Source organism: Aegilops tauschii, chromosome 1, assembly GCF_002575655.3.
Source record: "Aegilops tauschii subsp. strangulata cultivar AL8/78 chromosome 1, Aet v6.0, whole genome shotgun sequence".
NCBI lineage: Eukaryota > Viridiplantae > Streptophyta > Magnoliopsida > Poales > Poaceae > Aegilops > Aegilops tauschii.
Genome location: NC_053035.3, coordinates 406855299 through 406927387, shown reverse-complemented (window position 1 = coordinate 406927387; position 72089 = coordinate 406855299). Strand labels below are relative to the sequence as shown.

The 72089-nt window shown below is 43.7% G+C and overlaps 1 protein-coding gene and 1 long non-coding RNA gene across 3 annotated transcripts; one reads left to right on the top strand and one right to left on the bottom strand.

Moving 5' to 3' along the window:
* Nucleotides 1-55480: 55480 nt before the first annotated feature.
* Nucleotides 55481-58304, top strand: LOC109752173 (uncharacterized). Of its 2 annotated transcripts, none has more exons than XM_020311058.4 (3): nucleotides 55481-55733; nucleotides 55892-56186; nucleotides 56679-58304. In XM_020311058.4, the coding sequence occupies exons 2-3, from the start codon at nucleotides 56142-56144 to the stop codon at nucleotides 57927-57929; spliced, it is 1296 nt and encodes a 431-aa protein (XP_020166647.1). In that variant the 5' UTR covers nucleotides 55481-55733; nucleotides 55892-56141; the 3' UTR covers nucleotides 57930-58304. The 2 variants fall into 2 exon arrangements, with proteins under 2 accessions (XP_020166647.1, XP_020166648.1); XM_020311059.4 differs by having other exon boundaries at nucleotides 55518-55733; nucleotides 55954-56186.
* A 1997-nt stretch (nucleotides 58305-60301) lies between these two features.
* Nucleotides 60302-65197, bottom strand: LOC120970869 (uncharacterized). Its single transcript, XR_005765414.3, has 2 exons — nucleotides 61026-65197; nucleotides 60302-60577 (listed from the first exon to the last, which is right to left on the bottom strand). It is a non-coding gene; the product is annotated as an uncharacterized lncRNA (long non-coding RNA).
* Between the last annotated feature and the right edge of the window lie 6892 nt (nucleotides 65198-72089).

Here is a 72089-nt window from a genome sequence, read left to right as displayed (position 1 = left end):
ACCAAGGTTGTAAAAGATAACCAAATATGGAAATATATGATACCTGTGACCTTTAGGGATAGTGTTGGCTGACCAACTTTGTAATGAGGGTAATAACCCTAATCCGGAGTAGAAGTAACTCCTGGTATATGATGCCGGTTTATCAGAAAACCGTTTCGGGCTGTGATAAACACCGGTTTATTCCATACTGGTGACTTTGAGTCAAAACCAGACCGGGCTGATAGTCTCCGGATTATAATTTGATCGTGTACTGACAACTTATAGTTGACAGCCTAACCGGTTTGATAAACACCGGTTTAAAAAACATCACAAATCTTAGGAAAACAAAGAAAGCTTAGCAAAAGGCAAATGAAAAACCATTGTAGTTGATGCTTTTTACGGGCTACCAGGACCTAAATTCGACGGCAAAGAATCCCCAAGCAACATTGTTAGTTGTGCTCAGTGGGTGCCTATGTTTGAGCTGTTGTTTTACAACACTCTCTTTGGCCCCGGACTGATGTGGCTTTGAGCCGATTAAGAGGTGTGACTGTGGTTCGGATACGACCAAGCCCCCAAGTGATGATGTGGCATTGCGCCGATCAAGAGGTGTGGCTATGGTTCGGGTTCGACCAAGCCCCCAAGTGATGCTGTGGCATTACGCCGATCAAGAGGTGTAGCTATGGTTCGGATACGACCAAGCCCCCAAGTGATGCTGTGGCATTACGCCGATCAAGAGGTGTAGCTATGGTTCGGATACGACCAAGCCCCCAAGTGATCTAATATGAAGCTTTGAGAAGCTAAATCAAGGGGTAAACCGGACGCCGTTTTGTAAGCTCCATGTAACCACACATGATGTAAGAAAAACAACAGATACCCCGCTTTAGCTGAGGTTCCGATTTATTGTATTGATCATAATATATACATTGTCATAATATGTACATAAGCAGAGCCTATAGCTCAAGTATAGTAAGGCCGAAGATGAGCAATATTCCACGGCCGGTTGGTCTCCTCCGATTTACGTGAGTCTTTGCACTCTCGAACATCGATTAGGTAGTACGACCCGTTGTGTAGATTCTTGCTGACCACAAAGGGTCCTTCCCAAGGGGGGGATAGCTTGTGCATATCCGTCTGATCCTGGATGAGCCGAAGCACCAAATCACCTTCTTGAAAGGTTCTGGTTCTAACCCGGCGGCTATGATAATGACGCGGATCTTGCTGATAAATCGCGAACGGGCTGCCGCCATGTCACGTTCCTCATCTAACAGGTCAAGAGCTTCCTGCCGTGCCTTCTCGTTGTCAGCCTCAACATATGCCGCTACACGAGGTGAGTCATGATGTATGTCACTAGGAAGAACCGCTTCCGCTCCATAAACCATGAAGAATGGTGTGTATCCTGTCGATCTGTTGGGTGTGGTATTGATGCTCCACAACACAGAAGGTAACTCCTCAACCCAACAACCCGACGTCCATTGCAAAGGAACCATAAGCCAGGGTTTGATGCCTCTCAAGATCTCTTGATTGGCCCTCTCCGCTTGACCATTGGACTGGGGGTGAGCCACTGATGACACGTCAAGCCGGATGTGCTCACATTGACATAACTCCTTCATGGCACCCTTTGACAGATTGGTACCATTGTCTGTTATAATGCTGTGTGGAAAGCAAAACCGGAAGATCACCTTTTTGATGAATTGAACCGCCGTGGCTGCGTCACACTTACTAACTGGCTCTGCCTCCACCCATTTTGTGAACTTATCAACCGCCACCAAAAGGTGGGTCTTCTTGTCCTTGGACCTCTTGAAAGGCCCAACCATATCCAGCCCCCAAGTTGCAAACGGCCAGGTGATTGGAATCATCCTCAATTCTTGAGCCGGTACATGAGCGCGCCTTGAGTATTTCTGACAGCCATCACATCTTTTGACCAAGTCCTCGGCATCGGCATGAGCTGTCAACCAATAGAAACCGTGGCGAAACGCCTTGGCCACCAAAGATTTTGAACCGGCGTGGTGACCACAATCTCCTTCGTGGATCTCACGCAAAATTTCACGGCCTTCCTCCGGAGACACACAGCGTTGAAACGCCCCTGTCACACTGCAATGATGTAACTCTCCATTGATAATAGTCATGGACTTGGACCGCCGGGTTATCTGCCTGGCCAAAGTTTCATCCTTTGGTAACTCACCCCGGTTTATATACGCCAGATATGGAACCGTCCAATCCGGGATAACATGAAGAGCCGCCACCAACTGAGCCTCCGGATCAGGAACAGCCAAATCCTCTTCACCAGGAAGCTTGACGGACGGATTATGCAAAACATCCAGGAACACATTAGGTGGAACCAGTTTACGTTGGGAACCCAGGCGGCTTAAAGCGTCCGCCGCTTCATTCTTTCGCCGGTCCACATGGTCCACCTGATAACCTTTAAAGTGACCTGCAACAGTATCCACCTCACGACGATATGCTGCCATTAGTGGGTCCTTGGAATCCCAAGTGCCGGACACTTGTTGAGCCACCAGATCCGAGTCGCCGAAACACTTAACTCGGCTTAGGTTCATCTCCTTAGCCATCCGAAGACCATGGAGTAAAGCCTCATACTCAGCTGCATTGTTAGTGCAAGGGAACATTAAACGGAGAACATAACAAAACTTATCACCTCGTAGGGAAGTTAATACGACTCCAGCCCCCGAGCCCTCCAATTACCTGGACCCATCAAAATGAATAGTCCAATAAGTGTGATCCGGCTTCTCCTCTAGCGCTTGTAATTCTGTCCAATCATTGATGAAATCGACAAGTGCCTGAGATTTGATCGCCGTTCGGGGTATGTATTTCAACCCGTGAGGCCCGAGCTCGATAGCCCACTTAGCAATCTGACCAGTTGCTTCCCTGTTTTGGATTATATCCCCCAAAGGAGCAGAGCTGACCACCGTGATGGGATGACCTTGGAAATACTGCTTAAGCTTCCGGCTTGCCATGAAAACCCCATACACCAATTTTTGCCAATGCGGGTACCTCTGCTTGGACTCAATAAGTACCTCACTGATATAGTAAACCGGCCGCTGAACCGGATATTCCTTTCCTGCCTCCTTGCGCTCCACCACAATAGCCACACTAACAGCCCGAGCATTAGCTGCCACATATAACAACAATGGTTCTTTGTCCACTGGAGCAGCGAGAATCGGCGGATTAGCCAGCTGCCGCTTTAAGTCCTCAAATGCTTCATTAGCTGCTGATTTTCACCACTTCAAAGGTCAAGGGCTCTGATCTTGAGTCATGCTCATCTCCAAAAGCCACCTCCAGAGCTATTTTTCCAACAGGATATGCCGAGTTACCAAGCACCACACCATGGAACACCGTATTGGACGGTTAAAGATTCTTATCTGTTAACCCCATGCGACGGAAAGTTTCATAATAAAGGATATTGATACTACTCCCTCCATCCATGAGTACCTTAGTGAACTTATAACCTCCCACCTGAGGTGCCACCACCAGAGCCAGATGACCCGGATTGTCAACCCGGGGTGGATGATCTTCTCTACTCCACACAATCGGCTGCTCGGACCAGCGCAAATAACGGGGCACCGCCGGTTCAACAGCATTCACCGCCCTTTTATGGAGCTTTTGATCACGCTTGTCCAAGCTAGTGGTGAAGACATGATACTGCCCGCTATTCAACTGCTTCGGGTTGCTCTGGTAACCCAACTGCTGCTGCTGCTGATTGCCCTGATGAATATAGCCACCTTGGTTACCCTGATTACTTTGATTGTTATGTCCACCCTGATTACTGTGGAAGCTTGAACCGGAATTTCCTCCACCATAACCCGGCCCATGAGAGCCGGGGCCCGAACTGCCTCCTGGTCCATGATCATAGCGGAAAGAATCAGAATTTTTGAACTCTTGCATGATGTAACAATCTTTCCAGAGGTGCGTGGATGGGTCCTCCTTCGTCCCATGTTTTGGACAGGGCTGGTTCAACAGATAAGACAAACGGTCCGGATTAGGACTTGGCTTTCCACCGCGCTGGGGCGGTTTACCCTTACGCCGCTGGCCCTTGTCATGTGCACTAGTATTAGCCACAAAGTCTAAACCGTGATCCGCCTTACGCTTGCCGCCGTTTCCATGACCCGCCGGGTTGTGGTGCTGCCCCTTGGCGTTGCCGCTCTTTTTTCCCTTCCCTGTCTTATCATCGTCAGACTCGGGATCCTTGGTACTATCAGAGTCGGCATACTTCACCAGTGCAGCCATAAGGGTTCCCATGTCATTACAATGACGTTTGAGCCGTCCCAACTTCAACTTCAGGGGTTCAAACCGGCAATTGCCTTCCAATGTTAAAATTGCGGTGTCAGCGTTGATGCGGTCCGACGAATGCAAAATCTCCGAAACCCGACGCACCCAATGGGTTGTTGACTCTCCTTCCTCCTGGACACAGGCAGCTAAATCCACAATTGACATGGGTTGCTTGCATGTATCCTTGAAATTCTGAATAAACTGGGCTCTCAACTCGGCCCATGACCTGATAGAATTAGCCGGTAAGCTCTTTAACCAAGTGCGGGCTGTCCCTTCTAGCATCATGGTGAAGTATTTCGCACATGCCGCATCATCCACATCTAGCATCTCCATGGCCATCTCATAACTTTCGACCCATGTTTCAGGGGATAAATCGGCGGTGTAATTCGGCACCTTGCGCGGGCCCTTGAAATCCTTGGGCAGGCGCACATTGCGCAACGCGGGGACGAGACACGGCACTCCCAAAGAACTAGAGGTAACTCCTGGTTCCACCGATGTGGTTGGACGAACCGGAGTAAGATGACGGGCTTCATGTTGCGCCGCTAACTCGGCCTCTCTGCGTGCCCGAGCCCGGTCCACCACTTCCTGAGCATCACCAGCACCACCCGCCGGGTTATTGCCACGGGGCGGATCACGGTTCCGTGCATTGCTTGACACTGTCGGCTCATCCATACGCCTGCTGTAACTCCGGCATGGACGGGGAGTGGAATGAATCCGATCACGACTATATGAATAAGCCTCCTGTTGAACCAAGGCTGTCTGAAGAAGCTCCTTAACCCGACGCATCTCGACCGCCGCCGGAGAATCGCCTTCGATCAGGATGGCCGCCAGCCGTGAAGCGGCAGCGACAATGTTGTCCATCGGGTTAGAATAATGACCCAGTGGCGTGGGGACATGCGGTACTACAATGTTGTTCTGTCGAGGCGGATCCACCAAACGTGGCTGAACCGGCGCTCCTGCTCCAGGTGCCTCCGCCCGGTTTACCACCGGCGGATTACTGGTCCCTGCTCCTGGGGTGTTAAAAAGATTTCTAGCGTCATAAACCGGCGGCAGGCGAGATCGGTGCCTCCTCTTCAGGACTTCGTTCGACGCACTCTGATCCAGCATAATCTGGTAAGCCTGTGCATCCAAAGCAGCCCGCTCCGCGGCTATCCTGGTATCCTCAGCTGCTAAGTCGGCTTTGTCCTGGGTGACCTGATCTTTCACTTTCGCGATTTCCGCATTGTGCGCATCATGATCCGCCGGGTTAACCTCCGCCATCAGCGTTGCCAACGCGTCAAACAAATCAGATAGAACCTGAGCTGGCGGTCGCGCAGGGCCTCCTGCCCCGGCCGCTGCTGCCGCTGCCGATCCGGAAACCATCGCCGCTGCGGTCGAAGAGTGGAGCGCCGGTTGCGTACCGGCCATGAAGATCGCAACCCGGTTTGGCAGATCAAAGGGGTCCGGAATACTGTCGCCATCAGAACAGCCCCCAATTCGGCCATCTTGTAACTGATATAACGACTCGGTCTCTCCAGTCGATGACTCGTCGCCAGAATAAACGATGGTCTCACCACCAGACTCCGATCTATCCTCAGATTCCCCTCCATGGATAACTCCCACGAAGGCACGCTTCATGACAGGCTTGACCCGGGCAGATCTCGCACGCTGAGCCGTTTCGACGAGGTCGGTGCAGATGTCCGGCTCAGGGCCCGGTTCGCTGATCTTGCCAATGAAAACGTGTATGCCACCAAAGGGGACCCGGTACCCGTACTCAATTGAGCCGGCCTCGGGGCCCCAGCCTGCATCGTCGATGTAGAGCTTGCCACGACGACTCTTGGTCATCCGGTCCACAGCGTAACCCTTGAGTCCTTCGAAGTTTCCCTCCAAGAACTTGAAACCATCGTGCGATAGCCCCACGGTGGGCGCCAACTGTCATGGTTTTGTCACGGCAGATGTCCTAGAGAAAGGATTAGTCGTGGAGCCATCGCTATGGGTTAGCTTGAAGGGGTTAAAGCGGACAAGGGACGCAAGAGAGTTTTATACTAGTTCGGCCCCTTACGATGAAGGTAAAAGCCTACGTCTAGTTGTGATGGAATTGATGGGGTTTCGATGACCAGGGAGCGAATACGCTTTGCCTGAGTCTCGAGTTGTTGTCTGTTGTCCTTGAACCGCCGCTGGGTTGTCCCCTTATATACATGGGTTGACGCCCGTCAGTTCACAGAATCCCGAGGCCGGCTCATAATCGTGTCCGGCTCGGTCTCTACTACTTCTATCTTACAACACAAGTTTACATATTACTGCCGGTTTATATCTACAGGCCTTAAACCGGCTTTGGGCCCTGGGCCTTCATAAAGCGTCACCGTCTGTCTTCATGGACTTCAGATACAGATGAACTACTTATGGGGTTAACCCGGCCTCTCCTGGCCGGTTTACGCCCAGTGGTAATATCCCCAACACTAAGTGTTCCTCCAGTATTCGGGAGTTGCATAATCTCATAGTCATAGGAACATGTATAAGTCATGAAGAAATAAATAGCAATAAACTAAACGATCATAGTGCTAAGCTAACGGATGGGTCAAGTCAATCACATCATTCTCTGATGATGTGATCCCGTTCATCAAATGACAACTCATGTCTATGGTTAGGAAACTTAACCATCCTTGATTAACGAGCTAGTGGAGGCATACTAGTGACACTCTGTTTGTCTATGTATTCACACATGTACTAAGTTTCCGTTTAATACAATTCTAGCATGAATAATAAACATTTATCATGATATAAGGAAATATAAATAACAAATTTATTATTGCCTCTAGGGAATATTTCCTTCAATTTGGTGACCGAATGTTGTTCGGAGTGATGACCCACAAGTATAGGGGATCTATCGTAGCCCTTTCGATAAGTAATAGTGTCGAACCCAACGAGGAGCAGAAGGAAATGACAAGCGGTTTTCAGCAAGGTATTCTCTGCAAGCACTGAAATTATCGGTAACAGATTGTTGTGTGATAGGATAATTCGTAACAAGTAACAAAAGTAACTAAGGTGCAGCAAGGTGGCCCAATCCTTTTTGTAGCAAAGAACAAGCCTGGATGAACTCTTATATAAAGCAAAGCGCTCCCGAGGACACATGGGAATTGTTGTCAAGCTAGTTTTCATCATGCTCATATGATTCGCGTTCGTTACTTTGGTAATTTGATATGTGGGTGGACTGGTGCTTGGGTGCTGCCCTTCCTTGGACAAGCCTCCCACTTATGATTAACCCCTCTCACAAGCATCCGCAACTACGAAAGAAGAATTAAGGTAAACCTAACCATAGCATGAAACATAAGGATCCAAATCAGCCCCTTACGAAGCAACGTATAAACTAGAGTTTAAGCTTCTATCACCCTAGCAACCCATCATCTACTTATTACTTCCCAATGCCTTCCACTAGTCCCAAATAATGGTGAAGTGTCATGTAGTCGACATTCACATAACACCACTAGAGGAGAGACAACATACATCTCATCAAAATATCGAACGAATACCAAATTCACATGATTATTTATAACAAGACTTCTCTCATGTCCTCTGGAACAAACATAACTACTCACAAAGCATATTCATAATCATAATCAGAGAAGTATTAATTATCGTTAAGGATCTGAAAATACAATCTTCCACCGGATAAACCAACTAGCATCAACTACAAGGAGTAATCAACACTACTAGCAACCCACAGGTACCAATCTGAGGTTTTGGGACCAAGATCGAATACAAGAGATGAGCTAGGGTTTGAGAGGAGATGGTGCTGGTGAAGACGTTGATGGAGATTGACCCCCTCTCGATGAGAGGATCGATGGTGATGACAATGGCGACAATTTCCCCCTCCCGGAGGGATGTTTCCTCGGCAGAACAGCTCCGTCGGAGCCCTAGATTGGTTCTGCCCAGGTTCCGCCTCGAGACGCCGACGCTTCATCCCTAAAGCTTCCTCTTGATTTTTTTCCAGGGTAAAAGACACCATATAGCCAAACATGAGCACCGGAGGCCTGCCAGGGGGCCCACAAGGTCGGGGCGCGCCTAGGGGGTAGGGCCCGCCCTCCACCCTTATGGCTGGCTGGTGGCCCCCGCTCTGGTACTTTCTTCGCCCAATATTTTTATATATTTCAAAAACATGCTCCGTGAAGTTTCCAGACTTTTGAAGCTGTGCAGAATAGGTCTCTAATATTTGCTCCTTTTCCAGTCCAGAATTCTAGCAGCCGGCATTCTCCTTCTTCATGTAAACCTTATAAAATAAGAGAGAATAGGCATAAGTATTGTGATATGATGTGTAATAACAACCCATAATGCATTAAATATCAATATAAAAGCATGATGCAAAATGGACGTATCAACTCACCCAAGCTTAGACCTCGCTTGTCCTCAAGCGAAAGCCGATATCGAAAAATATGTCCACATGTTTAGAGATAGAGGTGTCGATAAAATAAAATACGGACATGAGGGCATCATGATCATCTTTGGAACAAAAACATATATTGTCATATAATTTCTTATGCTAAAGTAACAATTCGTTCACAAGGTAAATTATGAATCAGAAACTTCATTGAAAACTAACAAACTATGAAATCAGTCATTGAAGCAATTGCAATTTATTATAACATCGGAAAGAGTCAATTTATAAGAGCTTTTCAGCAAGTCCACATACTCAACTGTCATATAATCTTTCACAATTGCTAACACTCAAGCGATACTTATGGGTTCAAAGTTTCAATCGGACATAGAGAAAGATAGGGGCTTATAGTTTCGCCTCCCAACCTCTTGCCTCAAGGTAATGTCAACAATAATACTTTATGATAACCTACATCCGAGTGGATATATATATCCAGATCTCCCCAACATATTGTGCTTGCCAAAGGAAAAAGTATAAAAAGGAAAGGTGATGATCACCATGACTCTTGTATAATGGTAGGAGATAAAAGTAAAAGATAGGCCCTTCACAGAGGGAAGCAGAGGTTGTCATGCGCTTTTATGGTTGGATGCACAAAATCTTAATGCAAAAGAACGTCACTTTATATTGCCGCTTGTGATAAAGACCTTTATTATGCAGTCTGTCGCTTTTATTTCTTCCATATCACAAGTTCGTATAAAGCTTATTTTCTTTACACTAATAGATCATACATATTTAGAGAGAGAAATTTTTATTGCTTGCACTGATGACAACTTACTTGAAGGATCTTACTCAATCCATAGGTAGATATGGTGGACTCTCATGGCAAAACTGGGCCCAGGGATGTTTGAAAGAACAAGTAGTATCTCTACTTGGTGCAAAGAATTTGGCTAGCATGAGAGGGCAAGGCCAGCTCAACATGTTGGATGATCCAGGACAATATAACTTCTATTCGGATATAAGAAAACATAACTCATTATGTTGTCTTCCTTGTCCAACATCATCTTTTTATCATGTCATATTTTAATGAGTGCTCACAATTACAAAAGATGTCCAAACATAGTATATTTATATGTAATACTTCTCTTTCTTTATTACTTCCTATTAATTGCAACAATGACCAAAACTATGTTTGTAAACTCTCAACAACTTTTATTCATCATACTCTTTATATGTGAAGTCATTACTCTCCATAAGATCACTATATGATCTTTTTATTTCTTTTTATTCTTTCTTTTATTTAATTCCCTCAAGATCATAGCAAGATAGCAAAGCCCTCAACTCAAAACTACTCTTTATTATATATCTCACAGACTCGATTACATAGAGGGAACATAAAGCAAAACTCAAAGCTAGATCATGCTAAAAACTTTATTCTACTAGATCAAGATATAACCAAAAGGATCGAACTAAGAAAAGCGATAAAGATAAAGATCTGATGGTGATACGATACCGGGGCACTTCCCCAAGCTTGGCAGTTGCCAAGGAGAGTGCCCATACCCGTGCATTTATGTCTATTTCTTCGGAGGTGGTGATGTAGGAGTTGTTGCATTCTTCTTCTCTAGCTTGCGCCTGGGGCTAAAATTTTCCTCCCTCAAATCCTCATTCTTGAGCTCGAGTTTCATTATCTTTTTGCATAATGTCGCCTTGCTGTCCTGCAAAAAACGTGGTGGGATAGATTGGACCTTAGGGAGGCTTGACTTCTTGAACTCCACATGCATGTCGCCGGCTTGAGGTAGTGGATCGTCCTCTTCATCAGAGCTTGTCTCCTCCTTCCCCTTTGGATCATAGTCTCCTTCTTCCTCCGTGGTCCAACCATAATGTTCCACATGCCCATATGCCTTTGGGTTTGTGACGTAATCATGCAGATAGCTTTCTAATACATCCATTTTGCATCATGCTTTTATATCGATATTTATTGCATTATGGGCTGTCATTACACATTATGTCACAATACTTATGCCTTTTCTCTCTTATTTTACAAGGTTTACATGAAGAGGGAGAATGCCGGCAGCTGGAATTCTGGGCTGGAAAAGGAGCAAATATTAGAGACCTATTCTGCAAAACTCCAAAAGTCTTGAAACTCCACGAAAGGCAGTTTCGGAATATATTAAAAATATTGGGCGAAGAAAGCACCAGAGGGGGCCACCCACTGTCCACGAGGGTGGAGGGCGCGCCCTACCCCCGGGCACGCCCCCTGCCTCGTGGGCCACCTGGAAGCCCCCCGATGCCCATCTTCTGGTAGAAGGTGTATTTTGCCCTGGAAAAAATCACAAGGAAGCTTTCGGGACGAAGCGCCGCCGTCTCGAGGCAGAACCTTGGCGGAACCAATCTAGGGCTCCGGCGGAGCTGTTCTGCCGGGGAAACATCCCTCTGGGAGGGGGAAATCATCACCATCGTCATCACCATCGATCCTCTCATCGGGAGGGGGTCAATTGTAACATCCCAAATTTTCAATTTGGAATGTTATACATTAGATCATCTTGCATAGCATATTTTATTGCATTTTGTTTTGCGATCCTAGAAAATTCTACGCAATTCAAGGACCCATGGAGAGAGTTGGGAATTTCGTTATTTTCATATTTGGGTTTTCTCAAATTTTGAAAATAGGATCATTTGTTTTTATTATTTTTCTCTCCAAAAATATTTCATATCAAAATATATGAGAGGGGATAATATGACTTCTCCACAAATAATGAAATATTGGAGGAAAAATATTATAAACAAATATTTGATTTTATTTGGATTTTATTTGATTTTATTTGTATTAGGAAAATACGCGTTTTTCAAAATTGCATTTAGGCCCGAAATAAATGTTCATCTTGTCCGGCTTGATTTTAGAAGTCGGCGAAAATTTATTTCGGGATTTTTAGAGTCAGTTTAGTATTTATTTTATTTGTTTTTCTGCGTGAAATTATTTATAAAAAAACGCGAACCGACCTTGGGCCGTATTCGGCCAGGACTCCGCCCGGCCAGGCCTTTATAAGACGCGCCCCCGAGGCCCCGTCAGCCCAAGTCGCCCCCGCCGCCGAAAACCCTAACCCTAGCCCCAGCCCCGCCGCCGCCGGACCCCGCCGCCCCCTCGCCGGAGGTAGCCACCGCCCCGCCGCCGGCGGTTTTCCTCAAGAAAACCTTTCGGTTTTCTGTCCGGTTTTTTGTTTGTTTTTTTAACCCTAGATCTGTTTTTTTAGAATAGATCGGTTTTTTCGGTTTAGTTTATTTAGCGGACGTTCGTCCGTACGTTCGTTTTAATGAACGGTTTTTGTTTTTTTTCGCAGACAGCGGACGTTCGTTCGTTAGCCTGTTCGTCCGTTTTTCTTTTTGTCGGATTTTCCGCGATTATTTCTGATCGCGATTTCCGATCTGTTTTCCGTTTTAGTATAACTTTTCGCTCGTTTATCGGAATCAGGCGATTCAAGCGCCTAGAGTTTCGTATCGAAACCCTCTTTCTGTATAACCAACTTAAACAAGTTTTTGCTACTGTAAAATTTGACTTAGGTCCAGATTAGTAAACGAAGCTTGTTTCTTTCGCCGTTTGAGTTTTGTTGCTTCGTTCGATTTGATTCTTTTTGCAAACCGGAGTTCTTAAGTTGAACTTTCTGGTTAGATCTTTTATTTGAGTTTTACCTATGCATTAGATGAGTGCTTATTGTATGCTTGTTTGTTTGCGATAGAGTACCCGGAGTGCGCCGCTTGCTACTTCGAATCTCTAGGTTTCACGGATCATCAGCAAGGCAAGTAACACTTTGATCATATCCCTTTCATACCCAGTTTTTATGCATTAGATTCAACCCTCAAACATTGCATGAGTAGGATTGATAACGTGTGGGTATTGGGAAGTAGTTGATGAGGTAGGAACATATTGCCCTGCATTCAAACCATTGGGAGTTACTTCTACGTTTGCTTATTGCTATGCTATGCTAGTAGACGTGGATTGGGTGAGTGTATCCATGACAGATGTGAGATTGTTAATTAATGGTTTACTTAAGGTGGCAACTTAAACACACATCTGGGTGGATTGAGGCACCTGGGTATTCCAGTGATTGCCTGTTTTTATGGACCGCCACCCAGGCTCAAAGGGATCATGAGATTATTCATACTAGAAACTTCCATGTGCAGCCACATGCTATTATGGGCTCTAGCATAGTTGATTAAGTCGTGTGAACTCTTACAGTGGTAGACTAGCAGATGTAGGGGAAAGTAGGTGTAACTGTCTACCCATCGTAAGGTGCTAACGCTTCTGAAAGACTGTGTCTCGATCATCCGTTTCTCAAACACCATGTAGTGCGAGAAATCCAACGGAGGAGATCGAGTCTTGTGGGGAAAAGTGCACAAACCTCTGCAGAGTGTACAATCTAATCATGGTTAGCCGTGTCCCCGGTTATGGACATCTTGAGTACCTAGTTCTTGGATTATCATGTGAATCTCATCATCATGTACTTAACTAATTTTGTTGGGTTGTTAATTATTACTTTTAATTGGGATTGAGAGGGGGTTTACCTTCTCAATATTTTTTCAACAAACTTTGTAGTTAAAAAATATATATTCCTTTGCAGTAGGGAAAAATTGGCTTTTCGCAAAATTGTAACCATTGAGCTTTCCACCAGCCAAATATGCATGTAGTGATAGCATTATTCTGTTCATTACTCTCTATGTGTTACTTTGCCAACATATTCCATGTGCTGACCCGTTTTCGGGCTGCAACGTATCATGTTGCAGACTTTTCAGACGACGAGTAAGGAGCCTTAGGTCGTGGTCTTATACTCAGTGATGTCGTTGGAGTTTGATGGACTCACTTTATCTTCCAAGCCTTCCGCTGTTATCGTAACTAGATGGCCTTAAGCCATGTTTTTTGTAATAAGTTCTCTTTTGAGACATTCTATGTAATAAGTGTGTGATTGCTACTCTGTTATAAATCCTTTAAGTACTGTGCGTGTCAGCATTACCGATCCAGGGATGACACTGATGCACAGAGACTAGACTGTTTGAGGTCTGGTCGCTACAAAGATGGTATCAGAGCACACGCTGACTGTAGGACACGACCACTAAGCTAAAGCCCTAGACTACTACTCTCTTCTCATTTCTGACTCCTCTCCTTTCTTCCACTCTTTTAGGATGGCGGATGCAAGGAACAAGTTCGCGCAACCGGATGAGGATACACCTTTTGGACAACACTTGAAGGAAGTTACTAGGTACCTGAACATCGGAATACCAAGCTTCACCGGGACCTACAACGCCACACTACCAGAAGAGGAGCGCTGGATGATTCAAGTTCAAGTTCCAGGAAGGACGTTCACGCCAGTCACTGAGCCCATAGAGTTTTCCTTTGATGCACCAACCTGGAGTCTAGGAAAGAGTATGGCAGCTCACATTACCATGGGACGCATTGGAGAAGTGTACCACAATGATCTCAAGGATACTATTTATTAGATTTGTGGGCGCCAAGACGAGCAATGGGAGATGATCAGTACCAGGAAGGATAGATCAATTGCAGCTTTCATTGAGGAGTTAAACCAGCACATTCGTTGCCAGGAAAACCAGATGTGCGCAGACATGATAGATCTGAAGAAGGCAAAGACTAGGATCATGGAACTGGAAGAAGAACTCAAGGCTACACATGAGGATTATATGGAGGAAATCGTCGCACTAGTGAGGAAGAACGGCGACCTGACACAGAAGCTAGGAGTATTCATGGGAGACCCAGCACCAGGAGGAGAAGATGACGATTCTACTTGCCCGTAGAACTACATCATCATCGACGACACCGACTCGGACCCCAGTGATGATGATTGGGAGGATGAAGCCGGAGGAGATATCATGGAGTCTTCGACTGAGCAATTTTTCTCGTAGACCACCAAATTAGTAGTAGTATTCCACCATGTATATAGTATAGTCAAAGCACTTTGTAATGATAGTTAGATCGATTGTATGCCTTGTTTGAATTAATTGGAGTGATATGATTGTGTTTGTCTCATGTGCATATGGGTAGTGTTTTCCCTCTAGATCTCATTCTATCCTATTTTCTCATCTTTTCTAAACCCATCAGATGCCTCCGAGACGCGACATCGGATTTGTTTTCCCACCGGAGATCACTCAGTTGATTCAGCAGCAGAATGCCCTGATGCAAGTGCTAGTTCAGAACCAAGGCAACAACGACAACAACAACAACAACCCACCACCACCACCACCTGTGGACCACTTAGCCCGTTTTCTTAGGCTAAATCCGCCGGTGTTCTCCAACATCACCGAGCTGATTGTGGCAGATGATTGGCTCCGCAAGGTTGGAAGGGAGCTGACCACTGCAGGATGCACAGATGCGGAGAGAGTGCGTGTTGCCGCACATCAGCTTGATGGACCCGCAGCATCATGGTGGGAGAATTACACAGCCACTCACCCCATTGACACTGTCACATGGGACCAGTTTCAGCAAGCTTTCCGTACTGCCCATGTTTCAGCAGGAGCTATGACCATGAATAAGCGTGAGTTTCGCAACTTACTCAAAGGAGGACGTACCGTTGGCCAATACGTGGAGGATTTTAGTAAGTTAGCACGTTATGCCCCAGATGACGTTGCTACGGATGCAGCTAAGCAGGAGAAGTTTCTGGAAGGACTGAATGATGAGCTGAGCATGCAGTTGATGGTGGCAACTTTTAACAACTACCAGGAGTTGGTAGACAGAGCTCTCATGATTGAAGGGAAGCAGCAGCAGATTGAGAGCCGCAAGAGGAAGTATGGACAAGGAAAGTACAGTACATGAGCTCATCAGAAGCCTCGTTTTACCCCGAACTCGGGAGGACACCTTCAGCATAATCATGGAGGTCACAATCACAATGGAGGGAGTTCGCACAATCATAGTGGCCCCAAGAATGGCAATGGGAACGGAGGAAGCAATGGATAGAATCGTACCAACCCATCAACCCCAGCCAAGAAGGATCTGAGCCACGCCACTTGCTACAAATGCCAGAAGACTGGACATTATGCCAATGAATGTCCGGAAGCTAAGAATGGAAATGGCAATGGAAGCTCGGGGAAGAAGCCGAACCCTTTCAACAGAGGACAAGTGAACCACGTTAATGTGGAGGAGGTTGAAGTACAGCCCGATGCAGTAATAGGTAAGTTTTTGGTTAAGTCATTTACCGCAATCGTTCTTTTTGATACTGGTGCATCGCATTCATACATATCAAGGGGATTTGTGGATAAGTTTAAGTTGCCCACCAAAGTTCTTAGAACACCTATGTTAGTAACCTCGCCAGGATCTGAGTATATGGCAAGCCAAGGATGTTTTCAGTTACCATTTGCCATAGGTAGGCATGTTTTCCCCTCAGACCTAATAGTTTTGGAGTCGCAGGGTTTGGATGTGATTTTGGGAATGGATTGGCTATCGATGTACGGAGGAAACATCGATTGCGCTAGTAAGATGATTTTGCTTACTACCCCAGAAGGAGGAAGGATTAAGTATGTATCCCGGCATGTGCCGAAGAGGACTCAAGTGAATTCCTTATCAGGAGTTGTACAGGAGGAAGTACCAGTGGTGAAGGATTTCCCTGACGTATTTCCAGAGGAGTTGCCAGGCATGCCACCGGATAGAGACATTGAGTTTTTGATTGAGCTTTTGCCAGGCACATGACCAATATCTAAGAGACCGTACAGAATGCCCGCAAAGGATTTGGAGGAAATTAAGAAGCAGATTAAGGAGTTACTGTATAAAGGATATATTCGCCCAAGTTTGTCACCTTGGGGATCACCAGTACTTCTAGTGGAGAAGAAAGATGGATCATTGAGGATGGTTGTTGATTATCGTGGTTTGAATGAAGTAACCATCAAGAACAAGTACCCACTACCGATGATCAATGATCTGTTTGACCGACTACAAGGAGCTAAAGTATTTTCCAAGATTGATTTGCGGTTAGGATACCACCAGTTGAAGATTCGAGAGCAGGATATACCCAAGACAGCTTTTACCACAAGGTATGGGCTATATGAGTACACCGTTATGTCATTTGGCCTGACTAATGCACCTGCCTATTTTATGAACATGATGAACAAAGTGTTTATGGAGTTTTTGGATAAGTTCGTCGTAGTGTTCATTGACGATATTCTGGTCTATTCGAAGAATGAAGAAGAGCATAAGGAGCATTTGCGTTTGGTACTTGGAAAGCTTAGAGAACATCAGTTATATGCCGAGTTCAGCAAGTGCGAGTTTTGGTTAAAGGAAGTTAGATTCCTTGGACATGTTATTTCCAGAGAAGGAATAGCAGTAGATCCCACCAAGGTTAACACTATGACAAATTGGGAGTCACCCACGACAGTTGGAGAGATCCGGAGTTTTCTTGGACTCGCAGGTTAGTACCGGAGATTTATTGAGAATTTCGCGAAGATTGCAAAACCTATGACCGAGTTGTTGAAGAAGGACACCAAATTCAATTGGACTGAGGAATGTGAGGCTAGTTTCCAGGAGTTGAAGAAACGCTTAGTTACAGCGCCAGTGTTGATTCTACCAGATCAACGTAAAGATTATGAAGTATATTGCGACGCTTCATGTCGAGGACTTGGATCAGTGCTAATGCAGGAGGGAAGAGTTGTTTCGTATGCCTCACGACAACTTAAACCCCATGAGTTGAATTATGCTACACATGATTTGGAGTTAGCAGCCGTAGTGCATGCATTGAAGACATGGAGACATTTTCTCATCGGAAACCATTGTGAGGTGTACACGGATCACAAGAGTTTGAAGTACATTTTCACGCAGAAGGAATTGAATCTCAGGCAAAGGAGATGGTTGGAACTCATTAAGGATTATGATATGAGATTGCATTATCACCCAGGAAAGGCTAACGTAGTAGCTGATGCGTTGAGCCGCAAGAGCCATGTCAACACACTCATGACCGGAGAGTTACCCAAGGAGTTAGCCGAGAATCTTCATGAACTATGTTTGGAAATAGTTCCAAGAGGCTTTGTAGCAGCATTGGAGATTCGGTCTACTTTGATGGATAAGATCAGAGAAGCTCAGAAGACAGACAAAGAAATTGTTGAGATAAAGGAAAGGATGAGCAAAGGAAAAGCCAAGGGATTTCGTGAGGATGAGAACGATACCTTATGGTTTGAGGACCGCGTTTATGTGCCCAATGATCCGGAGATCAAGAGGTTGATTCTGCAAGAGGCCCATGATTCACCATATTCGATTCACCCAGGAAATACCAAGATGTACCTGGATTTAAAGGACAGTTTCTGATGGACTGGAATGAAGAAGGATATTGCGGAGTATGTAGCAGTTTGTGATGTATGTCAGAGAGTGAAGGCAGAGCATCAGAAGCCAGCAGGATTGCTACAACCATTGCCGATACCCGAATGGAAGTGGGATAAGCTAGGCATGGATTTTATCACGGGATTGCCCGAGACTCGTTCAGGCTATGACTCGATATGGGTTGTAGTCGATCGTTTGACGAAGGTAGCTCATTTCATCCCAGTAAAGACCACTTATACCAGTGCTAAGTTGGCAAAGATATACATGACCAGGATCATATGTCTGCATGGAGTTCCGAGGACCATTGTATCAGATAGAGGAACCCAGTTTACTTCAAAGTTTTGGAATCAGTTGCACGAAACTATGGGTACCAGGCTAGAGTTCAGTACCGCTTTTCATCCACAGACAGACGGACAGACCGAGAGAGTCAATCAGATTTTGGAGGACATGCTGAGAGCTTGTGCGCTAGATTATGGATCCAGTTGGGACGACAACTTGCCATATGCAGAGTTTTCTTACAACAATAGCTACCAATCCAGTTTGAAGATGGCCCCTTTCAAAGCTTTGTACGGAAGGAGGTGCAGGACACCGTTGTGGTGGGATGAAGTTGGAGACCGCCAGTTGTTTGGAACAGATTTGATTAAGGAGTCTGAACGGAAAGTGAAACTGATTCGCGATAGGCTCAAGGTAGCCCAGTCCAGGCAGAAGAGTTATGTGGATTCTAAACGCAAGGAGACAGTTTACGGAGTCGGAGACAGAGTTTATCTTCGAGTATCACCACTTCGAGGAGTGCAGCGCTTTGGAGTTAAGGGAAAGTTAGCGCCACGTTTTGTAGGACCATACAAAATTTTGGAGCGTATGGGAGAAGTTGCTTACAAGCTGGAATTGCCCGAAGGATTGTCGGGAGTTCACGATGTGTTCCATGTTTCTCAGCTGAAGAAGTGCCACGCAGAGATGGCCGGGATACCACTGAAAGATACAGTGCCCCTGGAAGCGATTCAGTTGGATAGTAATTTGACCTACGAGGAGAAACCAGTTAAGATTCTTGAGTTTGCCAGCCGAGTCACCCGCAGCAAGGTTATCAAGTTTTGCAAAGTTTAGTGGAGTCACCATACCGAGGATGAAGCCACCTGGGAGCGAGAGAAAGATCTACGGAAGGACCACCCTCACCTATTTTCTAGCCAACCCGAATCTCGAGGGCGAGATTCATCTTAAGGGGGTAGGTTTGTAACATCCAAATTTTCAATTTGGAATGTTATACATTAGATCATCTTGCATAGCATATTTTATTGCATTTTGTTTTGCGATCCTAGAAAATTCTACGCAACTCCAGGACCCACGGAGAGAGTTGGGAATTTCATTATTTTCATATTTGGGTTTTCTCAAATTTTGAAAATAAGATCATTTGTTTTAATTATTTTTCTCTCCAAAAATATTTCATATCAAAATATATGAGAGGGGATAATATGACTTCTCCACAAATAATGAAATATTGGAGGAAAATATTAAAAACAAATATTTGATTTTATTTGGATTTTATTTGATTTTATTTGTTTTAGGAAAAATACGTGTTTTTAAAAATTGCATTTAGTCCCCAAATAAATGTTCATCTTGTCCGGCTTGATTTTAGAAGTCAGAGAAAATTTATTTCGGGATTTTTGGAGTCCGTTTAGTATTTCTTTTATTTGTTTTTCTGCGTGAAATTATTTATAAAAAAACGCGAACCGACCTTGGGCCGTATTCGGCCCGGACTCCGCCTGGCCAGGCCTTTATAAGGCGCGCCCCTGAGGCCCCGTCAGCCCAAGTCGCCCCCGCCGCCAAAAACCCTAACCCTAGCCCCAGCCCAGCTGCCGACGCCGCCGCCGGATCCCGCGCCGCCCCGCCGCCCGACGCCGATGCCGCCGCCGACGCCGGACCCCGCCGCCGCCGACGCCGAACCCCGCCGCCATCGACCGCCGCCGGACCCCGCCGCTGGACCCCGTCGCCCCCTCGCCGGAGTAGCCACCGCCCCGCCGGCGGCGGTTTTCCTCGAGAAAACCGTTCGGTTTTTCGTCCGATTTTTCGTTCGGTTTTAAAAAAAAACCTAGATCTGTTTTTTTAGAATAGATCGTTTTTTCGTTTTAGTTTATTTAGCGAACGTTCGTCCGAACATTCGTTTTAACGAATGGTTTTCGGGTTTTTTTCGCAGACAACGAACGTTCGTTCGTTAGCCTGTTCGTCCGTTTTTCTTTTTCTCGGATTTTCCATGATTATTTCTGATCGCGATTTCCGATCTGTTTTTTGTTTTAGTATAACTTTTCGCTCGTTTATTGGAATCAGGCAATTCAAGCGCCTAGAGTTTCGTATTGAAACCCTCTTTCTGTTTAACCAACTTAAACAAGTTTTTGCTACTGTAAAATTTGACTTAGGTCCAGATTAGTAAACGAAGCTTGTTTCTTTTGCCGTTTGAGTTTTGTTGCTTCGTTCGATTTGATTCTTTTTGCAAACTGGAGTTCTTAAGTTGAACTTTCTGGTTAGATCTTTTATTTGAGTTTTACCTATGCATTAGATGAGTGCTTATTGTATGTTTGTTTGTTTGCGATAGAGTACCCGGAGTGCGCCGCTTGCTACTTCGAATCTCTAGGTTTCACGGATCATCAACAAGGCAAGTAACACTTTGATCATACCTCTTTTCATACCCAGTTTTATTGCATTAGATCAATCCTCCAACAATTGCATGATTAGGATCTGATTAAATTGTGGGTATCGGGAAGTAGATGAGGTAGTACCTATGACCTGTTTTATTATCAACCTTTGGGAGTTACTTCTACGTTTGCTTATTGCTATGCTATGCTAGTAGACGTGGATTGGGTGAGTGTATCCATGACAGATGTGAGATTGTTAATTAATGGTTTACTTAAGGTGGCAACTTAAACACACATCTGGGTGGACTGAGGCACCTGGGTATTCCAGTGATTGCCTTTTTTTATGGACCGCCACCCAGGCTCAAAGGGATCATGAGATTATTCATACAAGAAACTTCCGTGTGCAGCCACATGCTATTATGGGCTCTAGCATAGTTGATTAAGTCGTGTGAACTCTTACAAAAGTACACTAGCAGATGTAGGGGAAAGTAGGTGTAACTGTCTACCCATCGTAAGGTGCTAACGCTTCTGAAAGACTGTGTCTCGGTCATCCGTTTCTCAAACACCATGTAGTGCGAGAAATCCAACGGAGGAGATCGAGTCTTGTGGGGAAAAGTGCACAAACCTCTGCAGAGTGTACAATCTAATCATGGTTAGCTGTGTCCCCGGTTATGGACATCTTGAGTATCTAGTTCTTGGATTATCATGTGAATCTCATCATCATGTACTTAACTAATTTTGTTGGGTTGTTAATGATTACTTTTAATTGGGATTGAGAGGGGGTTTACCTTCTCAATATTTTTTCAACAAACTTTGTAGTTAAAAAATATATATTCCTTTGTACTAGGGAAAAATTGGCTTTTCGCAAAATTGTAACCATAGAGCTTTCCACCAGCCAAATATGCATGTAGTGATAGCATTATTCTGTTCATTACTCTCTATGTGTTACTTTGCCAGCATATTCCATGTGCTGGCCCGTTTTCGGGCTGCAACGTATCATGTTGCAGACTTTTCAGACGACGAGTAAGGAGCCTTAGGTCGTGGTCTTATACTCAGTGATGCCGTTGGAGTTTGATGGACTCACTTTATCTTCCAAGCCTTCCGTTGTTATCGTAATTAGATGGCCTTAAGCCATGTTTTTTGTAATAAGTTCTCTTTTGAGACATTCTATGTAATAAGTGTGTGATTGCTACTCTGTTATAAATCCTTCAAGTACTGTGCGTGTCAGCATTACCGATCCAGGGATGACACTGATGCACAGAGACTAGACTGTTTGAGGTCTGGTCGCTACATCAATCTCCATCAACATCTTCACGATCATCATCTCCTCTCAAACCCTAGTTCATCTCTTGTATCCAATCTTTGTCTCAAAACCTCAGATTGGTACCTGTGGGTTGCTAGTAGTGTTGATTACTCCTTGTAGTTGATGCTAGTTGGTTTATTCGGTGGAAGATTATATGTTCAGATCCTTTATGAACATTAATACCCCTCTGATTATGAACATGAATATAATTTGTGAGTAGTTATGTTTGTTCCTGAGTACATGGGAGAAGTCTTGTTATAAGTAGTCATGTGAATTTGGTATTCGTTCGATATTTTGATGAGATGTATGTTGTCTTTCCTCCAGTGGTGTTATGTGAACGTCGACTACATGACACTTCACCATTGTTTGGGCCTAGGGGAAGGCATTGGGAAGTAATAAGTAGATGATGGGTTGCTAGAGTGACAGAAGCTTAAATCCTAGTTTATGCGTTGCTTCGGAAGGGGCTGATTTGGATCCATATGTTTCATGCTATGGTTAGGTTTACCTTAATTCTTCTTTCGTGTTTGCGGATGCTTGCGAGGTGGTTTAATCATAAGTGGGATGCTTGTCCAAGGAAGGGCAGTACCCAAGCGCCGGTCCACCCACATATCAAATTATCAAAGTAACGAATGCGAATCATATGAGCATGATGAAAACTAGCGCTACGATAATTCCCTTGTGTCCTCGGGAGCGCTTTCCTTTATATAAGAGTTTGTCCAGGCTTGTCCTTTGCTACAAAAAGGATTGGGCCACCTTGCTGCACCTTGTTTACTTTTGTTACTTGTTACCCGTTATGAATTACCTTATCACAAAACTATCTGTTACCGATAATTTCAGTGCTTGCAGAGAATACCTTACTGATAACTGCTTGTCATTTCCTTCTGCTCCTCGTTGGGTTTGACACTCTTACTTATCAAAAGGACTACAATAGATTCCCTATACTTGTGGGTCATCAAGACTCTTTTCTGGCGCCGTTGCCGGGGAGTGAAGCACCTTTGGTAGGTGGAATTTGGTAAGGAAAAATTTATATAGTGTGCTGAAATTTACTGTCACTTGTTACTATGGAAAATAATCCTTTTAGGGGCTTGTTCGGGGTATCTTCACCCCGACCAGTAGAGAAAAGAGTTGCTCCTCAACCTACTGAACCTACTGAAAATGTTTACTTTGAAATTCCTTCGGGTATGATAGAGAAACTGCTAGCTAATCCTTTTACAGGAGATGGAACATTACATCCCGATATGCACCTAATCTATTTGGATGAAGTTTGTGGATTATTTAAGCTTGCAGGTATGCCCGAGGATGTTACAAGAAGAAGTTCTTCCCTTTATCTTCGAAGGGAAATACATTGACATGGTTTAGGCTATGTGATGATATTGGATCATGGAACTACAACCGACTGAAATTGGAATTTCATCAGAAGTTTTATCCTATGCATCTGGTTCATCGTGATCGTAATTATATATATAATTTTTGGCCTCGCGAAGGAGAAAGTATCGCTCAAGCTTGGGCGAGGCTTAAGTCAATGTTATATTCATGCCCCAATCATGAGCTCTCAAGAGAAATTATTATTCAAAAATTTTATGCTCGGCTTTCTCTCAATAATCGCTCCATGCTCGATACTTCTTGTACTGGTTCTTTTATGATGAAGACTATTGAATTCAGATGGGATTTATTGGAAATAATTAAATGCAACTCGGAACACTGGGAACTCAACGAAGGTAAGGAGTTAGGTATAACACCTAAGTTTGATTGTGTTAAATCTTTTATGGATACCGATGCTTTTCGTGAATTTGGCACTAAATATGGACTTGACTCTTAGATAGTAGCTTCTTTCTGTGAATCATTTGCTACTCATGTTGATCTCCCTAAGGAGAAGTGGTTTAAATATCATCCTCCCATTGAAGTAAAAGTAGTTGAACCTATTAAAGTTGAAGAAAAGACTATCACTTATAATGTTGATCCTATTGTTCCTACCGCTTATATTGAGAAACCACCTTTCCCTGTTAGAATAAAGGATCATGCTAAAGCTTCAACTGTGGTTCGTAAGAGTAATGCTAGAACACCTACACCCTCTGAGCAAATTAAAGTTGGACCTAGTATTGCTATGGTTAAGGATCTCTTGGTCGATAATATTGATGGGCATGTTATTTACTTCTGTGATGAAGCTGCTAGAATTGCTAGACCCGATACTAAAAATAAACATATGATACGTCTCCAACGTATCTAGAATTTTTTATTGATCCATGCTATTATATTATCTGTTTTGGATGTTTAATGGGCTTTAATATACTCTTTTATATGTTTTTTGGGACTAACCCATTAACCCAGAGCCCAGTGCCAGTTTCTGTTTTTTCCTTGTTTTTGAGTATCGTAGAAAAGGAAAACCAAACGGAGTCCAATTGACCTGAAATTTGACGGAGATTATTTTTGGACCAGAAGAATCCCACGGAGCATCGGAGATGGACCAGAAGAGTCTCGGGCTACCCACGAGGGTAGGGGGCGTACCCACCCCCTGGGCGCGCCCCCCTGCCTCGTGGACAGCCCGCAGACCTCCCTGACTTGTTCCCGATGCCAATACCTCTCATATATACCCAAACTTCCAGAAAGAAACCTAGATCGGGAGTTCCGCCGCCGCAAACCTCCAGAGCCACCAAAAACCAATCTAGACCTGTTCCGGCACCCTACCGAAGGGGGGATCCCTCTCCAGTTGCCATCTTCATCATCCTGGCGCTCTCCATGACGAGGAGGGAGTAGTTCACCCTCGGGGCTGAGGGTATGTACCAGTAGCTATGTGTTTGATCTCTCTCTCTTGTGTTCTTGATATGGCACGATCTTGATGTATCGCGGGCTTTGCTATTATAGTTGGATCTTATGATGTTTCTCCCCCTCTACTCTCTTGTAATGGATTGAGTTTTCCCTTTGAAGTTATCTTATCAGATTGAGTCTTTAAGGATTTGAGAACACTTGATGTATGTCTTGCGTGGGATACCCATGGTGACAATGGGGTATTCTATTGATTCACTTGACGTATGTTTTGGTGATCAACTTGCGGGTTCCGTGACGGGAATCTATGCATAGGGGTTGGCACACGTTTTCGTCTTGACTCTCCGGTAGAAACTTTGGGGCACTCTTTGAAGTTCTTTGTGTTGGTTGAATAGATGAATCTGAGATTGTGTGATGCATATTTTATAATCATGCCCACGGATACTTGAGGTGACATTGGAGTATCTAGGTGACATTAGGGTTTTGGTTGATTTGTGTCTGAAGGTGTTATTCTAGTACGAACTCTTTGATAGATCGAACGAAAAGGATAGCTTCGTGTTATTTTACTACGGAGTCTTGAATAGATCGATCAGAAAGGATAACTTTGAGGTGGTTTTGTACCCTACAATAATCTCTTCGTTTGTTCTCCGCTATTAGTGACTTTGGAGTGACTCTTTGTTGCATGTTGAGGGATAGTTATATGATCCAGTTATGTTATTATTGTTGAGAGAACTTGCACTAGTGAAAGTATGAACCCTAGGCCTTGTTTCCTAGCATTGCAATACCGTTTATGCTCACTTTTACCACTTGTTACCTTGCTGTTTTTATATTTTCAGATTACAAATACTTATATCTATCATCCATATTGCACTTGTATCACCATCTCTTCGCCGAACTAGTGCACCTATACAATTTACCATTGTATTGGGTGTGTTGGGGACACAAGAGACTCTTTGTTATTTGGTTGCAGGGTTGTTTGAGAGAGACCATCTTCATCCTACACCTCCCACGGATTGATAAACCTTAGGTCATCCACTTGAGGGAAATTTGCTACTGTCCTACAAACCTCTGCACTTGGAGGCCCAACAACGTCTACAAGGAGAAGGTTGCGTAGTAGACATCAACATAGACCTGTTGTTGGCATGCCTGTTGTTTCTTTTAAAATAGGAGATCACTGTTATCATGGCTTATGTGATATGGGTGCTAGTGTCAGTGCAATACCTTATACTTTATATAAAGAAATTATGCATGATATTGCACCTGCTGAGATAGAAGATATTGATGTTACTATTAAGCTTGCCAATAGAAATACTATTTCACCAGTTGGGATTGTTAGAGATGTTGAAGTCTTGTGTGGGAAAATTAAATATCCTACTGATTTTCTTGTTCTAGCTTCCCAACAAGATGACTTTTGTCCCATTATATTTGGTAGACCCTTCTTGAATACTGTTAATGCTAAGATAGACTACAAAACAACAACAACAAAGCCTTTAGTCCCAAACAAGTTGGGGTAGGCTAGAGGTGAAACCCATAAGATCTCGCAACCAACTCATGGCTCTGGCACATGGATAGCAAGCTTCCACGCACCCCTGTCCATAGCTAGCTCTTTGGTGATACTCCAATCCTTCAGGTCTCTCTTAACGGACTCCTCCCATGTCAAATTCGGTCTACCCTGCCCTCTCTTGACATTCTCCGCACGCTTTAGCCGTCCGCTATGCACTGGAGCTTCTGGAGGCCTGCGCTGAATATGCCCAAACCATCTCAGACGATGTTGGACAAGCTTCTCCTCAATTGGTGCTACCCCAACTCTATCTCGTATATCATCATTCCGGACTCGATCCTTCCTCGTGTGGCCACACATCCATCTCAACATACGCATCTCCGCCACACCTAACTGTTGAACATGTCGCCTTTTAGTCGGCCAACACTCCGCGCCATACAACATTGCGGGTCGAACCGCCGTCCTGTAGAACTTGCCTTTTAGCTTTTGTGGCACTCTCTTGTCACAGAGAATGCTAGAAGCTTGGCGCCACTTCATCCATCCGGCTTTGATTCGATGGTTCACATCTTCATCAATACCCCCATCCTCCTACAACATTGACCCCAAATACCGAAAGGTGTCCTTCCGAGGTACCACCCGGCCATCAAGGCTAACCTCCTCCTCCTCACACCTAGTAGTACTGAAACCGCACATCATGTACTCGGTTTTAGTTCTACTAAGCCTAAACCCTTTCGATTCCAAGGTTTGTCTCCATAACTCTAACTTCCTATTTACCCCCGTCCGACTATCGTCAACTAGCACCACATCATCTGCAAAGAGCATACACCATGGGATATCTCCTTGTATATCCCTTGTGACCTCATCCATCACCAATGCAAAAAGATAAGGGCTCAAAGCTGACCCCTGATGTAGTCCTATCTTAATCGGGAAGTCATCGGTGTCGACATCACTTGTTCGAACACTTGTCACAACATTATCGTACATGTCCTTGATGAGGGTAATGTACTTTGCTGGGACTTTGTGTTTCTCCAAGGACCACCACATGACATTCCGCAGTATCTTATCATAGGCCTTCTCCAAGTCAATGAACACCATATGCAAGTCCTTCTTTTGCTCCGTATATCTCTCCATAAGTTGTCGTACCAAGAAAATGGCTTCCATGGTCGACCTCCCAGGCATGAAACCAAACTGATTTTTGGTCACGCTTGTCATTCTTCTTAAGCGCTGCTCAATGACTCTCTCCCATAGCTTCATTGTATGGCTCATCAGCTTAATTCCACGGTAATTAGAACAACTCTGAACATCCCCCTTGTTCTTGAAGATTGGTACTAATATACTCCGTCTCCATTCTTCTGGCATCTTGTTTGCCCGAAAAATGAGGTTGAAAAGCTTGGTTAGCCATACTATCGCTATGTCCCCGAGACCTTTCCACACCTCAATGGGGATACAATCAGGGCCCATCGCCTTGCCTTCTTTCATCCTTTTTAAAGCCTCCTTCACCTCAGACTCCTGGATTCGCCGCACAAAACCCATTGTGGTCTCATCAAAGGAGTCGTCCAGTTCAATGGTAGAACTCTCATTCTCCCCATTGAACAGCTTGTCGAAGTACTCCCGCCATCTATGCTTAATCTCCTCGTCCTTCACCAAGAGTTGGCCTGCTCCGTCCTTGATGCATTTGACTTGGCCAATATCCCACGTCTTCCTCTCTTGGATCTTGGCCATCTTATAGATGTCCCTTTCACCTTCCTTCGTGCCTAACCGTTGGTAGAGGTCCTCATATGCCCGACCCCTTGATTCACCAACAGCTCGCTTTGCGGCCTTCTTCGCCATCTTCTACTTCTCTATGTTGTCTGCACTCCTATCCAGGTATAGGCGTCTGAAGCAATCTTTCTTCTCTATGTTGTCTCAACATAGCCGGTCCCAAGCCCGGGTAAAGGAGGAGGGTTGTGATAGGCTTGGCGAGCCAACGTAAAAACTCAGCCACTCTTGTGGAGATGAAACCCAAAAGATAATGCTAAGATAGACTGCGAAAAGGATATTGTTACTGTTGGTTTAGGGGATATGTCTCATGATTTTAATTTTGCTAAATTTCGTAGACAACCCCATGATAAAGAATTGCCTAGTAAAGATGAAATTATTGTTCTTGCTTCTATTGTCGTGCCTCCTAATGATCGTTTAGAAAAATATTTGCTAGACCATAAAAATGATATGTTTATGAATGAAAGAAGGGAAATAGATGAAGTATTCTTTAAACAGGGACTTATTTTGAGACACAACTTGCCTGTTGAAATTCTAGGGGATCCTCCTCCACCCAAGGGTGATCCCATCTTTGAGCTTAAACCATTGCCTGATACTCTTAAATATGCTTATCTTGATGAAAAGAAGATATATCCTGTTATTATTAGTGCTAATCTTTCAGAGCAGGAAGAAGAGAAATTATTGAAAACTCTGAAGAAGCACCGTGCTGCTATTGGATATACTCTTGATGATCTTAAGGGCATTAGTCCCACTCTATGCCAGCACAAAATAAAATTGGAGAAAGACGCTAAACCGGTTGTTGATCACCAACGACGGTTAAATCCTAAGATGAAAGAAGTGGTAAGAAATGAAATACTAAAGCTTCTGGAGGCAGGTATAATTTATCCTGTTGCTGATAGTCAGTGGGTAAGTCTTGTCCATTGTGTCCCTAAGAAGGGAGGTATTACTGTTGTTCCTAATGATAAAGACGAATTGATCCCACAAAGAATTGTTACAGGTTATAGAATGGTAATTGATTTCCGCAAATTAAATAAAGCTACTAGAAAGGATCATTACCCTTTACCTTTTATTGATCAAATGCTAGAAAGATTATCCAAACATACACATTTTTGCTTTCTAGACGGTTATTCTGGTTTCTCTCAAATACCTGTGTCGAAAGAGGATCAGGAAAAGACCACTTTTACTTGACCTTTTGGTACCTTTGCTTATAGACGTATGCCTTTTGGTTTATGAAATGCACCTGCTACCTTTCAAAGATGTATGACTGCTATATTTTCTGACTTTTGTGAAAAGATTGTTAAGGTTTTCAAGGATGATTTCTCCGTGTATGGAACTTCTTTTGATGATTGCTTAAGCAACCTTGATCGAGTTTTGCAGAGATGTGAAGAAACTAATCTTGTCTTGAATTGGGAGAAGTGCCACTTTATGGTTAATGAAGGTATTGTCTTGGGGCATAAAATTTCTGAAAGAGGTATTGAAGTTGATAAAGCTAAAGTTGATGCTATTGAAAAGATGCCGTGTCCTAAGGACATTATGGGTATAAGAAGTTTCCTTGGTCATGCCGGTTTTTATAGGAGGTTCATTAAAGACTTCTCAAAAAGTTCTAGGGCTCTGACTAATCTCTTACAAAAAGATGTTCCTTTTGTCTTTGATGATGATTGTGTAGAAGCATTTGAAATACTTAAGAAAGCCTTGATTTCTGCACCTATTGTTCAGCCACCTGATTGGAATTTACCCTTTGAAATTATGTGTGATGCTAGTGATTATGTTGTAGGTGCTGTTCTAGGACAAAGAGTTGATAAGAAATTAAATGTTATCCAATATGCTAGTAAAACTCTAGACAGTGCCCAGAGAAACTATGCTACTACTGAAAAAGAATTTTTAGCAGTTGTATTTGCTTGTGATAAGTTCAGACCTTATATTGTTGATTCCAAAGTAACTGTTCACACTGATCATGCTGCTATTAAATACCTTGTGGAAAAGAAAGATGCTAAACCTAGACTTATTAGATGGGTTCTCTTGCGACAAGAATTTGATTTGCATATTATTGTAGGAAGGGAGCTGATAACCCCGTTGCACACAACTTTTCTAGGTTAGAAAATGTTCTTGATGACCCACTCCCTATTGATGATAGTTTTCCTCATGAACAATTAGCTGTCATAAATGCTTCTCGTACTGCTCCATGGTATGCTGATTATGCTAATTACATTGTTGCTAAATTTATACCACCTAGTTTCACATACCAAGAAAAAGATTTAAGACATTACTTCTGGGATGACTCACACCTTTATAAAAAAGAAGTAGATGGAGTTATTAGACGTTGTGTACCTGAGCATGAACAGGAACAGATCCTACGCAAGTGTCACTCCGAGGCTTATGGAGGACACCACGCTGGAGATAGAACTGCACATAAGGTATTGCAATCCGGTTTTTATTGGCCTACTCTTTTCAAAGATGCCCATAAGTTTGTCTTGTCTTGTGATGAATGTCAAAGAATTGGTAATATTAGTAGACGTCAAGAAATGCCTATGAACTATTCACTTGTCATTGAACCATTTGATGTTTGGGGCTTTGATTATATGGGACCGTTTCCTTCCTCTAATGGGTATACACATATTTTAGTCGCTGTTGATTACGTTACTAAGTGGGTAGAAGCTATTCCAACTAGTAGTGCTGATCATAACACCTATATTATTATGCTTAAAGAAGTTATTTTTCTGAGGTTTGGAGTCCCTAGATACTTAATGACTGATGGTGGTTCACATTTTATTCATGGTGCTTTTCGTAAAATGCTTGCTAAGTATGATGTTAATCATAGAATTGCATCTGCATACCACCCACAGTCTAGTGGTCAAGTAGAACTGAGTAATAGAGAGATTAAATTAATTTTGCAAAAGACTGTTAATATATCTAGAAAGAATTGGTCCAAGAAACTTGATGATGCATTATGGGCCTATAGAACTGCATATAAAAATCCTATGGTTATGTCTCCGTATAAAATGGTTTATGGAAAAGCATGTCACTTACCTCTCGAACTAGAACATAAGACATTTTGGGCCATTAAAGAGCTCAATTATGATTTAAAACTTGCCGGTGAGAAGAGACTATTTGGCATTAGCTCACTTGATGAGTGGAGAACCTAGGCCTATGAGAATGCCAAACTGTTTAAAGAAAAAGTTAAAAGATGGCATGACAAAAGGATACAAAAGCGTGAGTTTAATGTAGGTGATAATGTTTTGTTATACAACTCTCGTTTAAGATTTTTTGCAGGAAAATTCCTCTCTAAATGGGAAGGTCCTTACATTATCGAGGAGGTCTATCATTCCGGTGCCATAAAAATCAACAACTTCGAAGGCACAAATCCGAAGGTGGTGAACAGTCAAAGAATCAAACATTATATCTCAGGTAATCCCATAAAAATGTTGAAACCAATGTTATTGACACCGAAACCCCGGAGGAGTACATAAGGGACACTTTCCAGAACATTTCAGACTCCGAAAAGGAATAGGTATGTGGTACGGTAAGTAAACCGACTCCAAAACAGTTCTAATAGCAGTTTTTCTCCATTTTGGAATATTTAAAAAATAGGAAAATAAGAAGTAGTCCAAAAGGGACACGAGGCATCCACGAGGGTGGAGGGCGCGCCCTACCCCCTGGGCGTGCCCCCTTCCTCGTGGGCACCTCGTGTGCCCGCCGGACTCCGTTTTCTTGCATGATATTTCTTTTGGTCGGTAAAATTCATTATATGAGTTGTTTCTGCCGCAGATTAGATCAAGATGTCTTCTCAAGAGTCAGTCGGGGAGAGCCGGGTATCTCACCCGACACCGTGGCCAAGAGCAAACAGCGATGTCGGTCACTTTGGGCCATCAACTGAGGAAGAGGTGGAGGCCGACTTGAAAAGGATAGATGCCATGGAGGAAGATCAAGAAGTTACCTCTCGTCTCCAAGCCAGATTTATGATGGAGGAACTCCAGAGCTCAGCAATTCCAAATTCGGTCATCCCTCCCAATGCTAGATTTCTTTCTTATGAAAATATGAAAAAGAGTGTTACTTGTTCTCCCGCGGCTATGCAACATCCATGGGTGAAAGAAGCTTTAACCGTCGCGGGTAAACTCCAGAAGGAAATGATGGATCTTAAGCAGCAAGTCAATAAGCTCGAGGAAGAGAACCGTATCCTAAGGGGCATCATCGCCAAAAATATCACATCACAACCTCCAAAGAAACAAACATAAACACATGGGTATGGGCACTCCCCTTGGCAACTGCCAAGCTTGGGGGAGGTGCCCTGGTATCGTATCACCATCACACTTCTATCTTTACCGTTTTTCTTAGTTCAATCCTTTTGGTTATATCTTGATCTAGTAGAATAAAGTTTAGTATGATCTAGCTTTGAGTTTTTGTGTTGATCCTTATCTATGTAATCGAGTCCATGAGCTATATATAATAATGATTAGTCTTGAGTCGAGGGCTTGGTTATCTTGCTATGATCTTGAGGGAATAAAAGAAAAAATAAAGAATAAAAATAAATAAAGAGATCATATTGATCTTATGGAGAGTAATGACTTCACATATAAAGAGTATGATGAATAAAAATTGTTGAGAGTTGACAAACATAGTTTTGGTCATCATTGCAATTAATAGGAAGTAATAAAGAAAGAGAGGTTTTCACATATAAATATACTATCTTGGACATCTTTTATGATTATGAGCACTCATTAAAATATGACATGCTAAAAAGTTGATGTTGGACAAGGAAGGCAACGTAATGGGTTATGTTTTCTTATATCCGAAATAAATTATATTGTCATGGATCATCCAACATGTTGATCTTTCCTTTCCCCCTCATGCTAGCCAAATTCTTTTCACCAAGTAGAGATACTACTTGTGCTTCCAAATATCCTTAAACCCAGTTTTGCCATGAGAGTCCACCATATCTACCTATGGATTGAGTAAGATCCTTCAAGTAAGTTGTCATTGTTGCAAGCAATAAAAATTGCTCTCTAAATATGTATGATCCATTAGTGTGGAGAAAATAAGCTTTAGACGAGCTTGTGATATGGGAGAAATAAAAGCGATGGACTGCATAATAAAGGTCCCTATCACAAGTGGCAATATAAAGTGACGTTCTTTTGCATTAAGATTTTGTGCATCCAACCATAAAAGCACATGACAACTTCTGCTTCCCTCTGCGAAGGGCCTATCTTTTATTTTTGTCTTATACCTTATACAAGAGTCATGGTGATCTTCACCTTTTCTTTTTACACTTTATCCTTTGGCAAGCACTATGTGTTGGAAAGATCCTGATATATATATCCAATTGGATGTGGGTTTTCATAAAGCATTATTGTTGACGTTACCCTTGAGGTAAAAGGTTGGGAGGCAAAACTATAAGCCCCTATCTTTCTCCGTGTCCGATTAAAACTTCATACCCATAAGTATGTGGACATGCTGAAAAGCTCTTATATTGACTCTTTCCGATGTTATGATAAATTGCAATTGCTTCAATGACTGAGATTATAGTTTACTAGTTTTTCAATGAGGTTTCTGATTCATACTTTACATTGTGAATAGATTGTTACTTCAGCATAAGAAATCATATGAAAAAATATATATATATATGTTGCTATTCTAAGAATGATCATGATGCCCTCATGTCCGTATTTTATTTTATCAACACCTCTATCTCTAAACATGTGGACATATTTTTCGATATCGACTTCCGCTTGAGGACAAGCGAGGTCTAGGCTTGGGGGAGTTGATACGTCCATTTTGCATCATGCTTTTATATCGATATTTATTGCATTATGGGCTGTTATTACACATTATGTCACAATACTTATGCCTTTTCTCTCTTATTTTACAAGGTTTACATGAAGAGGCAGAATGCCGGCAGCTGGAATTCTGGGCTGGAAAAGGAGCAAATATTAGAGACCTATTCTGCACAACTCCAAAAGTCCTGAAACTCCACGAAAGTCAATTTTGGAATATATTAAAAATATTGGGCGAAGAAAGCACCAGAGGGGGGCCACCCACTATCCACGAGGGTGGAGGGCGCGCCCCCTACCTCGTGGGCCACCTGGAAGCCCCCCGATGCCCATCTTCTGGTATAAGGTGTCTTTTTCCCTGGAAAAAATCAGAAGGAAGCTTTCGGGACGAAGCGCCGCCGTCTCGAGGCGGAACCTTGGCGGAACCAATCTAGGGCTCCGGCGAAGTTGTTCTGCCGGGGAAACATCGCTCCGGGAGGGGGAAATCGTCACCATCGTCATCACCATCGATGCTCTCGTCGGGAGGGGGTCAATCTCCATCAACATCTTCACCAGCACCATCTCCTCTCAAACCCTAGTTCATCTCTTGTATCCGATCTTTGTCTCAAAACCTCAGATTGGTACCTGCGAGTTGCTAGTAGTGTTGATTACTCCTTGTAGTTGATGCTAGTTGGTTTATTCGATGGAAGATTATATGTTCAGATCCTTTATGCACATTAATACCCCTCTGATTATGAACATGAATATGATTTGTGAGTAGTTATGTTTGCTTCTGAGGACATGGGAGAAGTCTTGTTATAAGTAGTCATGTGAATTTGGTATTCGTTCGATATTTTGATGAGATGTATGTTGTCTTTCCTCTAGTGGTGTTATGTGAACATCGACTACATGACACTTCACCATTGTTTGGGCCTAGGGGTAGGCATTGGGAATTAATAAGTAGATGATGGGTTGCTAGAGTGACAGAAGCTTAAACCCTAGTTTATGTGTTGCTTCGTAAGGGGCTGATTTGGATCCATATGTTTCATGCTATGGTTAGGTTTACCTTAATTCTTCTTTCGTAGTTGCGGATGCTTGCGAGGGGGGTTAATCATAAGTGGATGCTTGTCCAAGGAAGGGCAGTACCCAAGCACTGGTCCACCCACATATCAAATTATCAAATTAACGAACGCGAATCATATGAGCATGATGAAAACTAGCTTGACAATAATTCCCATGTGTCGTCGGGAGCACTTTCCTTTATATAAGAGTTTGTCCAGGCTTGTCCTTTGCTACAAAAAGGATTGGGCCACCTTGCTGCACCTTGTTTACTTTCGTTACTTGTTACCCATTACGAATTACCTTATCACAAAACTATCTGTTACCGATAATTTCAGTGCTTGTAGAGAATACCTTACTGAAAACTGCTTGTCATTTCCTTCTGCTCCTTGTTGGGTTCGACACTCTTACTTATAGAAAGGACTACGATAGATCCCCTATACTTGTGGGTCATCACTTTCTCCCTCCGAATCTTGGGACGACATCTTGCTCCAAACCTGCTGCAGCAACAACTAAAAACAAAAACAGAGGATTTTGCCGTGGTACGGTGTTCAAAACATTCGGGAGATTATATATGATTTTTTACCGACCAAAAAAAGTATTGTGCAAGAAAACAGAATTCAGAGGGCACACGAGGTGGACACAAGGTCGGGGGGCGCGCCCTCCACCCTTGTGGTGGCCTCATGTCTCTTCCGGACTACTTTTAATTTTCTTGATTTTTTAAATATTCAAAAACGGAGAAAATTTATCATTGGAAACATTTTGGAGTCGGTTTACTTACCGTACCACATACCTATTCCTTTTCGGAGTCTGAAACATTCTAGAAAGTGTCCCTTATGTACTCCTCCGAGGTTACGGTATCAATTATATTGGGCTCAACATTTATGGGAGTACGTAAGATATAATGTTTAAGTCTTTGACCGTTTACTACCTTCGGATTTTTGCCTTCAGCGTCGTTCATTTTTATGGCACCAAAACAATAGACCTCCTCGATAATGTAAGGACCTTCCCATTTAGAGAGAAGCTTTCTTGCAAAAAATCTTAAACGGGAGTTGTATAGCAAAACATAATCACCTACGTTAAACTCACGCTTTTGTATCCTCCTATCATGCCATCTTTTAACCTTTTCTTTAAACAACTTGGCATTCTCATAGGCTTGAGTTCTCCATTCATCAAGAGAGCTAATGTCAAATAACCTCTTCTCACCGGCAAGTTTGAAATCATAATTGAGCTCTTTAATAGCCTAGGATGCCTTATGTTCTAGTTCGAGAGGTAAGTGACATGATTTTCCATAAACCATTTTATACGGAGACGTACCCATAGGATTCTTATATGCAGTGCTATAAGCCCATAATGCATCATCAAGTTTCTTAGACCAATTATTTCTAGATCTATTAACAGTCTTTTGCAAAATTAATTTAGTCTCTCTATTACTCAATTCTACTTGACCACTAGACTGAGGATGATACAGAGATGCAATTCTATGGTTAACATCATACTTAGCAAGCATTTTACGGAAGGCACCATGAATAAAATGTGAACCACCATCTGTCATCAAATATCTAGGGACTCCAAACCTCGGAAAAATAACTTCTTTAAGCATCTTAATAGAAGTGTTATGATCAGCACTACTAGTTGGAATAGCTTCTAACCACTTAGTAACGTAATCAACAACAACTAAAATATGTGTATACCCATTAGAGGAAGGAAAAGGTCCCATATAATCAAAGCCCCAAACATCAAATGGTTCAATAACAAGTGAATAGTTCATTGGCATTTCCTGACGTCTACTAATATTACCAATTCTTTGACATTGATCACAGGACAAGACAAACTTACAGGCATCCTTAAAGAGAGTGGGCCAATAGAAACTGAATTGCAATACCTTATGTGCAGTTCTATCTCCATCGTGGTGTCTGATACGTCTACAACGTATCTATAATTTATGAAGTATTCATGCCATTATATTATCATTCTTGGATGTTTTACAATCATTTTATAGCAAATTTCTATCATTTTTTGTGACTAACGTATTGACCCAGTGCCTAGTGCCAGTTGTTGTTTTTTGCTTGTTTTTACATCGCAGGAAATCAATATCAAACAGAGTTCAAACACTGTGAAACTTTTCAGATATTTTTTATGGACCAGAACACCCAGGATGGGCCAGAGCAGCACCTGGGGGTGCCCCGAGGGGGCACAACTCACCAGGGCGCGCCTGGGCCCCCAGGCGCGCCCAGGTGGGTTGTTCCCACCTCGGTGGCCTCCCGCACCCCCTCTTTACACTATAAATTCCCAAAAATTCCAGAAACCCTCGGGGTTAACCTAGATCAGAAGTTCCACCGCCGCAAGGCTCTATATCCACCGAAAACCAATCTAGACCCTTTCTGGCACCCTGCCGGAGGGGGAAATCACCACCGATGGCCATCTTCATCATCCCGGCGGCCACCACGATGAGGAGGGAGTAGTCCACCCTCGGGGCTGAGAGTTTGTACCAGTAGTTATGTGTTTAATCTCTCTCTCTCTCTCATGTTCTTGAGATGTCACAATCTTGATGTATCGCGGGCTTTGTTAATATAGTCGGATCATATGGTGTTTTCCCCTCTCTATCTTGTTGTGATGAATTGAGTTTTTCCCTTTGAGATTTCGTTCTTATCTGATTGGATATTTTTATGGATTTGAGAGCACTTGATATATGTCTTGCAATTGAATACTCGTGGTGACAATGGGGTATCGTATTGATTCACTTGATATATGTTTTGGCACTCAACTTGCGGATTCCCGAGGTGACATTAGGGTAATCTATGCATAGGTGTTGATGCACGTTCTTGTCTTTGTTTCTCCGGTAGAAATCTTGGGGCACTCTTTGAAGTTCTTTGTGTCGAATTGAGTGTTATGAATCTGAATTTGCTTTGGTGTTATATTAGTACGAACTCTTGGTTAGATCAATCGGAAAGAATAGCTTGTTGTTATTTTAGTACGAACTCTAGGATAGATTGATCGGAAAGAATAGCTTTGAGGTGGTTTCGTACCCTACAAACAATTTATTCTTATGTTCTCCGCTAGATAGGAACTTCTGAGTGATTCTTCATCGCACTTTGAGGGGTGGTTATGTGATCCAATTATTAGCATTGTTGGGAGATTGCACTAGCGAAAGTACAGACCCTAGGCCTCATTTTTAAGCATTGCAATACCGTTTTTGTGCCCGTTTACTATTTTCTACCTTGCTGCGTTTATTTATTCAGATTATAAAAATATATTTCTACCATCCATATTACACTTTTATCACCATCTCTTCGCCGAACTAGTGCACCTATACAATTTGCCATTGTATTGGGTGTGTTGGGGACACAAGAGATTTCTTGTATTTGGTTGCAGGGTCGTTTGAGAGAGACCATCTTCATCCTACGCCTCCCACAGATTGATAAACCTTAGGTCATCCACTTGAGGGGAAATTTCTACTGTCCTACAAAACTCTGCGCTTGGAGGCCCAACACGAGTCTACAAGAATAAAGTTGCGTAGTAGACATCAGTGTCATCCGTAAGACTCGGAGTGGCACTTGCATAGAATCTGTTCCTGTTCATGTTCAGATACACAACATCTAATAACACCATCTACTCCATCTTTATAAAGGTGTGGGTCATCCCAAAAGTAATGTCTTAAATCATAGAAAAAGTTTTTCTTTTGCTGTTATGTGAACCTAGGTGGTATAAATTTAGCAACAATGTAATTAGCATAATCAGCATACCATGGAGTATTATGAGAAGTATTTATGACATTTAATTGCTCATCAGGAAAGCTATCATCAATAGGTAGTGGGTCATCAAGAACATTTTCTAACCTAGACAAGTTGTCTGCAACGGGGTTCTCCGCTCCCTTTCTATCAATAATATGCAAATCAAGTTCTTGTAGCAAGAGAACCCATCTAATAAGTCTAGGTTTAGCATCTTTCTTTTCCATTAGATATTTAATAGCAGCATGATTAGTGTGACCAGTTACTTTGGAATCAACAATATAAGGTCTGAACTTATCACATGCAAATACAACTGCTAAAAATTAATTTTCAGTGGTAGCATGATTTCTCTGGGCACTGTCTAGAGTTTTACTAGCATATTGAATAACATTTAATTTCTTATCAACTATTTGTCTTAGAACAACACCAACAGCATAATCACTAGCATCACACATAATTTCAAAGGGTAGATTCCAATCAGGTGGCTGAACAATAGGTGCAGAAATCAAGGCTTTCTTAAGTATTTCAAATGCTTCTACAAAATCATCATCAAAAACAAAATGAACATCTTTTTGTAAGAGATTAGTGAAAGGTCTAGAAATTTTAGAGAAGTCTTTAATAAACCTCCTATAGAAACCAGCATGACCAAGGAAACTTCTTATACCTTTGATATCTTTAGGACACGGCATCTTTCAATAGCATCCACTTTAGCTTTATCAACTTCAATACCTCTTTCAGAAATTTTATGCCCCAAGACAATACCTTCATTAACCATCAAGTGGCACTTCTCCCAATTCAAGACAATATTAGTTTCTTCACATCTCTGCAAAACACGGTCAAGGTTGCTTAAGCAATCATCAAAAGAAGTTCCGTAAACAGAGAAATCATCCACGAAAACCTCAACAATCTGTTCACAAAAATCAGAGAATATAGCAGTCAAACATCTTTGAAAGGTAGCAGGTGCATTGCATAAACCAAAAGGCATACGTCTATAAGCAAAGGTACTGAAAGGGCAAGTAAAAGTGGTTTTCTCTTGATCATCTTTTGACACAGGTATTTGAGAGAAACCAGAATAACCGTCTAGAAAGCAAAATGTCTATGCTTGGATAATATTTCTAGCATTTGATCAATAAAAGGTAGAGGGTAATGATCTTTTCTAGTAGCTTTATTTAATTTGAGAAAATCAATTACCATTCTATAACCTGTAACAATTCTTTGCGGGATTAATTCATTCTTATCATTAGGAACAACAGTAATGCCTCCCTTCTAAGGGACACAATGGACATGACTTACCCATTGACTATCAGCAATAGGATAAATTATACCTACCTCCAGGAGGTTTAGTATTTCATTTCTTACCACTTCTTTCATCTTCGAATTTAACCGTCGTTGATGATCAACAACTGGTTTAGCATCTTTCTCCAACTTAATTTTGTGCTGACATAGAGTGGGACTAATGACCTTAAGATCATCAAGAGTATATCCAATAGCAGCATATATGGTGCTTCTTCAGAGTTTTTAATAATCTATTTTCTTCATGCTCTGATAGGTTAGCACTGATAATAACAGGATATATTTTCTTTTCATCAAGATAAGCATATTTCAGAGTATCAGGTAGTGGTTTAAGCTCAAACACGGGATCGCCCTTTGGTGGAGGAGGATCCCCAAGGATTTCAACAGGCAAATTGTGTTTCAAAATAGGTCCTTGATTAAAGAATACTTCATCTATTTTCCGTCTTTCGTTCATAAACATATCATTTTCATGGTCTAACAAATATTGTTCTAAAGGATCAACAGGAGGCACTGCAATAGAAGCAAGACCAATAATTTCATCCTTACTAGGCAATTCTTTATCATGGGGTTGTCTACAAAATTTGGAGAAATTAAAATCATGAGACATATCCCCCAAACCAACAGTAACTATATCCTTCTCGCAGTCTATCTTAGCATTAACAGTATTCAAGAAGGGTCTACCAAATATAATGGGACAAAAATTATCTTGTGGGGAACCAAGAACAAGAAAATCAGTAGGGTATTTAATTTTCCCACACAAGACTTCAACATCTCTAACAATCCCAATTGGTGATATAGTATCTCTATTAGCAAGCTTAATAGTAACATCAATATCTTCTATCTCGGCAGGTGCAATGTCATTCATAATTTCTTCATACAAGGTATAAGGACTTGCACTCACACTCACCCACATCACATAATCCATGATAACAATTATCTCCTATTTTAACAGAAACAGCAGGCATGCCAACAACAGATCTGTGTTTATCTTTCATATCAGGTTTAGTAATTCTAGCAGCTTCATCACAGAAGTAAATAACATGTCCATCAATATTATCAATCAAGAGGTCTTTAACCATAGCAATACTAGGTTCAACTTTAATTTGTTCAGAGGGTTTGGGTGCTCTAATATTTCTTTTGTTGACCACAGTTGAAGCTTTAGTGTGATCCTTTATTCTAACAGGGAAAGGTGGTTTCTCAATATAAGCAGTCGGAACAATAGGATCAACATTGTAAGTAATAGTTTCTTCTTCAACTTTAATAGGTTCTACTACTTTAACTTCAGTGGGAGGATGATATTTAAACCACTTCTCCTTAGGGAGATCAACATGAGTAGCAAAAGATTCACAGAAAGAAGCTACTATCTCAGAGTCAAGTCCATATTTAGTGCTAAAATCACGAAAAACATCGGTATCCATAAAAGATTTAACACAATCAAACTTAAGGTTTATATCTAACTCTTTACCTTCATCAAGATCCCAATCTTCAGAGTTGTGTTTAATTCTTTCCAATAAATCTCATTTGAATTCAATATCCTTCTTCATATAGGAACCAGTACAAGAAGTATCGAGCATGGATTGATCATTATGAGAAACCTGAGCATAAAAAATTTCAATAATAATTTCTCTTGAGAGCTCATGATTGGGGCATGAATATAACATTGACTTAAGCCTCCCTCAAGCTTGAGCGATACTTTCTCCTTCATGAGGCCAAAAATTATATATATAATTCCGATCACGATGAACCAGATGCATAGGATAAAACTTCTGATGAAATTCCAATTTTAATCGGTTGTAGTTCCATGATCCAATATCATTCAATAGCCTATACCATGTCAATGCCTTTTCCTTCAAAGATAAAGGGAAGACTTTCTTCTTGACCACATCCTCGAGCATACCTGCAAGCTTAAATAATCCACAAACTTCATCCACATAGATTAGGTGCATATCGGGATGTAATGTTCCATCTCCTGCATAAGCATTAGCTAGTAGTTTCTCTATCATACCCGAAGGAATTTCATAATAAATTTTTAGTAGGTGCAGTAGGTTGAGGAGTAGCTAATTGTGGTTCCCGTCGAGGTGAAGATACCCCGAACAAACCCCTCAAAGGATTATTTTCCATAGTAACAAGTGACAGTAAATTTCAGCACACTATACAATGTTTCCTTACCAAAGGCGCTTCACTCCCCGGCAACGGCGCCAGAAAAGAGTCTTGATGACCCACAAGTATAGGGGATCTATCATAGTTCTTTTGATAAGTAAGAGTGTCGAACCCAACGAGGAGCAGAAGGAAATGACAAGCGGTTTTCAGCAAGGTATTCTCTGCAAGCACTGAAATTATCGGTAACAGATAGTTGTGTGATAAGATAATTTGTAACGAGTAACAAGTAAAAAAAGTAACTAAGGTGCAGCAAGGTGGCCCAATCCTTTTTGTAGCAAAGGACAAGCCTGGACGAACTCTTATATAAAGCAAAGCGCTCCCGAGGACACATGGGAATTGTTGTCAAGCTAGTTTACATCATGCTCATATGATTCGCGTTCATTACTTTTGTAATTTGATATGTGGGTGGACCGGTGCTTGGGTGCTGCCCTTCCTTGGACAAGCCTCCCACTTATGATTAACCCCTCTCGCAAGCATCCGCAACTACGAAAGAAGAATTAAGGTAAACCTAACCATAGCATGAAACATATGGATCCAAATTAGCCCCTTACGAAGCAACGTATAAACTAGGGTTTAAGCTTCTGTCACTCTAGCAACCCATCATCTACTTATTACTTCCCAATGCCTTCCCCTAGGCCCAAATAATGGTGAAGTGTCATGTAGTCGACGTTCACATAACACCACTAGAGGAGAGACAACATACATCTCATCAAAATATCGAACGAATACAAAATTCACATGATTACTTATAACAAGACTTCTCCCATGTCCTTAGAAACAAATGTAACTACTCACAAAGCATATTCATAATCATAATCAAAGGATTATTAATTATCATTAAGGATCGGAAAAATAATCTTCCACCGGATAAACCAACTAGCATCAACTACAAGGAGTAATCAACACTACTAGCAACCCATAGGTACCAATCTGAGGTTTTGGGACAAAGATCGAATACAAGAGATGAACTAGGGTTTGAGAGGAGATGGTGCTGGTGAAGATGTTGATGGAGATTGACCCCCTCTCGATGAGAGGATCGATGGTGATGATGATGGCGATGATTTCCCCCTCCCCGAGGGATGTTTCCCCGGCAGAACAGCTCCGCCGGAGCCCTAGATTGGTTCCGCCCAGGTTCCACCTCGAGACGGCGGTGCTTCGTCCCGAAAGCTTCCTCTTGATTTTTTTCCAGGGTAAAAGACACCATATAGCCAAAGATGGGCACCGAAGGCCTGCCAGGGGGCCCACAAGGTCGGGGCGCGCCCTACCCTTGTGGCTGGCTGGTGGCCCCCTCTAGTACTTTCTTCGCCCAATATTTTTGATATATTTCAAAAACATGCTCTCTGAAGTTTCAGGACTTTTGGAGTTGTGCAGAATAGGTCTCTAATATTTGGTCCTTTTCCAGTCCAGAATTCCAGCTGTCGGCATTCTCCTTCTTCATGTAAACCTTATGAAATGAGAGAGAATAGGCATAGTATTGTGATATAATGTGTAATAATAGCCCATAATGCGTTAAATATCAATATAAAAGCATGATGCAAAATGGACATATCAGGAGTCCCGAATGAGATCACGGACATCACGAGGAGTCTCGAAATGGTCGAGAGGTAAAGATTCATATATAGGACGATGATATTCGGACACCGGAAGTGTTTTGGGGGTACCGGGTACATATCGGGACACCGGAAGGGGTTCCAGGCACCACCCCCCCCCCCCCGGCAACTATATGGGCCTAATGGGCCAAGAGGGCAAACGCAGCAGCCAGCAGGGGCTGCTGCGCCCCCCCATATGGGCCGCACCTTAGGAGGAAGGAAAGGGGGAAGAGAGAAGGAAGGGGAGGGATTCAGCCTCGCCCTTCCTTCCCTCCTCGCTCCTCTTTCCTTCCCCCTCCGGTGGATATGGAAAGGGGAAGGTCGAATTGGGAGGCGCCTAAGTAGGATTCCTCCTACTCGGGGCGCCCCCTTGGCTGCCTCTCCTCCCCTCCAACCTATATATATGAGGGGGCACCGCTAGAACACACATCAACAGTTGTTAGCCGCGTGCGGTGCCCCCCTCCACCGTTTACGCCTCCGGTCATATTCACGTAGTGCTTAGGCGAAGCCCTGCACGAATCACTTCACCATCACCGTCACCATGCCGTTGTGCTGACGGAACTCTCCCTCGACACTTTGCTGGATCAAGAGTTCGAGGGACGTCATTGAGTTGAACGTGTGCAGAACTCGGAGGTGCCGTACGTTCGGTGCTTGATCGGTCGGAACAAGAAGAAGTTCGACTACATCAACCGCGTTGTCAAAACGCTTCCGCTTTCGGTCTACGAGGGTACGTGGACACACTCTCCCCCCTCTCGTTGCTATGCATCTCCTAGATAGATCTTGCGTGAGCATAGGAATTTTTTCGAAATCGCATGCTACGTTTCCCAACAGTTATTACAATTTAATACAGACTATATTAATCCAATTCACAACAAACAAGTTTAGGTCGATTTGATATGATCGTTCTTCCAATGTCATAATCTCAATGTTGTTTTAGGACTATCGTTACACTTAATGATATTCTAAGATCCGGAAAACGTGACCACCAACAACACTTGAGATAGTCCTATATGCAAGACTAGGAACATTTTATTTAACCGTTTATCATTCCACATGTGCATATGAGTTTTCCACTGAATCACATATTCCAGGATCATAGCCATTATAGCATGAAATATAAAGTCTTAATTATAAATATGGAAATATAATAATACAAATATTATTGCCTCTAGGGCACATTTCCAACAGCTTTACCTTCAATGTTATATCTGTACATGCATGCTAAATTTTGCCAGACACCAATTTTCATCATGCATCGCAATTTCTTCATATCATATGATCAATGCATGATTGGATTCCAAGATATAGGGAGAGATCTCCACAATTTCAACCCGCCATGTGCATTTGCAATCCAAAGCAAATTCATCATATGCACATCTTCAGGGAGAGTTCCTCTATATCATGTAATCAAATTCTTCATACTCTGTTCCTACACTCCCTATCATTTTATCCCCGTTGAAAACTTAACCAATTGTCATCAATCGCCAAAAAGGGGGAGATTGTAAGTGCATCTAGTGCCCCCTTGGTGGTTTTGGAGTATTGAAGACAAATGGGTCAAGGGACTAATGTGTATGTGAGTGTACACATGAGTTATAGTCCCTGAAGATTTGGTTTAACCCACGAAAGATGAGCCCTAAGAATGTATCTCTTCAAGTGAAGAATTTGATGTGTCCTTTAAAGAAATTAAAGTGAAGAATTCTTGAAGAATTTGTTTCGTAGTTTCTTTCTTTTTATTTTGAGTCATAGGAAACACCATACTATTAAAGGGGGTCTAGGTGATAAATGATTGTATTTTCGAAGTGATGCTTAGAACCTATACACTACCTATTTCTTTGAATTGAAGACTTTGAAAATCTCTTGTAGTGCAGCCGAGTTCATCAGCGACAGAGACGAAGTTCTTCTGGTCGTTGACGAAATTGGTCTACTGAGGGGTTAGGATTTCGTCTGTGTGATCTGCCTACTGTGAGGAAATTGAGTGCCTGACGAATATGAGAGTTCAAATTTCGGACCGTTGCTGCGCTTGGTGCCAGATGTCGAGTGGATCCTTATCCTGACAATGGTCATGTCCGAAGGAGAATTTATGACAATTCGTGTCGGGTTTCCCCTAGCTATAAATAGCCCGCCCCCACGCACAATCACTTGTTGGTTGGCTGCTCTAGAGAGAGATTGACACTTGTCATTTGAGAGCAACCCGTCCTCCGAAGACTTTGTGAAAACCTAAGTGAGGGAAAACCCAACTAGAGCCAAAGTGATTGAGCATCATTGAAGAGATTGATCTATGTGATCCGACGCCTGTTGCCTGTGAAGACTATCATTCTTCCGAACGGTTAGGCATCATGTTTTGAGAACCCAAGAGTAATTGCGGCGTGCCGGTGAACAAGTCTGTGAAGGTTTTGGAAGTCTACCTTGAAGACTTACCACGAGTGATTGGGCGATGTCTGTACTGACATTAGCTCAAGGAGAATACGGTGAAGACTAAGTGTCTTCTATGTTGAATCTCAAGCCACTCCAACCAGACGTATAGTTGATACATCAACTAGAACTGGTCTACCAAATCATTGTATATTCACCGAGTCTACCTGATTTCAAATTCCTCAACCCTTACTTTCAGTATTTCCGCCGCTGGAGAATTTTTGATCTACATTGTGAAGAATTTGAACTGAAGACTTTCATCATGATGCCTTTCATTTCTTCAGTTCATCTTCTGTATGACTGAATACTTGCATAATTGCATGTTCTTCACCTGCATCTATATTGTATGCATATTTTACTTTTTTGTGATGATTTAGTCTCAATTATGTTTCTATTCTTTACTCTAATCTTCATCAAATTCATCAGAGTTTGACAAGTTTCTAAAAAAATTCCATTCACCCCCCCCCCATCTGGGAGTAAACATGCGCTTTCAATTATAATCATTCTTCCAGTAGTCATATTCTCAAAGTTGTTTTGGGACTACCATTACATTTAACGATATCTCAAAATCTGGAAAACATGATCACACTAGGAATTAGGTTTTACCGTTTATCATTCCACACGTGCATATGAGTTTTCCACTGAATCGCATATTCCAGGATCATAGCAGTAAAAGCATAGAATATAAAAGCTTAATTATAAATGTGGAAATAAATAGTACAATGTTATTTCCTTTAGGGCATATTTCCAACAGATAATCACCGTTATGGTGTAGAGCTCGCAGTAATAGAAAATAGTCTGACTTTTGTCAGTTGATGTTCATAATTCCATTACCTTATGTTATGCTAAATGTATGAAATCACTTTGAAGGTAATCATCTATCAGAGTGGCATGATGTAGACATTGCAGTAATAGAGGATAGTCTGCAAAATTTTGCAGTAGATGGTAGTATTACCTTATGATATCTCGAGGTAGTCATATCTAATATTAATATTTGAAAGATCATATTAATTGAAAGTAGTAATCTTGTTAAAATGACAAGATGTAGACCTCACAATAGTGATGGATAATCTGCAATTAATGCAGTAGATGCCACCAATACCTTGTGATTCACAAATAAAATTCGGGCTAGTCATATTAAGTATCACACTTTATAATTCTTAAAATTTGCAAGAAAAAAGTGTTTCTAATGCATTAAGTTGTTGTCCAAAGATCGCATGTCATAAGGAATGTTTGGGGTGAAGACATACATGATGTCTTAAATTTCGGAGGAATATGATCTATAATGTAGACAAAACACTCTTTTGCTATAGTATTATCGTGGTAATACATATTGGTGGAAAAAGGGGCAGTTTGGTTCGTGACCTGGGTTGCATGCCTGGCAAAAAGTTATGCCTGAAAGTAGCCTGGAGAGCAGTTATTTTTCTGCCTGATCAGGCCTGCCTGACTGTGAAGCGTTTGGTTGGTGGCCTCGTGCCTGGGTCTGAGAACAACACGTGAGAGACGAAAAGGTGTACTAGATCAGACTAAAAAATGTCACATCACATTGAAAGCTGAATAAAACTGTTGCTTATTGATGATTTGGTGCGGCATACAAGAGTATATAAGAGGGTACAAACCGACTTGGGGTAGGGGTACAAAACTGACTTGGACTAGAAGTCGTATACCATAATGACTACTCTAACATCCCCCCGCAGTATCAACGGCAGGCTCGACGACGTTGAGACTGAAACAGATATCTTGAAACGGCTTAGTAGGCAGTGCCTTGGTGAAAATGTCAGCAAACTGAGCCGTAGAGGGAACATGAAGCACCCGAACCTGACCAAGAGCAACCTTTTCACGAACAAAATGAATATCAATCTCAATATGCTTTGTGCGTCGGTGTTGAACTGGATTGCTGGTCATGTAGACTGCTGATATGTTGTCACAGTAGACAATAGTGGCCTGCTCAATAGGCCTGTGTAGCTCGGAGAGTAACTGTCGAATCCAGATTGTATCAGCAATGGCATGTGCCACAACGCGATACTCAGCCTCGGCCGACGAACGTGAGACTGTAACCTGTCTTTTCGAAGACCAAGAAATCAAATTGTTACCAAGAAAAACACAAAAACCGGAAGTGGACCTTCGAGTGTCAGGACAACCAGCCTAGTCTGCATCAGAGTATGCGGTAAGCGATTTTGGAGAAGAATTATTGAGGTGGAGACCATGATTGAGAGTTCCTTTTAAATACCGAAGAATGCGTTTAACATGATTATAGTGAGGAACCCGGGGATCATGCATATAGAGACATGCTTGTTGAACAGCAAAAGAGATTTCAGGACGAGTAATGGTGAGATATTGGAGAGCACCTGTTAGGCTACGATAGAGAGTAGGATCGGAAAAGGGTTCACCGGTAGCCCAAAGTTTAAAACTAGTATCGACAGGAGTGCGAGATGATTGACAGTCAAGCATACCAGCACGATTAAGAAGATCAAGAATATACTGGCGTTGGGAAAGAAAAAGGCTGGAGGAATCTCGAACAACAGCAATGCCTAAGAAATGATGAAGGAGTCCTAGGTCAGTCATAGAAAATTCAGATCTAAGAAGAGAGACAATATGGTCTAAGAACTTTTGAGAGGAGGCGGTAAGAATGATGTCATCAACATAGAGAATTAAATAGGCAGTGTCAGAAGTTTGATGATACACAAAAAGAGAGGTGTCGGAGAGAGATGGAGTGAAGCCTATTGTTTGAATGAAGGAGGAGAAGCGTTGAAACCAAGCTCGTGGGGCCTGTTTAAGACCGTAGAGAGATTTCTGAAGAAGACATACATGAGTTGGAAAGGATGGATTTTCAAAACCCAGAGGTTGCTGGCAGTAGACAGTTTCTTGAAGGGAACCATGGAGGAAAGCATTCTTAACATCAAGTTGGTGAATGGGCCATGAAGAGGAGACAGCAACACTAAGAACGGTGCGAATGGTGCTAGGTTTAACAACAGGAGAGAGGGTTTCTTCGTAATCAATTCCTTGTTGCTGAGAAAAGCCCTGACAAACCCACCTGGCTTTAAATCGTGAGAGGCTCCCATCGGAGTGGAACTTTTGGCGAAAAATCCATTTGCCAGAAACAATATTTGTATTGGGAGGATGAGGAACAAGTTGCCAGGTGTTGTTTTGAAGTAAAGCATTATATTCTTCTTGCATGGCAGCGGCCCAATTGGGATCAAGTAGAGCAGTTTTGTAATTCTTTGGAAGAGAAGTGAGAGATACGGAGGTATGAAGGTTTAGGCGGTCTTGGGGTTGATGAAATCCTGATTTGGCCCTAGTACGCATGCGATGATCATTAATCGGGGCTGCTGTAGGAATAGCACGAGGGGGTAAGGTGGGTACTGGTGAGTCCGGCGCAGCGGAAGAGTCGGACGAAGGAGTAGGGCTGGGTGGTGGAGTGGGAGCAGGGCTGGGTGGTGGAGTGGGAGTAGGGGCCGGGGGTGTTGGGGAGGGAGCAGGGGTCGGGGGTGTTGGGGACGTCTCGGGTGGGGTGAGTGTATGGTTGGGATTGGCTATGGTGGGTGTTAATGGTGGTGGTGATAAGTTGTGTTCGGCGGGTAGGGGAGTATATAGTTGGAAAGGACAGGGAGAGGGGGTGTTTGCGGAGCTAGGGGTGTTGGATGGTGTAGTAGTGCGTTGTGAGAAAGGAAAAATGTGCTCAGCAAACGTGACATGACGAGAGACATGAACGTGTCCGGTGTGAAGGTCGAGACAGCGATAGCCTTTGTGCTCGTCAGAGAAGCCGAGAAAAGAACATGGGATAGAGCGTGGTGACAATTTATTTGCAGAAGTGGCGTAGGCATTGGGAAAACAGAGACAGCCGAAAACACGAACCGCGGAGTAGTCGGGGTGGGAAAGAAAGAGGGAATAATAGGGAGTAGTGTTGGGTTTAGTTTTAGAAGGTCGAATATTTAGAAGAAAGGTGGCCCTGTGTAGGGCTTCAGCCCAAAACTTGGGAGGCATAGATGATTGAATGAGGAGAGTGCGAACTATATCATTGAGGGTGCGAAGAGAGCGTTCTGCTTTACCATTTTGAGGGGAGGTGTAGGGACATGAGAACCTAAGCAGGATGCCATGTTGTAAGAAGAAAGTACGATTTTTTATGTTATCAAACTCGCGACCATTGTCACATTGGATAAAGCGAATTGGGAGGAAGAAGTGAACAGACACATAGCGTTGAAAATTAAGGAAAAGAGAATGGACCTCGGATTTGTTGCGTAGAGGAAAAGTCCAGACAAAGTGGGTGAAATCATCTAGGATAACAAGGTAGTATTTAAAAGCTGAAACACTTGCAATGGGAGAGGTCCATAAATCACAATGTATTAATTCAAAGGGATAAGTGCTACAAGAACTAGAGTAACTAAAGGGAAGACGCACATGTTTGCCTAATTGACAAGACTCGCAAAACATAGAATTATGAGAGTCCCTATTACATGGTATGGTAAATTCACTAAGCATAGAAGCTAAGACGGCGGGGTTGGGATGGCCCAAGCGACGATGCCAGAGATCGACGGAGGCCAGCATGGATGTTGGAGGGGTGGCGGCAGGAACTCCATTAAGAGAATAAAGATCACCGGAGCTATTGAAGCGAGCGATCTCGGCCTTGGTCAGGTAATCCTTCACAGATAAACCAAAAGGGTCAAATTCAGCCGAAACTAGATTGTCGCAAGTAAATTGGCGAACAGAGATAAGATTTTTAATGAGGGCGGGTGCAACTAGAACATCGCGAAGTAAAAGAGGTTTGGTGGAAGAGGGAAGTTGAGCCTGACCAACACAATATATAGGAATAGATGATCCATCTCCAAGGATAATGGAAGGGAAAGGAGATTTAGTGCAAGAAGATAACCAATTACTAGATGGAGACATATGACTAGAGGCCCCTGAATCAAAGATCCAATCCGTACCTGAGTTTCCTTGTGCAGCAAAGTTATTCATGGCCTGGAGAAAGGCAGCTTGATCCCAGCTCGGCGTCGCAGGTGAGGGTGGCGTCGGAAGCAGTGACGGCGGATACGATGGTGAAGGCAGTAGGGCCGGCTGGGGAGTGTAGTAGGCATTGGCTGGCTGTGGTGGGGGTGGCGTCGGGAGCAGGGCCGGCTGAGGTGTGTAGTAGGCGTCGCCGTCGGTGCTGTAATGACCATAAGGAGCATACGTCGGGGCGGCGTGATAGGCATTGGCCGGCTGTCGGGGGTTGAGAACCCCGGGAGCACCAGTAGGCGGCCGAAGGCCGGGTTGCCAGGCACCTGAGTATGCCGGCGGAGCACCGAGGGTGGACGGAGCGGACCAGGGCATGGGCCATGCTTGAACAAGCCCCGTCCAAGGATCATGAGGAGGCCGCCATGCAACCGCAGATGGAGCACTGGTGGGTGGTGCAGGACTCGATGCTGGTGATGTCGTAGGCGGAACCGAACTAGTCGACGGCGGCCTGTAGATAGGGTTTTTGCCGCGGTAGTTCGGACTAGGACGCCAGCCTGGGGGCGGTTGAACAGATGACGATGCGGACGGCCCGGCGGCAGGAGTCGGCCTGGAAGGCGGCGCTGGTGTAGACGACAGAGGAGGACGAGCCGCAGCATGAAAGACCTTGGGGCGAGAGTCCTTGCGAGCTTGTGTTTCCGCCGCGAGTTGTAGCAAGGAACGAACTTCAGCGAAGGTAGGAGGAGGCCGTATCATCAGTATGAACGAGGCTTGCTTGTCAAAGTCTTCGCTGAGGCCGACGACGACGATATTGATTAGCTGTGAGTCGCTAACTGTATCGCCGAGTTCGCGGAGCTCATCACCAATGGTCTTAACGCGCTGGCAGAACAGGTTCACCGGGGCGTCTCCTTGCACCATATTGCGAAGCTCGGTGTGGAGAGCGTTTTTCCGAGCGTCGGTGTTGCTTTGGAAGAGCTGACGGAGGGAGTGCCAGATGTTGGCAGCGGTGGCGCCGTCGTGATCGAGCATGTTGAAGATCTCGGTGGTGATGCGGGTGTAGAACCACTGGACGATCGCGAGCATTGCGGATCGTCGGGGCGGGGAAGACAGTTGGCGGCGACATGCGAGCGCAGGTTGCAGCGGCCGAGGTGAAGATCGAAGAGATGTCTCCAATGGTAGTAGTTGTGGGCGGCGAGATCAAGAACTATGGGGATGTAGGGGCTGACGTCGGAGATTGTGTCAGCAAGAGATATTGGTGCGGCGAGGATGGGTGCAGGGTAGTTTTGTGGAGCTATGGTGAGGGCCGAGAGAGAAGCGGCCGCGGCGTTGGCAGCCTTGGCGATGAGTGCGGCCCGGCGCTCGAAGTAGCCGGGCGGCAGCGGCGGCGGGGGCGTTGGCGGAGCCATACCCTAAACCCTGGGACCGGTATCTGATACCATGAAAGCTGAATAAAACTGTTGCTTATTGATGATTTGGTGCGGCATACAAGAGTATATAAAAGGGTACAAACCGATTTAGGGTAGGGGTACAAAACTGACTTGGATTAGAAGTCGTATACGATAATGACTACTCTAACACACATGCTAATCAGTAGTCCCAGGCTGCTGCTGCTTTCGCCAGGCATGGAAAAAAGAACGCCTGGCCCAGGCTAATGAACTTGCCGGGCATCAAGCCAGACTAACCAAGTTAGATTGTACGTCTAGGCCAGGCTGCTTCACACTTGTCCAGGACAGCAATCAAACAACTACCAGGCACATCTCAGAGAGGCTCCAGGCCAGGCATCTAGTCGTGTAGACGCGATCCAAACTGGCTCAAAATACGTACTTATGCAAATATATAAAGACATGAGGTCTTCGAATGAGAATTTAACCATTGTAAAATGTTGTATAATTATGCTGTATGTAATTTAAGATGACCTGAGGTTCTCCCACATATACTTTTCTAAAGCCAAGAGCTTTTGTGGATGCTAGTTCCAGCAAAAAAATCTCGCATGTTCTGCCACTCCATCACCATTGTAGAAAAAACGCTTTCCGGTTCTAGCTTTTGTGGGTGCCTGATGCAGCAAAACAAAAAAAGACGACACAATTGTAGCAAAAACAAAAAATCGTCCTTGATCACATCAGTATATGGTGGTAACAAAAAAGTCACCGGTGGTAGCAAAATGTTGTGTCGTTTGCAGCAAAAAAAACGTTTGTCGCCCGTCGTCGGAGTTGCATCATCTTCATGAATGATTTAGCGAAAAAATGTCACCGTCGTAAATAGCAAATGAAGTTGGTAGTAGCAAAAGCAGACGCCGGTTCCAGCAAAAAAGAAATCAACAACGAACTCCAATAGTTGGTTCCAACAAAAAAATTGTTTGGTTGTAGCATCCCTCGCCAACGGATGTAGCATCTCTAGCGACTAGTTCCGGTTGTAGCATCTCGGTCCCGGGGTTTGCAGCACTCCCATGAGCGATGTGAAGGAAATATGCCCTAGAGGCAATAATAAAGTTGTTATTTATATTTCCTTATATCATGATAAATGTTTATTATTCATGCTAGAATTGTATTAACTGGAAACTTAGTACATGTGTGGATACATAGACAAACAAAGTGTCCCTAGTATGCCTCTACTTGACTAGCTCGTTAATCAAAGATGGTTAAGTTTCCTGACCATGGACATGTGTTGTCATTTGATGAACGGGATCACATCATTAGAGAATGATGTGATGGGCATGACCCATCCGTTAGCTTAGCATAAATGATCGTTTAGTTTTATTGCTATTGCTTTCATGATGACTTATACATGTTCCTCTGAATATGAGATTATGCAACTCCGAATACCGGAGGAACACCTTGTGTGTTATCAAACGTCACAACGTAACTGGGTGATTATAAAGATGCTCTACAGGTGTCTCCGATAGTGTTTTTTGAGTTGGCATAGATCGAGATTAGGATTTTGTCACTCCGTGTATCGTAGAGGTATCTCTGGGCCCTCTCGGTAATGATCATCAACATAAGCCTTGCAAGCAATGTGACTAATGAGCTAGTCACAAGATGATGCATTACGGAACGAGTAAAGAGACTTGCCGGTAACGAGATTGAACTAGGTATGATGATACCGACGATCGAATCTCGGGCAAGTAACATACCGATGACAAAGGGAACAACGTATGTTGTTATGCGGTTTGACCGATAAAGATCTTCGTAGAATATGTAGGAGCCAATATGAGCATTTAGGTTCCGCTATTGGTTATTGACCGGAGATGTGTCTCGGTCATGTCTACATAGTTCTCGAACCCGTAGGGTCCGCACGCTTAAAGTTCGATGACGATTTGTATTATGAGTTATGTGGTTTGATGAACAAAAGTTTGTTCGGAGTTCCGGATGAGATCACGGACATGACGAGGAGTCTCGAAATGGTCGAGACATAAAGATTGATATATTGGATGATATTATTCGGACACCGGATGAGTTCCGGGAGGTACCGGATAATTATCGGAGTGCCGGAGGGTTATTGGAACCCCCAGGGGAACCAATGGGCCTTAATGGGCCTTAAGTGGGGAGAGAGGAAGGGCCACAAGGGGCTGGCCGCCCCCCCTCCCTTGGGTCCGAATTGGACTAGGGGAAGGGGGCGGCGCCCCCTTTCCTTCCCTTCCCCCTCTCCCTTCCTTCTTCCCCCTTTCCTCCAGGTGGAATCCTACTAGGACTTGGAGTCCTAGTAGGACTCCCTCCTCCTGGTGTGCCCTACAGGGCCGGCCAGCCTCCCCCTCCCCTCCTTTATATACGGGGGTAGGGGGCACCCTAAAACACACAAGTTTCTCTTAACCGTGTGCGGTGCCCTCCTCCACAATTACACACCTCGGTCATATCGTCGTAGTGCTTAGGCGAAGCCCTGCGCCGGTAACTTCATCATCACCGTCGCCACGTCGTCGTGCTGGCAGAAATCTCCCTCGGCCTCAACTGGATCAAGAGTTCGAGGGACGTCATCGAGCTGAACGTGTGCTGAACGCGGAGGTGCCGTACGTTCGATGCTTGGATCGGTTGGATCGCGAAGACGTTCGACTACATCAACCGCGTAACTAAACGCTTCCGCTTACGGTCTACGAGGGTACGTTGACACACTCTCCCCGCTCGTTGCTATGCATCTCCTAGATAGATCTTGCGTGATCGTAGGTAAATTTTTTGAAATACTACGTTCCCCAACACGAAGGTGTGGGGGAGGCACATCCATGACGGAGGAGGAGGGAGGCCCTGGCGGCGAGCATCAGGGAAGTGGAGGAGAGTGTGCGGCCATGGCGACAAGCGTCGAGGGAGAGAGGGGGAGGCGTGCGGCCATGTCGGCACGCATCGGGAAGGCACATCCATGGCGGAGGAGAAGGAGGAGGAGGCCATGTCGATGAGCATCAGGGAAGTGGAGGAGAGTGCACGACCATGGTGACGAGCGTCGAGGGAGAAAGAAGTGCAGCCATGTCGGCGCGCATCGGGAAGAGAGGATTAGCGAGAGCAGGAAGAAGATAAGAGGAGGGAAGGGATATGCGTGGGCCCGCAAGGACGGGTGGCGCCTTGTCGTTGGTGGGTGCGCGTGGCGTATGAGAGCGATCCACGCGACCGACACAAAGTTCGTATGGCGTGCCAGATGTAAACGTTTTCCATATAGAAACACATGGACTTTGGCGGAATTAACACAAAGTTAGAGGGCTAAATCAATAAATAGCCGAATGGATAAGAATCCCCAATCTTTCTCCCGTGTGTCCTGAGGAAAAGACGGCCGCTGCCGGCCGGGAGGGCCTGCTCGCCGTGCGCCAGAGGCCGCTGATGTGGTCGTCTCGTGCCGCGCGCCCTGCTCCGGCGAGAGGGATCGGGCGCGTGTGATTCGGCGGCGCCGGCCGGGACGAAGCCGCTGCAGCCGGCGTCTTGGTCCAGTGCGGGAGTGAAGCCAGGCGATGCCTTCCTCCGTCGTCCAGCGTCCAGGCAAGATTCTGTTCGTGTAGCCATGCGCCTCGAGTCTCCGATTCATTTCTTCTTCCCCTCTTGATTTTCCTGTTTTGGATTTTTTTTTTTGAAACCCTCTCTTGGAGTTTAGAAGGGAAAGCAAGTGATTGAACAGTTGTCTCATTAATTGTGATTAGACGGCGCTTACAAGAGGTGGTTGCCGCAACCGACATTAACCCTACCTAATTAATTACTCCAGTATAGTTCCTAACAGAATGGAAGCAAAAAGAGAAGTCCAGTTCGAATCGACCGAATTCGTTTCCCTCCCCTCACATCCCCTCCCGGCTCCTGGCCAGGCCAGCAGCCCGCCCCGTCTCTTCCCTATATATTCTGACACCCATCCTGCCTCGCGGGCCTCGTGAGAAAGGGGTCGCGGCCGAGTTGGAGATGGATCCAGAAGAGGGGAGCAAGCGCGCTCGTTCGGCTGATGATGTGAGTCTTCCTCCTCTCTTCTCTCTTTCTAGGAGCGTCTCATTCGAATTCTCTAGGAGGAGCGAGAGCGAGCGTCTCATTCGAATTCGAGCGTCTGATCCGAATTCTCTAGGAGCGAGAGCGAGCGTCTGATTCCAGTTATTTGCTGATCCAAATACTTGTACGAGCACCGGATTCGAATTATTTGCTGACCCAAATACTTGTGCGAGCCATCGGATTCGAATTATTTGCTGATCCAAATACTTGTACAAGCATCGGGTTCGAGTTTATTTGCTGATGATCCAAATACTTGTACGAGCATCGGATTCGAATTTATTTGCTGATGATCCAAATACTTGTGCGAGCAACGGATTCGAATTTATTCGCTGATCCAAATACTTGTACGAGCATCTGATTCGAATTATTTCCTGTCCCAAATACTTCGTACGAGCATCTGATTCGAATTATTTGCTGATTTCTGATCCATATACTACTACTATTTGCTTGGTGCAGAGCACGGACACCGTCGGCCTCACAGGGGGATGGGCAGACATTCCCCGCGAGCTGCTTCCCGTTGTGCTCTCCCGCCTGCCATGTCCGGTAGATCGTCTCCGTTTCTCCGTGGTCAACAAGAAATGGCACGGGTTCATCAAACAACACCCTCCTCGTCTTCCTCCACTGCTCCCGTCCTTGGTGCTACCGGCTTCTCCAGAGCACCCTCTGGTCCACGTAACACAGGGAGGGAACACCCGGCGCCTCGGACTCCCACCAGACATCAAGCAGAGAGCAAGTTTCTGTGGATCCTACGAAGGGGGGTGGTTCGTCCTCGCTCTTGATAAACCACTGGAGAACAGGCTGTTCAACATATTCTCCGGCGTCAGCATTCCGATGCCAACGACGACAATGGTGGACGGGGATGCACGATATATCCGAGTTGAGGCAGCTGCTCTATCAGGGTCGCCAGTTCTGGACCCACCATACAACTACACCATCGGCGCGATTGCAAGGATCGAGGGCAGTGAGTTATCTGGCATTGCACTATGGGACCCGTCCAAGGAGCACTGGACGGGCATTGACTGGGATCTCATCCGATCGCAGAGTCTGGATATACACGATGTGGTATACTCCAATGGCAGCTTTTACTTCCTCAACTCTTATGAGAACATGGAGAGAATTGGAGCTCATCCCAACCGTGAGGGAGTCCCACCCCGTCTGGAGATTTATGTCGAGAAGGATTGGGAGATATATGATGAGGAACACCCGGAGAACTTGACAGTCCAGCGGTATTTGGTTAATCTTGGAGGTATGGAGGAGGATAATCCTTTCCTCATGGTGCTCAAGTATCAAGATGAGCCTACGCAGCCCACTTCCTCTGTGCGCGTGTTCAGGCTAAGCGAGGTTGATGAACCTGACGGTCCAGAGTACCCTGAGGATGTGGAGCCCCGTCTCCACTGGCATGAGCTAGATCCCAGCTCCAAGTCGGACCATGAGTTTTTCCTTCAGGCCAAGCTCATATTCATTGGGCGTGGTTGCTCCAGGATCTTCAATGCCAGTGATTTTGAGGATCTCGACGACAAGTTTCGCACTGGAGTGTCCATTTTCTTCTACGACGACCGTGGCGTCGAGGACCAAGAATGCTTCCTGCGTGGTGACATGGGAAGGTTCACTCTGCCGGAGGCCCAAGTTGAGCCGTGGCCGCCGGTCGGCAGCCAAGCAATCGGGCCACGGTCGCGCAAGTTCCCTCCTACGTGGTGGATTCACTGATATGTTGACCCAGATTGGGGACTGAACATTATTCCCTCTCTGCAACTTAGTCCTCTGCTTCCATTGAGTAGGCCACTAGGGCACACAAAAACATAGATAACGTGCTGCAAACTGTTCTACTAGCAGGCAAAAGACCGCGCCCATGGGTAAGCCAGTGTGAGTGGGTGTTGCTGCTCTAGTTAAGAAAATGGAATGGGGAACGGGAGGCACCAGTAGATCGAAAAACAGTTTTGGCTGGGGGGGCTGCTTCATGTGTGTCCTCGTATGTTGTTTTGTTGCAGGTAATGGGCTGAACCATTTGTTGGATACTGATCTATACATTGTTCATTTGTAACTAAACCTTTTCTGGATCAATGCAAACTTCCAATTCGGGTTTGTTTGCGGTTGGTAACAGTTGGTGCTTGTACATGTAACGCTCAGCTGTGAATGAATAGGCATGCATTGTTATTTTGGTTGGAGATGTCATAACTCTTACTCCCTATATATACTAGTAGAATGCCCGTGCGTTGCCACGGGCTTTTCAAATATTTTACGGGAGTTATGTAAACAATTATTTTGTACAATTTCACATGTAAAGAAAAGATAGCACGATCACAATCGGATAAGAGTTTAAACCACTTCCCTTGCAATGTAAATTGATAACAAAAAGGCAATTTGACAATGCATACTATATAGAATGATGATCCAATTAAAAATCGGTTACAAATTAAGATCTATTTGATGCGCTTAAGAAATTCTCGCACAATATCAGAAATGTTGACTTTATTAAAACTCGCTTGCCGTTGTTCTTCCTCCAAATGTTTGCCTTCTTTCTTCATCTGTTGATCCAACCACCTCCACTACACCCCACCTGAGAGCACATACATCCCGAGCACCCCAAACCGCCCTTATATGCCTGGTTGCATGGCTCGGTCACTAACGGGTAAAAAAAACGATGTTGGCCGATGCCTCATAACAACCCTATATGCCTGGGCAGTCCCACATCCATCATATCCAACCCAAATCTGGGAAAAATATAGGGAGGCCCGGGCGCACCCAGACGTGTACACCACATCAGCCCAGCCCATGTTGGCCCACACCGACTCCGCTCCGTCCCACTAAAATCTCCACCCGGAACAAAGCCTATCTCCACTTCACTTTCGATCCACACTCCATTGATTCCCCTCCACTCCACGTCCATCCCCCTGTCCTTCCTAATGTCGAGCATCAGCGGTATTGGAGGCGACAGATCTGGCAAAGAGGACGACTGGGATGCCTTCATTCTTGAGACGGAGAGCGACATGGGCGGCAGCTCGGGCTCAACTCCATCACCTGTTACCCGCCACTTTAGGGCGGATGCCAGCGCGGGCCCGTTCGGCACCGCACAGAGCTTCGCGCGCTTGGCCAGTTCCGCGCCACTGGACCGCGGCCCTCCTAACCCTCCTCTCCATAGCTCCTAGAGGTTATCAGTGGGTGCTCATTCTCGCGCCGCCGGCGACATTCACGCGGATGTCCGAAGAAGAGGCAGCAGCAGCCCGCCGCGAGAGGCAACATGCAAGGGAGAGGCCACCGGCGTAGGAGGCGGTCGCATAGTCCTCCCGATATCTACGGCTAGCTCCCTGATGACGACGGAGATAGACGCCCGCCGGATCTATCGGAAGAACGCCAAGGCCCTCCGCCTCGAGCTCGAGCAGTCGGTGCGCGAGGCAGAGAAGAGGGCGACAGCGGATGCGAAAGCAGCGAAGCTTGTGAGGCAGCAAAACTGCGTCGTTCGAAGGATGGTTGGCTAGATTGACTCCCCCAATATCACTGACGGCTCCGACGCCCCCCTCTCCTGCCACGGACGCCTACACTGGCGGCTACATCCGTAGCAACGAGGAAGTGGCGAAGAAGTGCATCCTTCTCTTCGACTTTGTTACCATTTTTAGTAATATTTGTTTAGAACTATGTTCATCGGCTAACTGTGGTGCTCTTTTGATCTATGTCAGATTATGTGGATATCTATGTCCAGATTATGTAGATTTATATGTCTGTTTGTTTCGTTGATGGTCAAAGTCGTTTGTTTCACGTTGCATGCATAGTATGGATTTGGGGTATCGTATATGAAGATCGAGGCTATGGACGTGGCGATTCGAGGGGTGACCGGTCATTATCCGGGACACACCCACGGACGTATAGCGTGCCTAATTTGATGCCCCCTGCAACCCATAGTTGAACCCACGAACCACCTGCATTGCCTCCGCTCCACTCAGCATTTCCAAACTCTTCTTGATAAATGTTTATCTCGTTAATCATTGATGGTTTTAATTGAAGAGCTAAAGATGCAAAGTTCACAAACTAATCTTTCCTCAAGAAGTCTTGAACCAAGTATCGAGCACTCATAATTGTAAATGTATGTTATACTATATCAATGCAAACCGTCCTTCAGAACATTGGGAAGAACAAAATACATATTTGATCCTCTTAGAAGAAATGAAAAAGATTACAAAATATACCCATGAATCAAGAACTGCAATTTTGAATAAGCTTATGCTTGTACTCATCTTTCACTACTATATAATGAGCCACAATAACTAACCATCCTCCATCACCTCTTGCAAATCTCTTAACCTCCCATCCTTGATGCACTAAACTGACTTTCAACATGACCAGTTCTATCCCTCACCACCCTGCCCAGATTAAATGGAGAATGAAAAGAACGCGATATAAGTACATCAAACAATCAGATGAGGCTATTGACAGTCCATAAATCATGAGTCCTACTGGTGGTATACATGAATAACCAAATGCCATTTACAATTATCCTGAAGGTGGGTAAATAGAAGGGTTACTGGTGGTACTAATTATTCTATTGTTAGTAGAAAATCCTTTTGGAGATCATGGATGACTAACACGATGTTGCAATCAATTTGTAATTAAAGAGGCCAAAAGTCCTTTTTCTTAAACCAGAATTCCTTATGCTGGATTTCAAACAAACCCCACAATAACATGGTCAATTTTGTTTTGGCTCTACTTATCACCTATCAACTACAATTAAACAAATGCGTGACCTATGAAGCTGATAAGAAATCATGTTAACTTGAAACTAAAATTCCAACAAAAGAGTGAGGAACAAACCTTGTTATCATTGCTCTGAAGTCTGAACCTCCCCCTATTTGTTAGTGAAATGTGAGTATGCTTCGAAGATAATAATTTCCTATGCAATATGTGCTTTTACATCTGAAAGAGCTACAAAATATGTTGACTTACCTATGTGCACTTCCTAAATCAAGCGGATAAAATTATTTCTATCAGCAACATAAAATACTAAACATTAGTTCAAATTGAATAATACAGTAGAATTGTCATTTCTGACTTTTTATCCATCACTAAATACGAAAGAAAGGGACAATGTTCACTAACCATGCAAATATGCTGACCATGGGATATTCAGGCTGGCGTATATGGGAAATCAAAGCTAAAAATGACTCGGTAAGTTAGGGATACATAAAAAATATTGTAAAAAGTGATAAAAACAAATCTGGAGCAACTCACGACCCCACGAACTCGTATTCGCAGTGAGCAAGTTAGTGAGGCCGCCACGGTAGTCCCGCACCAAGGGACATGGGCAACAACCGCCTTCCCATCCAACCTACTGATTCTGCTGGCGCTACTTTCATCCTAAGCCCATCAGTACCGCTAGTGTGTTGCCACGTACAGAGAAACTATGAATTGAAATTTTCATCCAAAGCATGAAAAATGTTAATGTTCCTCTCCTCTCCCATCCCTCGTGTGAACATACCCAATTCGTGGTTGCCTCGCTACATTCAGCGTAGCTCTGATGTGCAATGTTGTCTCCTCCAACTCTTAACAAATTCATTGTAGCTCACAACTGGACGGGCCTTGCGGGTTGAAGAAAATCCAAACCTAAATAGAAGCAACAAAATGAGGACAACTTATAAGAAAGGGAAAAGCGAGGAAGCACACACCTACATGCCCAAACAGAATATAAGATGCAACTACACTATGATTTACTCATTAAAGAGAGTTTAAAAAGCACACCAATCAATTAAAAGAGGCATCATTCCCTGTTCAAGTCTTTGATGTAATTTAGATTCGACAATAATAATGCAAACCTTTACATTGAATTTATGGTATTGAGACAAAATAATATGCACCAAGAACTATTAATTATATCCATCTATATTGTATTATTAGCATGCAAAAGCAAAATCACTCGACTATACGGAAGCCTCGAGTAACATCCTCCGGGACTGGACCTTCAAAAATGATTACTACACCAACAAACATAAGCATCAAACAGTAAGCTATTTAGTAATAGGATTTTCATACTATACAGGTGTTGGGGTGGGAGAGAAGTAGAGCTCCAGGAGGCATCCTTTGTGGAGAAAACCATTAGAGTGTTGCCGCAGGTTGGCATAATTAGTACTTACACAACTCCTGATAAAGCACACGATAAGGTGTAATCCAGTCCAATTCATTTCATAATGGGCAGTGGCTCTATCAAACAATATCGTCCCCGTTCCAGGTGTGCCATAGAGCAGAACGCCCATGAATGAGTATAGTAGTTAGGAGGACATCTCAAGATGGTGATACCTGTATCGTTGTCTCCCTGAGCTAACTGCATAATATGGTACTTCAAAGCACATTTTTCTTGAAACTTCCTTGGCGGCTTAATACCAACATGAAGAAACAGTTACAGATAAAGCTAAGGCGTAAATTCACCTTCTCCGCGATGATCCTTCACCATAAAAGGTTCAGTTTTTACTTCCCGGACTCTAGCACCATTGAAAAACATTTCTTGAACCTAGGTACTATGACAATCGCATACATGTAGCGGAGAGGTATATTCTCAATGATCGGTACCAATGCTCCTGTGAAACACCATATAAGCTTGACTATCTTTTGTACTGAAGATTCAGACATTGGAAATCTGAAAAGTAGTGTAGTCCAGAAAAGAAAGGCACTGAAATGTACATCTACATATGATATCCAAAGAGCTCAAAAATAGTAAATTACTGCATTGTTGGTTGCAGGAGGTTGATATTTTCCTCCCTGTACTCTGAATAGAGAAATAGGTGGCAGTGTGATTAAAAAGACAATATGCCAAGTCACCAGTACAACATGGACATGATACATCTGAAAAAAATGCATGTTTATCCACTTAGAAAACAATCTATTTTCACCCAAAAAAGGCAAACCATCCAATAAACATTTATTGTTTTAGGAATAAAGGTCAACGCCAGATGGAAAATGTATGGCGGTGCGATCAAGAACAAAACGGAAGGGCAAACAATACTAAAATGAAAACAAAGATCAAGAATAGAATTAAACATTATAATAAACTACATGCATCGACTCGTGAAAGCACACACGCATCCTTGGAAAGGTAAGAATGAGGTAAAACTGAGATGAAAAAAGCTCACCGGCGATCTCCATGCCGCCGGCCTCCCGCTCTGCCTCGGCGCCATCACATCCGCACTTCTCCTATACACGAGATGGAAACAAGTAAAAAGGTAAGAAGGGGAGGAAGGAGGCTGCAATCCCTGGAGGCCGAAATTCAAATCATAGAGCCCAAAAAGAGGAGCATTAGCTTACTGTGTACCTTGTTCCCCGTCGTCGTCCCCGCCGTCGTCCTCGTCGGTGTTGAAGTAGACCATGTACCACAATGAATTTGTCACCAGCATTAGCTTACTGTGTATCTTAATCTCACTCAAATAGCAGTTATTTTTCAATGCTGGAGTAGACCACATACCGCAGTGAATTTGTCACCGGCATACACAATGTTAGCCACAAGCATGACAAAAACTCCAAAGTACGCCTGGCTTGCCTGATATTTTTATCAGCTTCATTCACATCAGGTCATCGATTCTCTTCAACGTTGGTTGTATTCAACTATTCATCCCTTTATATGTATCTACCAGACAAGAAAATCTCTTGTTCTTCATATCGAGCTAGACTGTATACAAAACAGCAGCAACAGCCCGCGAAAATTAGTGTGCAGATGGGTTCAAATTCCTTGCTAACAATAAGAATGCCCGTGACAAAACTCAAATATACATACCTATAGTATCTAGGATCGTCATGCATATCAGACGACTTTTTTATTTTTATTAACCATTTAATCACTCATTTTTCATCATTATGTTCTATTTCATCTTTTCTTCCACCCACTATCTTCGTCTCCTTACATCCCATCTACAATGGATATGTGGAATTTTATGTACTATCAAGAACTACGGATAAGCAAAGTAAGAAAAATAATAATAAGCTACTGCAATAGAAAATGCTGGAGTTACACACAAAAAGGGCAAAACAAAATAGATCTTAATCTCACTCAAATAGCAGTGCAATTTCAGTGCTGAAGTAGACCACATACCCCAATGAATTTGTCACCGGCATACACAATGTTAGCCACAAGCATAACAAAAACTCCAAAGTACGCCTGGCTTGCCTGATATTTTTATCAGCTTCATTCACATCAGGTCATCGATTCTCTTCAAGGTTGGTTGTATTCAACTATTCATCCCTCTATATGTATCTACCAGACAAGAAAATCTCTTGTTCTTCATATCGAGCTAGACTGTTACAAAACAGCAGCAACAGTCCACCAAAATTAGTGTGCAGATGGGTTCAAATTCCTTGCTAATAATAAGAATGCCGTGACAAAACTAAAAAATAAAGTAAAATTGCGCAACAAGAAGTTACACGCCTGCAGAACTGAATCGGCTGCATGCCTGCAGTACCTGAAGTCCTGAACACACACACACATCCTTTTCTTTACTTCGGAGTGCGAGCTGCACGAGGTCAAACCCCAGCCACGTCTGAGCACTGCCCCCGCTCTTGATTAGTTGCCGCAGTGCCACGCATCTACGCCAACAAGCTGGGGAAACAAATGCAAACGTTACACCGAGTAAAAATCAACCATCCCACAATCATAACAATAGAAAAAATAATAACCAAAATTTAACAGAAGAACTGCTACTTGGCTCCAAGATCCATCTCGATAGCCCTTGATCTGGCTGCTGAGCTTCTCCTAGCCGCCTCAACATCACGTCATTACCAAACATGTAGTGGTCTAGTGGGACAAGGATTAAGAAATAACTTGAGATGAAAATACGATGGCTGTCAATTCCATAAGACGATCCAAGTAATTTGACAAAACAGATCGGGAGCATCTTGTATAATCTCAAAAAAGCAACTAAAAATATGAGAAATGAATTGATGAAAATCAGCCCCTGCTCACATTCATGCTCGCTGTTGTAATGGAGGCAAGGAATGGAGAGACCGGGAGAGGAAAGGAGCACATGGACGGCAAGCCTCCTCCACCGGCGAGTGGGGTTGCTTCACATCCGACCTCCACGGCCGCATCCTCCATGGAGACGAACTCCCGTGTTCACAACCGGCTCCCCATCGGCCGCTGCCTCGCCGACCTTGACGACGAAGTAGTCCCTCCCTTCGATCCCATTCGCCACGGAGGCAACACCCATCCTAGAGGACGGGTACGCGGTGAGATCCCTACTGGATCGTGGTCGCGCCACACCAAACCTCACCGCGCGATACATGAGCGGGGCGCCGTTGCCATGGGCAGGCGTGGACGGGGAAAGGAGGAGGCGACATGGCAGCAACGGCGCCATGGCCGGGATTGGTGGCGACGGCAGCGGCGAGCGAGCGGGAGGACGGCGGCGGCGAGCGAGTGGGAGGGTGGTGGCGGCAGTCCATCGGCCGCCGTGACGTGAGAGGAGGATGGGAATGGGGCCGTGATCTGGATCTATGGAGCGGTCGAGAGGAGGGGAAGCAGGCGGCTGGGTTTTTCCATCGTGCGGGGTTTGGGGGAGGTCAAACGAGGGTTTTTTTTCGTGCGGGAGGCGGAGCAACGAGGGCGGATGAAGGGAGGCGGGACGCGGTCGGTTGGCAGGAAAAGGAAAGCTGCGATTTATTTTTTAGATGGTTGATATAAGAAAGGGAAAATCACATCAATACAAGGAAATATCCCATCAATGCTTGATTGACTGCGATTTATTTTTTATATGGTAACTAATCTGATGGTTTTATGTGGGTGGTGAAGCGAAAAGGCAGGTGGGATGGGAGACGAAAAAAAAACCAGCGAAATAAAACGGTTGAAAGTGGTGGGACGAAAATAAACCGGACGAAAAAAAACCAGTCGAAAAAAACCCAGACGAAAGTGGGGGGACTATTCAACCAACTCGTCCATTAGGAGTAGAGATGCAGCTCATACATTAGACGAATATTTAAAGGAGTGTGTGCGTGTGCGAGGTTGTGGCCGTCAGCCTGCTATATGTGTGTGCGTATGTTTGAATATTCTGTAATTTCTAGAATCAATTAGTGGCTTCTTTTTTGAGTGGCAATCAATTAGTGGCTTAGTTTGTTGAGTCAGCATGAGTTGCTCTCAATCCGGCCTGTTAGGCCTATTTGGGTCCGCACAATTTTTTCTTCCGTAAGTGGCAGCTCCCTTCTAAAGTGGCAGCAGCCGAGCATGCAAGCGAAAAAACAACAGGTTCTCAACTGGTTTTGTTCTTCTTGACGTTCATTGCTGTGTTTTCTGTCATTCTTCTGAGAAAACTGTTCTTTTGTGACACTGTTGGACAGAGACGATAGGTAATACAGTAGTAACAAACTTGCTAGATGCATGTTTAAGCAGTATACGATAATATTACAGCCCTGAAGATACAGATTCAAAGGGGTACATAAACATGAACTGGCGTTTCTGCTCCGGTGCTCCCCCTGGGCTGAACGCGAGGTGAAAAAACACATCGACGGCCAGGATGAACCAAAAACGGTTCATAACGAGGGGCACGATCGTCTTTGTTGCCCCCGCGTATAGCCGTCGAGGAGCCCTGGAAGGCCCGTACGGGCCCGGTTAGATCGTATGCCCCGCCGTATACGTATTTGTATATGGGGGCGTTTCGTGCACGCGTGGAGCCGCCCGCGCGTGGGGCAGCACGTGTCACGGGTAGATTCCAAAACCGTCCCATCATATAAATGTGGACGGCAACCACCTCCGGCCGCATCGCCCACCATTTCCCCCCGCCGCATCGTCTCCCTCTCCCCACTCCCCACTCCCTCTCCTCTCCAACCTCCTCGTCGCCCTCACCGCATCCTCTCCATCGCCATGGCGGACGCAGGAGGCGAGCGCCCCGATTGGGGCGCAGATCTGGTGGAGCAGGCGCGGCAGGTCGCTGCGGGCACCTTTGTGAGGGGACGTGCCGGCGTCCAGCGCGGTGCTCCCCCCGCTGCAGATCTGGAGAAGGCGGGGGCGGGCTGCAGCGGCGCAGTCCAGCCAGATGCGCCCGCTCTGGCGATCTCCGGCGAGGCGCAGAAGGTGGAGGCGGGCGCTGGCGAGGCGCAGAAGGTGGAGGCGGGCTCTGGCGAGGCGCACGAGGTGGAGAAGGTGGAGAAGGTGGAGGCCGGCTCTGGCGAGGAGCAGGCGGAGCAGAAGGTATCTGCTTATCACTTTAATGTGGTAGTTTTTAGATTGTAGGGTTTGTGGCCAGAAGGTTTTTTGGTTAGATTTGTTGGATGTAGGGTTTTCTCTGCATTAGGGTTTTTGTGTATTTGATTCGTGCAAGAATGGTGGACCTCATATGATTATTAGATTAGGTTAGAAGTAGTCGGATTGAGGGATGGGTTTTTTTCAGATGCTTATTAGATTAGTAGTGGAATTTTTGCAATTCTTTAGGTGTTTGGCTTGAGGATTAGACGATGGATTATTCAAATATATACTTCTCTATTGGTTTGGGTTGGTGCCTGCTTTAGTTCTTTGGCTTGATGATTAATTAAATGGATGCTTAGTTCTAGGGATTATGCCTGTCATAGTTGCAATTCTTAGATGCTTGATTGATGCATGTTGTCATAGTTGCAGTTCTTTGATGCTTGATTGATGCCTGTCAGGCAGAGGCTATGAGATAGGTTGTGCATGTCCTTGTGTTTTTGGAAAATGTCTACCTGAGGTGATTAGATGGTGCATTAGTTTGGTTGTAAATATAGTGAAGGATGTGCTCATGTAATGGGTGTTGTCATGTTAATCAAAAAGAGCTTCTCAAGGGCTGGATTTGTTTGTGTTGGATTGGGGCTTCTGAAGGAGAGGGGAAGGGGCAGTCTATGCTTATTTAGTTTGGGTTAGTAGTGGAATTTTGCCGTTGCTTCAGAGATATTTACAGCATTGAACATCCTCTCCAATGCCGTTGCTTCACAGATAAAAGCACCTTGGGGTTTTTTTCAGTGGTTAGTAGTGGAATTTTTGCTTGTTAGATTTTAATTAGTATGAGGTTGAATACCTTATTTAAGGGGGAATTTAAGGTCAGATAGACGTCATATGATTATTAGATCTGTAGTTCAATGCTGCAGACATATATGATTATTTGATTTGATCTGTGGTTCAATGATACTGGATGGAAACATATTTGATTTGGAATGCATTAATTTTGATGTGCCAATGAATTGATTTAGATGATACAAGATTCATCTATAGTATAATTTGTTGTTGTTTAGGTAAGTAATGAAATTTTAGATGTTTGTTGGAGATGTATGCATTTATAGTTGAAGTTGTACCTAATTAACTACTGCATTATGTTAATATGTGTAGGAGCTTTGCTGCATTATCCCAAAAACAGTAATTTGTGCATATTAAAATTTGTAGTTGGCTTGTGTAATTAGTAGCAATGGATGTAATTTTATATTTAGGGGGCTAAGAGATAACTCACTTTACAATTGCAGAAGGGTGGCCTCAAAAACAGTAACATGGCCTTGAAATATTGTCCTTGCCCAAAATTTTATAAACCAAATGTTGTAGGCAGGCCTATTGTCCAGCCTCATAAAATTAACCTGGCCAGAGATTTTCCTCTTGTGCAAATACTTATGATGAATTACAAAAATATGCAGCTAGGATGCCACCATTGTATAACTATGAAGTAAACATTCCAAGGCAGGATCCTAGCAACAAAATATACTATATGTTTCCATTAAGTAGTGTGGGGGGGATTCCCTCAAAAGAAAAGTGTTGGGTTAATCCAGGGAATGTCAAGAATCCAGCTTAGATTTTCATTAGCATTTATGAAGGAAAGCATTTGTCTGTTGATTGATTGCTTAGATTCTGTATTTATAAGGAAAGCATTTGGCCACTTGCAACATACCAGTGTGGTTCACATTCACAATTTTGTCTGTAATGACATTCTTTGAACTGCAATTCAATTCATTGTAATTGATGTGCTTGCTTGACAATATAGCAGGAGGAGGAGGATCTTGTGGGCAACAAGAGGAAGTGGGACAAGACTGGGTTCTACCCATATGACTCTGATGAAGATCAGCCGTATGAGGTAAGGACTAGTTGAAATGTTATTTGTGCATTGAGTTAGTATTATGTGTTTATAGTATTTGAATGCATAATGTATTAATGTCAGTCATTAATGTGTGCAATATGAATCTAGAGATGATGTGGTCGAGGGGAACGTCGAGTCGTTTGAAGAGAAGGTGGTGTTGAAGATCAGGGCCCAAGGACCTGGTATGTACCACAACTGGAGAACGGAAAAGTACCGCTGCCCCTTCTGCAGCAAGCCCAAGCCCAGGTCTGGGTTATTGGAGCATCTGATGGAACATTGCCGGGCTACATCGATCTCCAGTGATGAGTACAAGATCAGGGCTGAGCATTCTGCCCTCCTGAAGGTCCTGAGAAACCCTAACCTCTAGTCCTACATCATGCTGATCATCCGAAGCTGGAAGCCGTACTCATCATCAGTATATTTGATGATGTTTTACTTTTGGAAAGCTGCATCTGGGTCTGAACTGGTTGGAAACTACCTCTATTAATGTAATGTAATGTATTGTGTGTCTGAACTGGATCTGTTGTGAACTGCCTGGTACCTATGGTGGTAACCTAGAATGCTATCTATATATGTGTGGCCTTAACTTTATTGGCGGTGAATGCTTCCTTCATGTTTACTTGTTGTTTCGATGGTGCAATGATCACAAATGGCGCTTTAGTGTTGCTTCAGACATGCTGCAACACTTGTCTATGCTGTGGGCAAGTGCAACATGCTGTGGGCAAGTGCAACATGCTGTGCGCATGTGCCAATTATACCAAATATTGTATCTGGCAATGTTCCAAATTGGTTGTCATGAATTATAGTACATGGGTTTCGTAAAGTTACTGATAATTGTTCATCCTCACACATTCCATCAATGCATAATTTGAATAAGCAAAAAGATCAAATGTTCCATCATTTGAACCAATGTAGCAATAACAGAGCAAATATTCCATCATCAAAGTGTGAAGGAATTAAATGTAAATTTAGAAGAGTAATGTAATACTAGTTAAAAATAAGGTGTGCAAAAAAAGGAATTTGAAATAAGATCTACTTTATTTTTTAATAAAGTTATATAACCCTACATATTGGAATTTTGAAAATGTCACTTATTTATAAGAAAAGATAATATAAATATTCAAAAAGATGCGTTTGATAAAAATACCTTTTGAATTTTTGGTATGTTATTATTTGAGGGGTCATGTAATTTTTATGTTATTTTTTGAGTGCTCAGGTAATTTTTATGTAAACTGAAGGAAAAGGGAAAAAATAAACAAAAGGAAAAGCATGGGCCAGCCTAGCCATCTTGGAAACCTAACTTTATAAATAAAAAAATTCAAAAAAATAAGAGGGCATTAAAAAATAAACAAATATAAGAGGGCATTAAAAAATAAACAAATATAAGAGGGCATTATAAATTAAAAAAATTCAAAAAAATAGAAAGAAAATATAAGAGGGCATTATAAATTTCAAAGAAAATATAAGAGGGCATTAGAAATTTCAAAGAAATTTTGGAAAAATAATATTTTACAATGCCCCCCTGAGGTATAGACGTGTGTTTTGACCATCCAGTCTAGAGGGCATTATAAATTAATAAAAAATTCAAAAAAATATAAAACCTTGGAAACCTAGATTTGTTTGTGCAAGATATGATGTGTGCCAAAATTGAGGTGATTTGGAGGTGGTCGAGAAAATGACCGCATTCCGGAGGGGCCATTTGGTCAAAACTTAAGCCAGTTTTTGAACAAATGTGATTTTTTCCACCACCTCCAAATCACCCAAACTTTCTTGAACATGGTGACCCACATGTGCCAATCATGCCCATGAAAGAAAATTTGGAAAAAGAATATTTTACAATTCCCCCCTGAGGTATAGACCGATGTTTTGACCAGCCAGTCTAGAGGGCATTCTAAATTAATAAAAAAATCAAAAAAATATAAAACCTTGGAAACCTAGCTTTGTTTGTGCAAGATATCATGTGTGCCAAAATTGAGGTGATTTGGAGGTGGTCGAGAAATTGACCGCATTCCGGAGGGGCCATTTGGTCTAACTTAAGCTAGTTTTTGAACAAATGTGATTTTTTTCCCACCACCTCAAAATCACCCAAATTTTCTTGCACATGGTGACCCACATGTGCCAAACATGCCTATGAAAAAAGATTTGGAAAAAGAATATTTTACAATGCCCCCCTGAGGTATAGACCGATGTTTTGATCAGTCAATCTAGAGGGCATTATAAATTAATAAAAAATCAAAAAAATATAAAACCTTGGAAACCTACCTTTGTTTGTGCAAGAGATCATGTGTGCCAAAGTTGAGGTGATTTGGAGGTGGTCGAAAAAATGACCGCATTCCGGAGGGGCCATTTGGTCTAACTTAAGCCAGTTTTTGAACAAATGTGATTTTTCCCACCACCTCCAAATCACCCAAACTTTCTTGAACATGGTTACCCACATGTTCCAAACATGCCTATGAAAGAAAATTTGGAAAAAGAATATTTTACAATGCCCCCCTGAGGTATAGACCGATGTTTTGACCAGTCAGTCTAGAGGGCATTATAAATTAATAAAAAAATCAAAAAAATATAAAACCTTGGAAACCTACCTTTGTTTGTGCAAGAGATCATGTGTGCCAAAGTTGAGGTGATTTGGAGGTGGTCGAAAAAATGACTGCATTCCGGAGGGGCCATTTGGTCTAACTTAAGCTAGTTTTTGAACAAATGTGATTTTTCCCACCACCTCCAAATCACACAAACTTTCTTGAACATGGTGACCCACATGTGCCAATCATTCCTATGAAAGAAATTTTGGAAAAAGAATATTTTACAATGCCCCCCTGAGGTATAGACCGATGTTTTGACC

Bases quoted from the DNA above. Each gene is read 5' to 3' on its own strand.
- LOC109752173 (XM_020311058.4), top strand. From the start codon at position 56,142: ATGGATCCAGAAGAGGGGAGCAAGCGCGCTCGTTCGGCTGATGAT. The intron at 56,187-56,678 runs GTGAGTCTTCCT...TGCTTGGTGCAG, and splicing joins GCGCTCGTTCGGCTGATGAT to AGCACGGACACCGTCGGCCT.